Source organism: Neopsephotus bourkii, unplaced genomic scaffold (assembly GCF_033783945.1).
Source record: "Neopsephotus bourkii isolate Nb327-2 ecotype Australia unplaced genomic scaffold, CSIRO-AGI_Nbou_v1 NB_1680, whole genome shotgun sequence".
Classification (NCBI taxonomy): Eukaryota; Metazoa; Chordata; class Aves; order Psittaciformes; family Psittacidae; genus Neopsephotus; species Neopsephotus bourkii.
Window position 1 is genome coordinate 49,235 of NW_026902154.1, and position 71,309 is coordinate 120,543.

The following is a 71,309-nucleotide window of genomic DNA, read 5'->3' on the forward strand; positions in this document are numbered from 1 at the left end:
ATTCTAACAAAAGTCTGATTTTGTAAGGGTTTTTTTCTGGTGTCTGAAAAACAGCAGCAAAAAACCAAGCACATGTTGCATAGTACTTACAGGAGACAAACATGATGAGGTTTTCCTAAAGATATCAGAGAAGTGCGCAAAACCACAGTAAAAGCCGGTATTTGTGTTAATTTTGTACCCAGGATAAGCCCAGGTGTTGTACCAGACCCTTTGACTAGGACTTTCTACAAAAAATTATATACAGCAAGATGCAAAAAATACTTATGCTAATTATTACATGACAGTGATGGTCCTTACATAAAGTGTTTCATACAGTTACAGCAGGGTGCAGATGTTGTTGCCTTTGTTGGCGTGGCAGCCTGGTTCAGGAACGGCATGGTGACCAATCCCAGGCCGCTCAGGCCATCAGCTCACGGACACCAATGTGGTGGATGGCAAATGGCATTTATTGGAGAGTAACACAGCGTTACATGGCCTGGGTTTACAACGTCACGTCCGTCTGCTTACGACCTAGGCTAGGCCCTATTGGCTACTCGGAGGGGGGTCTTACCTTTCCGTACAGCGCGACATCTTCCGACCGCCAGACCCTAACTACCTACAAGATATGCTCCTCAAAGTCAAAGCATCATTTAAATCCAGTCTTCAGCAGCCCTGTAACCACAGACCACACAGACAAAGAAATTCAAGCACAACTTTTTTCTTAAATATTCATGTATTTATAAAAAGAATCCAATGTTCTGAAAGTTGAAAGCCCAGGCATCTTCCCTAATGTCAGCTGCACTTACAGTACGGATTCTGAGAAATCAGAGATTTCTAGGTACCAGCAACTATGCACCTCTCAAGAGGCAAAGCATAAACTAGCCAGAGCAGCAGAATGGCATACTTGAATGACTGCAAACGCAAGCAGCTTGTATGCTTTGGCTTTGAGGCTTAATGGAACTGCAACTGTCTTAACCCAACTGCCTTGAAAGTCTTAAATACCTGTTCCTAGAACTGTGCTTAAGAGACAGAGCCTGGCTGGACCCTCAGACTTCAGAAACAAACTCACCCACTGACTAAACTGTGATATGGTCCAGTTTCAAGCACTTAGTCAAAAGCACCTTGACTTCAAATAAATACATTTTGAGTGGCATTACCTGCAGCACATGACAGAACCTCTTTCCTGATATTGACAAATACAAGAGTAACACACTCCTTGTAGCTCCCCAAGGTGGTGAATGGTATGGTACACTGCATGCTTCCGAGGTAGCAGACAGACAACACTGGTACACCTTTGATTCATCCTGTTGGTTAATAAAGCATAACCTGATGTTCAAGTTATCACTCTATTTTCTAACCAGTTAATAGAGATCCCCAACATTACAATTCTCTGGCTAGCAAGCACACTGTAGATTTATCACAATAAGAGAACTTATTTTTCCTAATTTGCTTTCATTTTCTTGGTAGAGTGCACAAATACAAGTTTGGGAGGCAGCAGAAGGATTCTTTACTGTTTCAAGTTATTGATCAGAAATAAGCATGGCTCAATATGATTCAGTCACAAAATCATGCATTATTTTGAATGGCTGACGAAGTTCTCTATAGAAAAAATAAAAATAATCAGTAATTGCATTACATCATACCTAACTCCGATCTTATTTCTCCATTTGCCTTCAACCATGTAGCATTCTAGACTGTAACAGTACCCCTTCTAACATTTACTCATCACTACAGCAATGTCAGACCACTCTGTATCATTAAAATTATAATGAAGCTCTAACAGTATTGCTAATTAAACTACTCACAGAAGTTTGCTATGATTTTTCATTTTTGTTTCCATTGCAGTGTTTCTCTGCCACATTAATAGTGCACATCATACAAACGGAAGTACTTTCATTGAAGTTCATTAGTAAACCAGGGTCTCTGTCACTTGCATCCTTACAGGTTGACTGTTTTCTCTTAAGGAGTCACTAGTCTCCCTGTGTATTTTACCTGGTACCCTTTAAATTAACCTGGTACCGGTTACGACTACAGGAAACAGGAAAACCTTCTCTCATATCCCCCAGCCAACAGCTCTTTTTAAAAAACTGGTCAGTTGGACTCATTCTCTTTTCTTCACTGCAAGACAATAGTAAGTAATACCTTGCTACTGGACAGAAAGGAAATTCCTTCATACAAGTTAAAGCCTGGTCTACACACAGATTTTGCTTGACTGTAACTCATATAGAAATGAGAATAAGAAAAACCTCAAGCCTTAATACGAGTTTATCTTCACAACCTAACACCAGCACAAATACAAAAGAATCCCAAGAGCCTGCATGCAAATATATTTATAGTTGTCATTTTATCCACAGGACAACAGTGCTGCCTAAGGAAGGATGATGTACCTCAAGCATGCTTGTTCAGTAGAAGTAATGACATGACATGGAGATACACAGAACTTTATGTTCCTCTTAGATATAAACACAGCTACTACTTAAACACATTCAAAAAGGCAATTTCTGCATTCATCCTGACACAGTAGTCTTCAACTGTGGTAACTTTTGACGGAACTTTTGAAACTTCAATAAGGTAACTTTCAACTGTCCTAGTTTAGGGCTAGGTTTAGAGAGCTTTGCACTCCACAGAATTCCTTGTTCCAACAAACAAGGAGATTTGGGTATCTTCATTGCTAAAACCTGGAAAGATGCTCAAGTTTTCCTACTAAGACACACCACAATGTCTGTCTTGACTTTTTTATTCTCCTGATTGATGACGACTTCAGGGAGTCTCTTTCCAGAAAACTACACCAAATACAGTCTCTCCCATAGACACACCAGAGGACTTGCGTAAGCTGCTTATGCAAATGACTGAACTGGAGACAGTTCTATACAGACCACTAGTATCAGTTATAAATTGGAAGTTGTATTAGTTTTAATAGTGTTTTAACTTGAAACTTGAAACCACTCACTAAACTGGAAATGTCTCATAACCTCACAAAAAGACAAGCAATTTCCAAGTGTGATCATTCAGCATACAAACCAATTTACTGTTCCTGTAGCAACATGCTCACATTTCTAGACCTCTATGTTTATTTCAACTGTGAATCCTAACACTGCACTAGTGCACTTTAACACAAATATATATATTGTCTGAGTAACATCACTCCCACAGAAGGCAACAGAGAGATTCAGTATAGAAAACAGTGTTTCACTGGTGTCATCAATGCATTTAGTATTAGGTGCTACATGAAACAGCAGTAATAATCAACACACTAACCACTATGCATACACACACTTGCAGTATATGTCCATGTGAGCAGAGTTCTGGTGAAACAGTAATTTGAAGGTTATCATCTCATACAACAGTGGACATAGCTATCTTTAGCAGGAAATTGCTTAACGCCAGTCATGTTTCTTGTCCTTAGGTGCAGGTTTTGTTAGCTGTTAGTTTTATACCAGAGTGCCTTCTAGTGGTTAAGGAGCTACAAACCTCACCTTAAAATGGAAATCCTACTAGGTATCAAGCAATTATTTAGTAAATTAGTCTACATAAAGATATCTTTATAGATGTCTTCTTGGAAATATTTGTTGCACGTCAGAGCCACAGTTCTCCATGATAATGCTGTTTATAAAAACAGAAATGTCATTTACGAATGGAAAAATACTACTTGCCAAACAAGTGAAGAAACAACTGCTATAGACTGCTCAGCTTTGGGAATATACTTGACCTGGATTGCAGGTTTACTCCAAATGGTAAAAATAGCAACATCATGAGTTAATTTCATTCAACAATTCTATCAGTATTTATCTGAATTATTTTAGCCATATGAGCCACGCATGCAAAGTTTAAACATCAACCCATTAAAAAGAAAAGGTACAGAACTGTATGTTTGGATCCAGGAGCCCCCAGGGCAAGAGACCACCAGCCTGCTGGTGACAGGAGCCGGGCCGCCCCGCCCATGAAGGAGACGGTGATGGTGGTGCTGCTCTTGGCGCGCAGCATCTCAGGGGCCCTGACGGTGAAGGCCGGGTGCTTTACTGCATACTGGAATGCCATGGCCTTCGGGAAGACGTTCCTGAGGGAGATGGAGGTGGTGCCGCTGGCTGGGATGAGGAAGGGGCCCTGGGGCTCAGGGGGCAGCACAAGGCCGATGAGTGGGGTGCAGTACTGCCCACCCAATGCGGAGCTGAGCCACAGCGTGGCCTTGGCTTTGCCCAGCTGGCAGGGCTCAAAGGTCACTTCCACGCTCAGGCCCGAGCCCCCAGGGCTGGCGGGTGCCGCACTGATGGATTTTGCCATCTGGAAGTCGGCACAGTCGGTCTGCGCAGGGGAGACAAGAGAGCATGGCGGGTGGCTCACAGCAGCAGAGCCAGCACCTCGCGAAGAACACGATGGTCCCCTGGCCCTGGCCTGTCTCACCCACACCACACCCCTGGTGAGTGCCTGCCGTGAATGGGCATGAGAACTGTACCCAGCAGGGACGACCCTGCACCCAGCCCCAAAATGCCTGACTGCCAGACCTGGGCTGCAAGGGGGAAGCAAGCCCAGGCACCATGGGGACTGCAAAAGCAGCTGCGACCAGGGCAGCAGCCAAAGACCCGGCAGCCCGCGCTCACCTGCAGGAGGTACTCGGTCTTCTGCTGGGCAAAATTCCATATTTTGGTGGTGATGGTCTGACGGGAGCCCAGCGCGGTGTGGAAATACATGGGCTTCTCTGGCCTGCTCGAGGTGGCTTTCAGCTGCAGGTTGTAAGACAGAGAGACCAAGTCACTGCTCTGGAGCACCAGGTGCCTGGTGCGCTCACCCGTTTGCAGGGGCCGATACTCCAAGACAAGATCCGCCTGGGAGGGAGGGAGGGAGGAAGGAAAAAGGCACTGCATCAGGCAGAGGCAGGGAAGACGTGTGCCTGAGAAGGGGGCACTTGGTCCCTGCTGTGCTCAGGCAGTGCTGGAAGGCTGGGCTGCCTTCCCCACTCTGACTCCCTCTCTCTCGGGCACAGCCTTGCTCCTTCTGGGAGACGGTTCACTTAGGGGCAGATCCCAACAGCTCAGAGCACTCCAGCGTGATGCCAGAAGCTTCCCACCCTAAAAAGGCCCTGTGCTCCCCCAGGGCACACACCACCTCCTGTCAATCCAGGCTGCAGACAACCTGGCTGTGGGCTGAGGCTTGTCCTGCAGGCACTCACAGCTGGAAGCACCACACTGAAGGAGGGGTACGTGGCACAAGGACCTGCCACATCAGGCCCAGTGGCAGCGTGTGACAGGGGGCAGCAGGGCAGACTCCACCAGCACAGGATGATTCCCACTGGGGATATTCTCGCACCCTGCTCCCTCTCTACATCATCGCCAGGGAGCTGCCACCAGGAAAGAAGCCCCAGAGGGGTCCTTTCAGGCATCACCCTTCAAGAGCACCCCCTCCAGCCAGGAGCAGGGAGAGCAGAGTGAGCCAGAGGAGCTTTGCTCCTACCTTGGACCGTGCAGGAACAGTAAAGTGCTGTGCAACGCTGACGTTGGGCACTTCGCATTTGATGTCAAACATCACTGGGACAGGCAGAGGGCTGTCCACCTTGACGGTGGAGGACACTCTCTGCCGAACAGCAGTGCTCATTTTAACAGTGCCCATGGGTCCTGAAGCCACCACCTTGAAAGTCACCATGTGGAACAAGTACTCTCCAGTTGTCTCATTGAGGAAGGTCACGTGAATCAGACACAAAGGCAAGTGCTGCTCATTGCACACATGAAACTAGACCCAAAAGAGCCCACCCAGCTCAGCACCCTGCTTCCAGCAATGGCGGTGAGCACCCACCCAGCAAGAGTGCAAGACCAGAGAAAGCACGTGTGCTATTTCATAGGACCTGTGCCTGTGGAGGTGTGAAAACAGGCGTGGAGCTTCCCGGTGAGCCAGCAGCTCCTTGAAGGGCCCTGCGGACCAGTGTCCTTCCTCACTTACCTTTGCCCTGAAGACTCCTCTGTAGGAGAAGAAGGTGAGCTCGTAGTCCTTCTTCGCAGAGCTTGGCAGGTCGATGTATGAAGAGCCCTGCAGCACAGAACTGCTTTCCAGGTTCTCTGGTTTGAGAATGTCAATAACCACCGGAACCTGTGGGTGAGAAGGACACAGTGAATGAAGGTCAACAGGAAGGACCCCCATAGGATACCCATACAGCCCCTCTCATCCCCACCCAGTACCTCAGGCAGAGGGCGCCAGCTCTCACCCCCTTGGAGCAAAGCCCTCCAGAATGGCTCTGCACAGGCAGAACGTGGCTATGGCCAGACATGGCCAAGGAGAGGGAAAAGCTTTCAGGAAGGAGCTTCCAGGCAGTGGAAGCTTCCTTCCTTGTGCTGCTGCAGGGATTCCTGATGGGACCAGACTTCCTGGCCTGGACTCACCTCTGTGGTCTGTGCAGCCAGTTGGACACAGGGATGAGCTCCGTGTGGCGATTCCTGCACGCAACCTGCCGGGAAATGGCCCCTGAACACCGGGGGGCTTCAGCAGCTCCTTCCAGCTGGCAGTGTAACCCTGTTCCATCCGGCAGGGGGAAGAAGATGGAGCCCTACAGACAACGAATAGCACAGGTCAGCTCTGCAGCACCCCCGGACAGTCCCATGGCTGAGGCTCTCACTGGAGCAGCTTTCAGCAGGTCCAGCCGGCAGAGCTGTGACCGCAGCCCTGTGACTGTCCCGCGCAGGAGGAGACGCCAGCGTCGCAGCTGCTCAGAGCTGGTTGTGAGCGGGTGCATGGCCCACAGGACATGGCACAGCCACAGGGCACACAGGCACCATCTCTGGGCAAAGCAAGGAGGGACGGGCCCTGCAGCAGAGCTGCTCTGCACATCCCAGCACTCCCTTACTGGCCTCACTCACCTGGGCACGCCCCTGCCAGCCTGTGCTCATGCAGGGACAGCAGTGGGCAGGAGGTGGCCGTCCCTGATGAGCTCCATTGCCTCAGTCCTGCTGGCCTTAGCCCCAACAGCACTGCCCAGAGAGCAGCCTCTGAGCTGGCACAACAGGGGCCCACCAGCCATGGGCCAGGCAAAGCTCATCTCCATGCTCATTCTGGGTGCCTGTGGATCCCAGATACCTGCCTCTGGCATCTCCTCTGCCTCCACAGCAGCTCAAAGCTGCAAGACTCCTCACGCAGGATGTATGCCAAAGAGATGCTGAGCACGTGCTGAAACTGCAGGGCAGCTTTGCCCTTCTTGCTCCCTGCAAGCTGCACAAGGACGCCAGCCAGGTGGTGCTGGCAGAAGTGGTCCTGCCCAGGGCTTGGAGAGCCTCTGCAGCCCGTGTGCGGAGCATGGGGGTCTCTGAGCCCCCTGGGCTGCTACAAGCAGCCACCAGGAGCTGCACAGAACAAACTTCATTTCTTGCCCTTCAGAAAGCCTGGCTTTTTAGCTTAGATGCTCCAACACGGCTGGGGGTCGGTCCCCAGTTCCCATCTGCCCTTTGCCCGTGCCTGGCCTCCAGCCACCACAAAACCCAGCTTCCAACAGAGAGCACAGGACACCTTCAGCTTGGACAGGACCTCTGAAGGTCATCTTGTCCAACCTCCTGCCCAAAGCAGGCTGAGCTACGAGGCTCGTGCCTCCAGGGTCAGCACGCTGGCACAGCTCACGTACCTGATGCTTCTTGTTCTCAGAGCTCATGGTTAGGGGTCTGTAGGTGACCTGGTAGGCCTTTTTGCCTGGCCTCCAGATGGATAAATTCAGGCCCTTTCCAGTATTCCCCTCAATGATGGGCTGCAGGGTCCAGGCCTCACTGCTCGGGTTGGACAGGAGGATGGTCTGGCTCTGACTCTCACTCACACTGCAGCTGAAAGTCACGGTCTGTAACAGAGGAGCAGAGAGGCTGCTGGCTCGCACCCACAACCCTTCCCACTCTTCTCTCGCTGGCTCTACACCGGGACCTGGAGCAGAGGGAGCAGCTTTTCCTTGTCACATGTAAAAATTACACTTTGGCCATAGCTTCTGGAGTGACTCGAGCTGGTTGCTCTTGAAGGGAGCAGAACAAGCCTTTCGCATGCTGGCTGAAAGGAAACGGGGAGTCCTGAAGGGAAACTCCTGTGCAAGGACAAGATCTGCAGCCACACAGCCCCTTCCTTCATGGGCAGGATGAAGAGGAGCTCCATGCTCTCTTTGGGAGCAAGAGCCAACAGCTGCCAAGTTGCCCGCTCCCAGGGGCTGGATGCAGACGCCTTGCCCCTTCCTACTGCTGAATGCCCTCCCCTGGCCCGGCAGCGGGGAGAAGTGTGGCTGCGGGTGCAGTGCTGGGATCCAGTGCGCTGGCTCTGTGGGGAGGGTCTCAGAAGAGCCTGTCAGGGTGTTCCCATGGCACGGGTGCTGCAGTGCAGAGCCAGGACAGCCGAGCTGCTCACTGGAGGAGCAGCACCTTCAACAGGAGAGAAAGGCAATGAGAGGGCTCAGCAATTCTGCCAGTCCTGCCCAGCACTTTCTCTCTGAGATACCCCGGCACGAGCGAGTCTGTGCTCACAAGTGTCCTTCAGTTGCTGCCCTGGGAGAGATGTGGTGCAAATGCTGGCGCCCAGGGGCCCATCCTGTCCCTGCTGCCTTACCTCTTTGGTGCCAGGGGCCTCCACGCAGGATCCTGACAGCGTAAGCCGCAGCGCCTCACTGCCCTGGCTGAAGCACCGCAGCCCCTCGTTCTGGACAGCCTGGCTCAGCTTCAAGGGGTGGAAGGTCACAATGAAGGGGATATCCAACCCTGGGCTGATGTAACCCTTCGTGGGGCTGATGGAAAAGTCCGGCTTGAAGCTCTCCACGTCCCACATAAACCTTGCCGAGGAAAGCACAAGGACAGGAAAGAAGGATTAGCCACGGGGAGCTGTGAAGGCAGTGTAGGTCTCAGTGTGAAGCTGTAAGTCTCTTGTGGGCTTTCCCACCACATCTCAGGCCTGATGCTGAGCCACCTGGCAATAAGGCTTCAGGCTGGGCAGGACCCACTGCACCCATCTCTAAATAAGCTTTTGGTTGTACCCCCTTGCTAACTGCTAGGGCCTGACTGCACGGCCATGGCTGCACGACTCTCCACCAGGATGGAGAAGCAGAGAGGAACTATCTGGGCACACTATGGCCCCACACAACCCTCATCCAAGCTCTCAGCCCTCAGAGGGGGTGGGGTTCTGCTTTACCTGACTCCTGTGTCTCCCACGTTCTGCATGACCACGCGCTGGCCCGTGTAGCTCTGCTGCACCACGGCTCCAAAGCTGAGCTGGTCCTGGTCCAAGCTCAGGAGGCTGCCTTGGCAGGAGCCCCGCACCACAAAGAGGGAGCTCACCAGCCCGTGGCACTCCAGAACTTCCCTGGTGAATGGCTGGATGCGGCGCTTCGGGGAGAACGTCACCTCCACTTTGCAGGTGTCTCCTCTAGGCTTCAGCTTTAGCTCCTTGCTGGGCTTCAAGCACAGAACCTGCCCGAAGAAATGAGTGGAGACTATTTCCTCTGGGAAGCAAGCTGTGGAGCCTCCCTCACCAGACTCAGGAAAGAAACTTCCAATTCCTGTTCTGTCCCCACCAACACTGCCCCAGGCCCACTCATTCCCTCCTAGGCATTCCTAGGTAATATCAAAGGTGTTTGTCCACCTGCCATGTGTCACCTGGTCACGGTGAGGCCAACTCTGTCTTCTAAAGCTTTCATGTAAGTTCCAACAGAGCTGTAACTCTCCCTCTTTCAAGATTCACCTCCCTCACCTTTCCATATCTAAAATACATGGCTGCATCCTGATGTATGCATCTAAAACAGGTTAGAGGAACTGTGCTGCCTTCTCACTTCTGGCTCTCCGGGAGTCCTGGAACCCAGCTCAGCTGAAGCAGAGCAGTGCCAGCAGGGAGGACAGGGCAGGCACAGGCAGCTAGGGCAGCCCACAGCTGTCATTAGCTACTAGCTCCCACCCACAGCAGCTCATCGCTCCCTGCAGGCACACCAAAGTGCTCTGCGGAGAAGGAATGGGCCTTACCCCAGCTTCCTGCAACTCTGGCACGGTGGATGTGACTCTGAGCTTAAAGGCGCGAGGGGCTGCACTCTTGTTGGCTATGGTGATGAACTTCTTCACTATCTGCCCAATGCACACGTTTCCTAGCTTCACCACCTTTCCTGGTGGATCCACAACTTCAACCTGAGGCGGCAGGGATTGATATCAAGCAAAAGGAAAGAAGGAGAAAAGGTTTTCTGCCTTTTCTCGTGGCTGAAACCCAAACCACGGTAAGCTGGGAAGAGATGAGGAAATGAGAAAAATATGCTGGTTGCCACCTGGAGTTTTAGTGTTTAGATTTCATCTCACCTTCATTTTTATGCCCCTTCCTTGGGCCTCACCAGTCAGCTTCTCACCCGGGGCACACGAAGGCAGCAACAAGCTGTTGTGGCTGTTGTCATCTTTCGGTGTCTGTAGGAGCTTTGCACAGAGGGAAGAGAAACCATAGACAGGATGGGTTTCTTGACCTTCACCACGTGAACAGACTCCCCAGCCAAGCCATCCCTTCCCACATTCTTCCCCCCCCCCCCCCCGTGGCAGGGATTATCCAAGTGCCTCGGCAGCCTGCCAGCAGAGCTGGCTAACCCTGGAATGCCACCAGGCCTTGCCCTGTGCACTGACCCCATCTCCCTGGCACAAGCCTGGAAACGCTGGAGTGCTGGGAATCTACGGGAGTGTGCACAGTCCTTCCCTCTCACCTGCTCCTCAGCAAGGTGCTGCTGGTCAAACTCCAGTGAGTAAACCTCACAGGGATTTTTCACCACCGCTGTCCCCTCTTCCCCATGGCTCTGTGGCAGCAGCGGTCCCAGCTCGAGGTCTGCGGGGCTGAACTCCAGCCGTGGCTCCAGACCACATCCCAAGACCAGCACTGGGAGGTGTTGGCTGCTCTGGCAAATCTGGATCTGCATTTCTCCCCAGTAGCACTTCTGCAAAGAAGCAGCACAGAAAGCTCCTCCATGAAGCCCCAGGTGAGAGTGCCTCCAAGTCAACAATTGCCCCAGGGTCAGGGGTCTTGTCAGCACCTCTAAGCTGAACCCAAAACGGGTATTTACTTAGAGCAGGGGCTACAGCATCGGCATGGCTCTGAGTAACTGCGGTGAGTCCTGCTGTGGAGTGTAACTGGATAGTTGGCTACCAGGTGGATATGAAATGGGCTGTCAGAGGTTTTCACCTAGTCATGGGGGAGCACAACGCTCATGAGAAAGGTCTGCTTTCTCAAACACAGGTCTGGCACTGCAGTACTAGGCAAACATCAGCTGTATGAAAGAGGCAGCTGAGCTCTCACTGGACAGAAATAAGGATCGTCTTCTCTGCTCAGTGCTTGGCTCTCGTCAAAGCCAGACACAAGACAATGAAATCTCCATGAGCAATTGAAAGATCCCTGGGACTGTCCCCAGGCATGGGATCACTTGCATTCATCCTGTCACATGCTGCCAGTTCCCAAGTCACGGTGGCCACATGCAAACTGCCTTTGGGAATGCTGCATCAGTTAAGCTGAGCCCCGAACTGTGTGGGAACATGCAGGGGAAACTGAGGCACGGTGGGCACAGGGCTGGCAGAAAGCTCCATGTGAAGGCAGAGCTCATCCCCCACACCCTGTGCCGGCCTCCCCTTACCACACTGCCCTGCCAGACTCCTGGGGGTGACACCCACCAATCCCACCTCTTCCCTGGGTGAAAAACGGACTTGGACATGGCACTGCTGTCCTGGAGCGAAGCTTCCAGCTGAGGGCAGCACCTCAAAGCCACAGGGCACGGACTTCATCTCCTCCAGCAGCTTCTGATGCTCACTTGCTGGCAGATGTTTGCCCACCTGCGCACAGAAACCGGTCGCAGGAGGTCTCCTTGCTCTGTGAGGACAGACCCTCGGTTTCTGAAGTGCTCCAAGATGCTGGCACGGTGCAGGGAGCACCCTCATCCCACCCAGACGTGGCCACCACTGCCTAGAACTGGAGGTCAGATATGCTGGCAGGGCAGGCAGATGGGGAGACAGTGTCCTCAGAGGAGGAGGAAGGGGTGAAGATGGCAGACAAGTGAAGCATCAGCTAGTGAACAGGCCCAGGTGAACCAGCCTTGCTGTGTACCCTCAAAAGCTTCCTCAAGCCAGCTGCAGCCCAAGCACTCAGGCAGCCAGAGAGGCAGAAAAGGCAAGAGGCACAAACCCAACCAAGAAGTTGCGTGTTACACGTTGTCTGTGCTTTACTTAACAGGCTCATTCACGCTGATGGACCATTTACAGGGGACCTGGAATGTGCTGTGGAGCTGGATGGTTTCTTCCTGGCACTGCCCACACTGCACAGTGGAGAACTCCAGACTGACCCTGGAGAGGCAGAGGGATGGCTCAGCCACGATGGCTCAGAGGCGGACCTGCAGTGTGGGGCCTCCTCTGACCTAGAGAAACAGAGCATCCAGTTGAGAGCCCGGCTGACACTTGCTGCTGTGTCCAACCTGCTGCCTGCCCCAGAAGCTGGAGTACCTTGATGGGCAGGAGCACATCCACCTTTCCCAGGGGCAGGTTGGCACTTTGTGGGTCGAAGCACACTTCAAATGTTTTGCTCTCACAGGAGGGCAGGCGCTTCACATGTTCCAGGCATACGCTGAAGCCTGAACACAGGAAAATAAAGCAGCTGAGATACACAAGCAACAGGAAATGGGTCACAAGCACGGTAAGGCCACAGGGCTGCTCTGGCTGGCAGCCCTGTGAAAGACCCCTTTGCATCTCCAGAGAAGCTGCTCTTCACCCCTTGTCACTGCCCAAAGCAAAAGGATTTTCACAGCCAGAATCCAGGGATTGCGTGGTAGAAATGAATCACATTGGTTGAGGAGCTCCAGCAATTCCTTCATCAGGCATCTCAGGGAAGGATGCATAGACCTCTCCAAAGGAGAATTTCCAACTAAGATACCAAATGCTCCGGTGTTCCCTGGACAGCGGCTTAGATGCCTGGCCACCCCTCAGAGACAGCAGTCACCACTGGTTACCTGTGTTATACAGGACATATCCATCGACCTGGAAAGATGCAGGGAAGTGCCCGGTGTTGGTGATCTTCACGATGCATGTGTGGATGTCATCAGGAGCAACATAGCCAAGGTCCAGGATGTATTCGGGCAGCTCAGCTCTGAAAGGAGGAGTAAGGACACTCTGTAAACTCCAGCATGGCGTGGGATGGAGAAGCAAATGGAGTGTATAATTCCATATTCACTACTGTGAAAGCTCAACCCAAGCCCAGGAAACCCAAGGCCTGAGCACCCAGTAATGAGACTTGGCTAAGTCATGGGGAGTATAGGGCCTAGGATTTATCAGCCACCAGTGGGATCTTCGAGTGAGTTTAAAGTGGGTACTGGACACAGTTCCTATGCTGTGAAAAGCCATTGCAGAGAAGTCCACTGCATCTACACTGGTCTCAGTGAAACTGCTAAGCTGGTGCCTGGCCCAAGCCTGAAACTGCTTCAGAACCTTGTCATAGCATTTTCTTGCAGAGGATACCTCCACTGCTCTGCAACCAGATCTGTCCCCAAAGCAGCACTTGACAGTATCACATGCAGTAACCAACACCTACAAGATTGCTGTGAGGGTCTTTTTTGCAGGCAGTCCCACTTGGAAAAAAGGCACATAAGGGGTCTGGTCCATTCCCTCCTCTTCCTGCTTAGTGGGGTCTGTTTCTTAGCACAAAGATGCCAGCTTTGAGATGCCCCTTTCAGAGCTGGTCAGCAGGGGTGGTGCCTGTGCTGTCTGGAAGGGCTTGCTGCTCTGCACCCCCTCAGCTCTGAGAACAGAACCCAGCAACGGTGGGGAGTGGAGCACCTGCAGAGCTCAGGGTAGCACTGTGCAAGTGAGGACACTGAGCTGCCCACAGGGAGCACATCGTAGCTCTCAGCATCAGGCCCTTTCTGAAGTCTTCAGCTATTGCCAGCTCTGAGACACAAGGAGCTCTCAGGAGCAGGGCTGCATTGCTGGCTGTTACCCTCGGGGCCCCTGGAAACAGGCTACAGAAGTCCCTACTAACTTGACAAGCCTCCGATGTACACGCTGGTGAAAGGCAGTGTCCTCCGGAGGACGGGAGGTGAGAGCTTTCTGCTGCTCCAGGGCATGTTCCTCAATCAGCATCTCTTCCATCTGCATCTGCAGTTTAGCATCCCACTGAGGAAAGTAAACACAGGGGCTGGTTAGCAGAGGTCCTTCCCAAGGCACAAGCTTGTCTCAGGTGGAGGATCCCACCCTGCTCTTGTTGAGAGGGGCGATGCAGTCATTCTGTCTCACTGCTCAGTGTCTGTGATACTCCCTGCTCTCTCAGGCAGGATCATAGCTCCAAAGAAATGAACTCGAGCATCTCTGCCTGCCCAGTTATCAAAGCTGATCTGGACAGACAGACAGACAGACAAGCCAGAAACCTTCCAAAGCTCCAACTGTGTCCCAGCCCCCAGTCAGTGCCAAAGCAGCTTGGACAAAAGCTCTCCTGGAAAGGGAACCATGAGAGAGCTGGAGCCTCCTGGAGATACAGAACACAGCACAGCCTCAGGGTGCATTCAGGCTGCTGCTTTATGCTCTGTAAACCTGGCAGGGCTTGGCCGGTGAGCAACAAACCCCCCAGAACTGACCTGTGTATCCTTCAGAGCACCATAAACCCAGCTGCTTGAGCACAGCCTTTAGCATCTCCCTGGGGTAGTCAGGGGCTGGTGACAACTCCCCGAGGTGGGCAGCCCATGGGGCACGCTGAGCTGACACAGTCCATTCCCAGGGGTGTGCAGGGAGGTCCCCAGTGCCAGCAGAGCCCTGGGCAGGTGCCGTGGGGTGCAGGGCCTCCAGTGACACGCAGGAGGGTGGCATGTGCAGGACAAGGCAGCAGTTCTACTCACCACAGTGCCCAAATAGTCCATGCAGGGCTCAGCCTCCCCCAGAGCAATGGCCTCATCTCTCTGGCTGCCTTTGCCCAGCTTTTCTTTGGCCTTTTGGAGGATCTTCTCATATTTGGCATTGCCTGAAAGCACAGAACACCACCAATAGCAGCGGGGCAGCACAAATCCCATGGAAGACAAGAGCCCCATTCCCCCAATACACAAACTGCTTCAGCAATGTAGAGAAAGGAGATCCTGCTGCTTCTAACCCCCACCCCTCTTTCTTGCCACACAGAAGCAGCTCAGCCACAAAACGTGATGCAAACCCAATCCTGTCAAAATCCCTGCCAGCCTCTATTACAGCTTTCCTAAGCTTTCCTGCCCAGCCAGCATCTTCCCAGACCTCTGGCAAGCTGTGCAGGATGGGTCCTGCAGCAAAGCCCACATGGGCTTCCATGCCAGAGACTAAGGAAGCAACCAGAGGGCTGAGTTTGTCTGACAGCCCTGAAACCTCCAGGCCTGCTGGAGGTGCCTTTGAGCTGCCCTATGGGCATATGGCATGGGGGAAAGCCAGGGGACCTTCCTGGCGAGCAGACTCACCTTTGATGTTCCTGGGCAGATCCAAGTGGATCCTGGGAAAGGTCCCTTCTCCTTTCAGGGAGACTTTTTCTGGCTCCAGGTGACCCACTTGGATCTGGAAAGCCCTGCAGAAGACCCCAGGCACTCCTGGCAGGTAATGGACTTTCAGCACTTGCTGCTTGCCAGGTTCAATGTAACCCTGCAGGGCACAGAAGAGGGAGGGAGGGAGGGAGGGAGTGTACCAAAGAGGATTCAGTGGGGGGATGGCTCACATGACAGACACGCTGAGAAGACAAGACAGGTTCTCATACATAAGAAAACATCAGACATCACCACTTGCAGCTTTCTTGTATCCAAACGCCCCAGTCTCCTACACCAAGATGCAGTATGTCCTTCAGAGGCCTCGCAAGGCTGCCATCTGCAGCACAGCCTGCCCTCTGCTCAGCATGAGCACAGCTCTTCTGCTGACACCGTTTCCCCTCTGCTAGCCAGAGCCAGGCACAACAAACCAAAGCTCTTTCACCAGCTGCTCTGGAAGAGCAGTGAAGGGCCTGTGCTCCCAGCAGGGCCAGCAGCTCCTGGCAGCAGCTTGCAGGAGAGGACATCAGCATGTCATCCCTCAGATGCACAGGCACTGAGGAAGGTGGAAGCCACTTGGCCCTTTGGCTTCCTCTTCCCATTGCAAAAGGGCACCAAGACAGGAACACTGCTCCAGCTCTAAGACACCCAGGCAGGATGACAAGCTCGGATGGATGCTCCAGTGATGGCACAACCAGAGAGCTCAGCACTTGGCTTCAAATTGCTCCCAGAGCACTCCTGCCTCCGCCTCCCACTGGTGGTTGCTGTAGGATAGCAGAGCCAGCAGTGGCCAAGGCCAGTCAGCAGCTCCATTAGGACTGTGCTCGATGGACCTCCTCTGCCTCTGCAGCAATCACTCACAGCCCTGTCTCTCCTGGCTGGTTTTGGATGGGGGTTGTGTGTTCATTCCCCCTATTCTCCCCCAAAACTCTCTCGTGGGCAGCCTGACACAGGCCAGGTGAAACCCTTGTGCTACTCACCGTGCTGGGCACGACTAGGGGCACACCAGGCAGAGGGCTGGCTGCAGTGCCTGTGCCGGGGCTCAGCACCACAAAGGCAAATCCCAGCTTCCCGCTGTTCTGCAGGGTCATCGCTGCTTCCGTGACTTTGTTGAACACCTGAGCAGAGGACAGAAGAGCAGGAACTTAGAGGCACAAGTCCGCTGCTGAGAATTTCATTCCTCTTCCATTGGGTTGAAAGCAAAGGAACACAGCCCAGAAGCAGGCAGCACCCAGGAGAGATGGGCACTGGGCTCTCTGGGTTAACCTGCGCAACCCACGGCCACAGGGTACCTCTGAGCCCTACACAGGAACAGGTATTTGTGCCAGAGGTGCAACAACAACCATGGAAAAATCAGTAACAGACCAAGTAAGGGACACAAGCCCTCTGCACTTGAAGGTGTCTCCCAACAGCGAGCTGAAACACAGGAGGGATTGAGGCATTTCAGGAGAAAAGGCACCTGCACACAAGTATTTGTAGGCACAATACAAGCCAGAAGGGAGACAGACAGGGCAACGCACACAGGGCCAACAGATGGAAACAGCTGTGGGGGTTGTAACTGGAAAGAAGTACAGTGAGGGTTATTCTGGGACATTCTATCCAGCTACAGTGACTGGAAGCCCAAGTCAGATGCCTCCTTGGTTGATGAAATCAGGAGCATTAAAAGAGAGCACCTCCTTGGGCCTCTGGCTTTAGGAGCAGATCAGTGAATGGATGTCTGAGGGACACATCCCTCTGGAGATCACCACTGCGATCCTGCCTGCCCCACGAGGCAGCGTTAGTTACCTCCAAGAGGAGGGATTCCCAGCTTTGGGCTGGGCTGGGGTGGAGATGGCCATTAAACACCAGCTTGGAGGTATCGCCCAAATGTTGGACTTCCAAGCCACAGAGCCAGCAAAGCAGCTGGGAAGGGGGGAAAGCCCTCGACCCGGGTGGGCAGCAACCCACCAGTCATGGTTGGAGACAAGGAGCTCTGACAAGAGCGGCGTGCGGTACCTGCAGCCTGCAGTCGATCTCGCTGGTGTCCAGGAGGTAGCTGATGCGCGAGGCCTCCCCACGCAGAGCCACCTCGTAGCTCAGGCCTCCCTCCACCCTGCACAGCGCCGTGACCTGGGTGACAGTGTTGGCGTGGCCGAAGAAGGTGAAGGTGATGCGCTGGCTCTGGCCCGGCTGCAGCTCACCGTGCAGCGGCAGGATATCGAAACCCTGCAGGCAGGGAGGAGTGAACCACACGTGGAACACAGGAATCGATGCAGAAGAGCAGCCCTGGCTTGGGTCAAAGGACAGACGTAGCTGCAGGGGCCTCTTCCTCAAACACAGGCAACATCATCCTCATCTCACCCTGCAGCTATTCCACTTACCAATGGAGAGACCATGGGGAAAACCTTCTCCCACAGTCCTAATTAATGCAGCAGCTGATACACTACCTTTGTGGTGTCTCCTGGCAGCAAGAAGTTCTCTTTGCTGCAGAACTTGCCTTCAAAAACACCTTTTCCTGCCCTCAGAAGAACACGAGACTAGGAGCTGGGAGCCCGTGGAGCTGGGGGCAGCATCCAGCCCAGCTCCTCGCACTCCTGATGCTTTTCCCTGTCTCTGATTCACATCCTGCTCCCTCCAGATGCTGCAGCAAACGCTGCTGCAGGAATTTCCTACCCACCACTTGATAAGGACCAAGATGGATAATGTCCTCCATAGGTGCCGCAGAAAGAATGCTCTTGACCAGCCCTAGAACACCTCCCATGTGGCCTCTCCAATGACCAGCAATGTGCTTGTTAGGACATGAGGCCACTCTGGGAGCAGCACCCAGGACACCAGTGGGGGTGGGAGTATGTAACTGCTTGCTACACTGGAAACGTGGAATTGAGACAGATTCCCACTTACCTCCTCCACACCCAAGGCAAGGGGCTCTGTCTCCATGAACCTGGAAAAAGAAAAGAACTTTGCTCAGGGACCTTGCAGTGGGAGGGAGGGAAGTCTGCACAACACCTTCTCAGCAGGATGGGGCCCCTGGGTGGGCATCAGTGGTGTGAGCTCAGTAATGAGCTCCAAAACTGGGATGGAGCAGGTCAACGCTTGGGGATGATACTGCTATAGCAGCAGTGCAGGCAGCTGGCAACTGCTTGCCTCCAGATCTGCTCTCTCCTGCTGCATGATTCTGAAGATCCATTCCGCCACTGGAGAAAACACCTTGGTGCAAAGGCTTAGCTCAGCTTTGAGCTCTCTGAGGTCCAAGGGGTGAGGTTAGAGTTAGTCTGTCTCTAACCACGTGGGTCTACAACAAGAGTAACCATGAGAGATTCATGGCTCAGAAGTCAAAGAAGGGACACAGGTTGGTGTACACTGCCTATGTCCAACCACCCAGCAACAGTTGGATTGCGTTGCTCACATGATCTCTGCCCCAAGTAGCAGCAATGACCAAAGAGCAGGGAGGAAAGAATGGGTTGGACAATTAGAAGGAAAAAAATGTAAGCACATGAAGTCTGGTTGAGTCAGAGAAACAGCAGTTTTCTCTCCTGACCAAAATAAACGTGTGTGACTGATCCTGGGACTCTCTGATGACCAGCTCCAGCAAGGTTAAAGGTAGGGAAAGTTCCAATCTTTGATCTCACCTTCATGAGACCTGATGTTTGATTCCCTCCATGTCAGACTGAGTTAGAGCTGATAATTTAGAATACCAACAGTGCTTAGTGTGGACCAGAAATAACATCTGACACACTGCCCCAATGAGCACTTTGAGGAGGTAACACCTTGGAGACCATCTTCATTTCCAGCTCTGGCACAGAGCATCCCACGGTGTCTGCTGAGTGCCCCGGAGAGGGCGCAACACTGCTTAATGACCATGCAGAGCAGCAGAGGAGCTCTCATCAAGTCCACAGCACTAAGGAGCAGCCAAGGGGCTGTGCAAACCCTCTGGAGGGGTGGGCACCCCTCAGCAGGGAGCAGGACAGAGGCTGTGTCCTGCTGAGGTGCTCAGGACCCTCCGCTGCCAACAATGCAATGACTCAGCACCCACCACAGAATAAGCACCGGCAGGCTCAGGCCCAGCAAAGCCAATTCAAGCAGAGACAGGGCAATTAACAGCTGAAAACGGATTCACATTCACATGTCCAAACACCTAAACTGGTTCTAATCCAAACTAAGAGTAAAGAGAAACAGGCCACTGGCCAACAAGTGGCTCCAGAGGAAATTAAGTCCGCACAGGCTTCGCTGTGATGTGCTTGTTTCTCTGCTATTAGAAAACACATGCATTGTTCTATCACGTCTAAATCCATCTCTAGATTATCTATTAATTAGAAAGATCTCTAGCAAACCTACCTAATCAAAACTAGATTTTCCCTTTAGCTTGGAATTAAGCCTGATCTAAGTTACAGGAGAGGGCAGGGGGCTCCCAGCAGAGCTGACAGCCCTGCTCACCTCCCTCCAGCTGCTTTTACAGACTTGTCTCTGCATTTTAGGGTCTGCTCTTGAAGGTGTTGTGCATCAAGAAGGGCCCCACTAAAGACTTGGTGTTACTTGGTAAGACTCAGCTGAGAACTGGCCACCCCAGTGCCTTGGTTGTCTCCCCCAAGCCCTCCTAGTAGCCACAGCTCAGCTCCAGTTCCCAAGAGGTCACCTCCTGCAAGCCAGCTCCCAATTCCCTTCACACAACTGCTTCTTGATCAGTGCTCTTGTTTGTAATAGCAGCACTGTAGTGCCCCATGGTGAACTTTGCTGGGTTTCCTAGGGCATTACAGAAAACCATTTGCTACTGTCCTTCAAACTGCCCACACCAGACTTTTGTACTATGCAGAGAAACCACAGGAGGAACACTAGGAATGTGCTTCTAGATGTGCTTCAGCACCACTACAAGATTGCTCTTGGGCTTGGAAACCACAGACCACCACTGGATGGTCCCCCTTCCCAGGGATGTCCATACAAGGGCTCCCTCCAGCATCTACAGCTGGACCTAAGGCCACAGCAGAACCTGCCATTCCTCTCTGAAACTCTAAATAGCTCTTCTGTGAATGTGATGTGCAGTTCAACAGATGAACACTCACTTCAAGGGGGTGTCTGCCTCAGGCCACAAAGGTCTGAGAAAGCAGCTTTCTACATCAGCCTTCCTACATCCAGGAACCCATCCAGGGCTACAGCAAGGCCGAGCAAGGGGCTGGGACAGCAGCGTGTCACTATGGTGGCAGTGCCTGGGTAGGATCTTAGTACAAAATGATAACAGATGGGCTTAGCAGGGAAGGAGAAGAGGTCACCTTCTACATCTACTTATCCAAGCGTCGAAGCATGGCTTTGTAGCTGCAGAGATAAAGCAGGACTCCAGCTTATGGCTAGGTGAACAAGGTCAGTAGTGGCCTACAGTCCCAGCTTTGTTGGACAATGCTGTCTCCTTCCCAGCATGAAACTGGCGGAGATCACCTATTCCCTGAGCACCTTGGCTGAGCACAACTGAGAGGTGTGATTTCCTCAAAGGAAAGTTGAACACAATTTGGCAGATCAGGCAAACGGCCTCGGGCTTTGCAAACCACAAACAGGACATCAGGAAGAAGAGCTTCCAGGAGAAGGAAAGCTGCACATACCTCACTGGGTTCACCAGGCTGTCCTTCAGGAATGACCAGTGGTACTGGACAACCAGTGGGCTGCAGTTGGTCATCTCCATGTAACGCACATCCTTGGTGTCATTCAGGATGCAGCCAAAGTCCTGGGCCCTGGTCTGGAGCTGGAGATTCGGGAAGTAGACTTCTCCCTGAATGGTGACCTGCTCTTCATGAGGATGCTCCAGGAACGTGATCTTTAGAGCCTTCTCTGCTGCCTGGATAAGCAAATCCTCCTCATAAGCAGGGTTAAATCCGATGCAGAGTTGAAGTTCCTCCCCTGTCCTCATCTTCATGGGCTGCAAGGAGATGAAATGTTCGAGGTGTGACCCCAATACGCTTCATCCTTCATTTTCTTCACAGTGTCTGACCAAGCACCACACTTTTGTCTGAAGCTGTCTGAGGCTCAAGGTTCTGTGCTCTGCACCAATACAAGAGGAAATCCGCATTGGTCTCCTGAATTCTGGATCCGCAGAAGCCACATGCTAAACACAACCAAAGCAGCACTCTGGCATCCAGGGCTTCCCCCTGGCTCTGGAGGAACTCCTTCATCCTGCAGCCCAAGCGCAGAGGCTTTGCAGCCTCACGCATGCAGGCGCTGATCACTGGCAGGGCACAGAAACGGTGGCTGGACCTATGACAACACATGCCTCGCAGAGCCCATGCCCAAACACCTTCCACAAACACCAGGGCAGGAGCCAGACAGCAGCTGGAGAAGCCCACCTCAGCCTTCCCAAAGAGAGCAAGCTGCTCCCCAGCTTATCTGAGGATGGCTGCTAGAGAGCTGGCATGCTTTCCAGGAGACACCTTTCCTACAGCTTGCCCAGACGTAGTTACCTGCTCCCTCCTCCTCCTGTCTTCAAGCCAGGAGGTCTCTTCCCAATTCAGATGGCATTCTGTTTCCTTCAGCAGCTCGTTTTACATCTGATTTAGCTCGGGCCACTTTACTGCAGACCCTACAGAACACACTTCCCTGCCGGACGACCTCCCAACAGAGACACACCACCACCTTCATCCCTCTTCAAAGCTCAGCAGCAAGAAGGTCCGTGGCTGCTCACTGGAGCATCTGCAGGGAGAGGCTGCTGGTCCGCAGTGCAGATGGAGAAGGGTTGCTCCAAGACAAGGACCATGCTGAGGGGCAGGCAGCAGATGTTCTTTACAGAGAGAGGCTTATACTGAATAGTCAGGACATCACCGGGGTGCTACAGAAACAGGAGACAAGAAAATACGACCTTGAAGTGCCCATGGACCTCCTCCCCTTCAGATGCGTTTCAAATTTTCCGACCTCAAAGTGCATCCATCTCTATTTACTCTTTTGATTGGTTTCTGGAAAGTTTGCCCTCCAACTGTATCAGACGCTTTCACATTTAGAACCCACAGCATCCCCCAGGGGACAGGGAACCAGGCTCACGTCCAGATGAGGGAGCAGACCCCCAGAGGAGGCAGCTGCTTCAACAAGATCCAAACCAGGAAGTGAACCCAGTCTGGCTCAAGCTGTGTGTCCTCTCCTGGGCAGAGAGGACACACAGGCACAAGGCCATTTCCGCTCACATACAGTAGTTTCTTACCACCTTATCATCTTTGCCAGGCCCATAAAGCAGTGATGCTGCTCAGAGAAGACAAGCAAGCAGGATATGGCCTGCAGCGGAGAGCCTGCAGCAGCCTGAGGTCAGCTTTGAACAATCACGGGCACATGCAGACAGCTGCAAACCTCAACAGTCTGGCCACAACCTGTTGCCCCTGCTCCAGTGACAAGATGTTGCAGTCTCAAAGCTAAGCTCAGCCTAAGCCTTTTCCTCCTGTCCATGCATTTCTTCGGGCTTTCTACATGGTTTAGCTAAACTATACAGCGGTTGGGAAACTAATTCTGGATGCAGCGACATCCAACTCCTGCAGTGTCGTAGCACTCAGACACCAGGGGGAGCTGAAAACCTTCTGATTAGATGGGCAAGAAAGGCAGAATAGAGCTACGGAGACTGTCCCCAGCCCCAGCGGGGTGAAACAATAATCTCGGCATTCATCACAAACGCCTGGCCTGCTTTAAATCAACAGCTAAAGGTCCATGGACTTGAAAAAGCTGTTGAACTTCCTCCTTTGGAGACAGGCACACCCCTGCCACACCAGTCAGTGCCAGGATGCAATCCAGAGACTCACCTTCTCCACCGAGAAAGTGATTTCTCTGGTGGATATTTGCAGAGCAGGAGCAATGAACTCGCACATGACGTCCACCTGCATGATCAGATTCTTCACTCCCTCCTTGCCCACGATGGCGTGACACAGCAGCTTCTCCTTCACCACCTGCAAGTGAGTCACACGGCACCCAGGGGGTGTTATCAGGGTGTCCAGAAAACACACTGCATTTCTGAGCCACCTACCCACAGACCCCATTACTGCAGGAAGTTACAGCCATTGGTCTCCTCAGGAGCCCTCTCTTCTTTATATGCTGCATCCTCTTTGTTCTGCACTCACATGTCCCTGATGTCCTTGGTGAGGCACTGGAATGGGCTGCCCAGGGAGGTTGTGAATGCTCCATCCCTGGCGGTGTTCAAGGCCTTGGGTGACATGGTTTAGAACGAGGTGTCCCTGCCCATGGCAGGGGGGTTGGAACTTGATGATCTTAAGGTCCTTTCCAACCCTAACTATTCTATGATTCTATGTTACAACCCAACCGCCACGTAACGCCCTCAGGAGTCTTGTGCTGCCTACAGCTGTCAGAACAATCCCTGTCCCAAATGCTTATTGCTTTGGCTTGTCCCATTGCCAAGCAAAATGCTTACAGAAAGCTGTAGGAACTCATTAAAAAAAACAAACCAAACTGTATGAAGGGAAACAGGTGATAGAAGGATCAATACCAGCAAATCCTCCCTTGGAAGTTTAGTGGAAAGGATCCATGGGAAAACCCCAAACAGCCAGCCTGCCTTCCTAGGATGTACTGTGTCCTCCTAGAGCTGGCTTTAAACCAAACCTCCCCAGGAAACAGATGTCTTCCACTTGGCACGAAAACCTTCTCCTTAAGCTGGATGCTCTTACATCCAAGACTTTTCCTGATTCCTCATGGTTTCACTTCCCCACATTCCTCCCTTTATTCCTCTCTCTTCCCTCTGATACACCACCACAACCCAGCTCCTCCTCAGAGCCCACACACTTCAGAATCACCTGTGCTGCATGTGCAATGCAGGGTCTTGGGCTTCTAACCAACCTCAAGAGTATTAAGTTCTCAAGACCATGGGAAGGTGGAAAACCCACTCCCAGGGTCTTGGCTTGGACTGCAGGAGCCAGGCAGCCAGAGCTGTGCTCACAGGTGTCCATCTGGCTTTCCAGGCAAAACACCCTGACCAATTCATTTCCTTTCTGGTACCTTCTTCCCTCTTCAGCAAAGCCTTATGGGCTCAGGACGGCACATGGACAGTTCCATCGGAGTCAACCAGCTGAGAAATCAAGTCTTCCTCAAGCTATCACTGAGGCAATCCTTTAAAACACCTCTCAGACTCTAGTAGCAGCAGGAGCTTAATGCAGATTTATTCCCCATTCACTTAAACACTTGTGCCCAGTGCTCCTGGAGCCAGGGAAGGCACACCAGGCTCAGATGGCAGCTCCTCTGTAGAGCTGGATTTCCTCCCACAAAGAAGGATCCAGGGAGGAGAACACTCAGTGACCCTGCTGAAATCTGCCCCTCTGAGCTGCCACCCAAGGGTGCTGCAAGACACAAGTCAAGCTGTCAGTTCTAGTGATCCCTGGAACAGTTTCCCATTTGGACGGACATCATTTGGATCATTAGAGCTGGTACACTGGGTTTATTTTTCTCATCCCGGTCTCCGTGCCAGACAAGCTCCCGGCCCCTCTTTCTCTACAGAGGAAAACCAATGCTGCTCCCAGACACTCCCTACCTTCCTAGGTGCTTTGTTTCACTCGTTGCTTCCCCACATAGACAACTTGCCATCTCTTTAGTTACTTTCTGCCCGGGCTCCCACTCTACCTGTAACTTTAAGGCCAGCTGAGAAAACTGGGGTTGTTCAGCCTGGAGAAGAGAAACTACGTGGAGACCTCATAGCAGCCTTCCACTATCTGAAGGGGGCCTATAAGGATGCCGCACACGGACTCCTCTTCAGGGACTGCAGCAACAGGACAAGGAGTAATGGATTTAAACTCAAAGAGGGAAAGTTCAGATTAGATAAAAGGAAAAGGTTCTTTACTGTGAGGATGGTAAGGCACTGGCACAGGTTGTCAAAGCAGTGGTGAATGCTCCATCTCTGGCAGTGTTCAAGGCCAGGCTGGACAGAGCCTGGGGTGACAGTGCCTTCAAGCCGTGTTTTGCTCCCACCAAGTTGGCTTTACGGTAGCCATGGAACTCAAAAAGCCTCAGCAACTGATGGTGGCGAGCACAGAAAGCAACTGGTGCTGCCACGGTAACTTATGGCAGGAAACCAGGTTCTCAAAAGCACTTGCCCATTTGCTCAGGCAAATATCAAGGGGCTGCAGAAATGCCCTGATGCGGAACTCACCTGGGGGGTGCTGCAGGAGCCTTCCAGCACCATCTCTGCTGTCTGGCCAGCCATGAGCTCCGTCCTCAGTGGCTGAAGCTTAAACACGGGGGCGCAGGAGGAAACCTTGCTCTTGGTGTTACTGATGGGAGGGAGATGATTGCACTGCTGAAGTGTGGTGCTACCTTCTGTGGTCCAACAGAGCAGATGGGTGCGTTGTCCTTTGTTTGTCATCTTGAAGCGGTAACAGCAGGGATCCAGGCTAGAGGAGAAGCAGAGACACAAAATGGCAGGGGAGCTGCTATTTGCCAGTGGTCGCCCAGCTTCAGCACCCTGAAGGCACGACCTGACTGCACACTCGGCAACAAAACCACCTCCAAGAAGGCTGACAGAGCGCAAAGCTTCATCAAAAGCCAGACCTTGGCTGCCCCTAGGTTTGTCACCACTCAGCAGCTGCTCTGCTTGCACCCAGCAAGGAAGAGTTTAATACACAGCCTGCCCCACATGCAAGTGGCTGGATGGAGCATCAGCCTCGCTGCCATTCCACCTTCCCCTTGGCAGCTGTTGCTCATGCCCCTGAGGTGTCTCTTAGGGAGCATCCAACCCTCATTGCCCCAGTATACCACCCTCTGGGGGCAGCTCTGCAGCCGACAGCAATGGCAACAGCTCCAAACTGAGCCCGCAGGCAAAGACATCAAGGGGGGCAGAAGACAACTACATGAATCACATGGACACTGTTCCTCCATTGTGCAGCCAGCTTGTGGCTTCACTGAGCACACGAAAGTCTGGACAAGCACCAACCTCCCTGCAATGTCCCTGCTTACGTGCATGGCTCGTGGGTGCATATTTTACCTCCCCAACTCTATCCGAAGTACTTAAGGTACGATTAACCTGCTCTTTTTACCCCAAGAATTCAGGTATCGAAGCAGCATGGACCCTCTTTGCAGCCAGAGAAAGGAAAAGGCACCACAAGAAGACTGTTCTTCTTGCCTGAGGAGGTCTCCAACACAAGACAAACAGCACATTTTTCCTCCTGTCTTTAAGAACATGCCTGCTTTCAGACACACGTTGGGATCAGTGAATCCTCTCCAGCTCAGCAATTTCAATTACGACTCTTCATTTATCCCACTCCACCTCAGCAGACTTCCACACTTCCACACTTCCTCCCCCTTCTAGAGCTGGTCCTGCATTCACTCTCGCTTGCCCGTGCCTCGGGAAGCAGGCAGGAGAAACCAGGAAAGAGCCACCATGTCTAATAAAGAGCAACTGGGCACACAGTGGGGTAGAGGAGCCAACTGGGGGGTGACACAGGGCAAAGAAATTCTGCTGCTCCTCCAGGGTTCCCGGGCAGAGGGGAAATAAACCAGCACCATTCATTCAGTCCAGGAGCTGCTAACAAGCTACTGTCCAGGCTTGCTGCTGCTGTGAGATGATACTCCAGAGGGAATGGGAAAGCAAGCAATATCACTGCAAAGAGAAACCTGTTTATACTTGCAAGGCAGCATTTCCCAGCTGGAGGCTTCCGGGACCTGCTCTTTTCCTCCAAATCTTTGTTCAATAAAGTAAGGAAATGAATGGATTATGACTAAAGACATAATTTAGCAGCAACAACTCAGCAACTGGTCTCCAGCTGGGTGGCTTTTCAGAGTACCTAACGACTTTCAAATGGCTGTAAAATGTTTCTAAAGGAACCCCTGTGGCTTCAGGGAAGCAGAGCCAGGACCTTGAGCACTGAGGAAGCTTGAGGGACTGCAGCAGAACTCCTCCGTGCTGAGCCCATGGGGAAGAGGGAGCCGAGAGATTCCGTACCTGAAGCAGGGTCCCAGCTTGAGCTCCGGGCCAAAGGGTTTGTCAATGACGATCATGGTGCCAACGCCAACAGCCTGGACGGGGATGGTGTAGGCACGACTGTTCTCAATGAACGGGGATGGTGTAGGCACGACTGTTCTCAATGAACAGCAGCACCTCGTCCTTGAATTGCTCCATGTCATCCAAGTTTGCAGTGACAGCCACAGACACCTCACCCTTGGCAGGGATCACTCCTTGACTGGGTGCAATACTCCAGCAAGAGTTTTTGCCAGCCTGGAAGACAACCAAACACTCATTTAGGATGGAAACCACGGACCTGGCTGCCACCAGCCAAGGGCTGCACAGACAACACGTTCACATCAAGCCGGTGGCTGTGAAGGTGTCACTGACATTCATGTACAACTTCTCTGGTTCATGCTGACACAGGGCAGCTGGCTTGGAAAGGAGCCCTGAGAGCTCTGCTCCAGAGGTGAACCTGCGAGTCTGCTCCCTGACAAAGCTCATTTATCAAAGCTTGGCAACAAGCCAGGCAGAAAATTGGACCCCAGAAACTATTCCTGAAGAATGAGGATAGGCGTCTCGACGGAGCCAGACCTTCAGCTCTCTGGGGTGACCCAGCACAGCCCTGCTGGGCCCAGCCAGGCCAACAGCCCATGCCAGGGGAGGAGGGTTTCTATCCTGTCCTCATTCTTTCAGTCAGCATCTGCTCTGGCTCCAAGGGGCACACAGTGCAGTGCTCAACAGGAGACCTGCCAGGGACACAAGGCTCTGCCAAGACACTTTCTCTTGGGTTTCTAGGTCAGCTTCTGCCTGCCCCCAGTCCAGCCTGTGTCCCAGAGACAAGAAACCTCTTGGAACCACGTCACAAAATCCCCCCATTTTTGAGACAAATACCCAACCTCTGATAACATCTCTGCTACTTGCTTATCCTTGAGTGTGCCGGAAAATGATGCTATAGCTGCATGCACTGGATGCACAAAGACAGTGGCTATTTCTGACCCTGTAGGAGCTTCTTGTACTATTGGACATCAGAGTTCCTGAGTAACCAGTAAGGGCTGGGATCCGCCACTTCAGAAGTTCACCACGACGATCAGAATCTTATCCCAGCACAGAAGTCCATCGTGAATGAAAGCTTCCACAATTTGGTTACAATGGACACCAGTGTGCAGCTGATGGGTGGAGGGAGGGAAGGAGAGAGGGAGGAAGGGATGGATAGCTGCCCTAAGGGATGACTGAGGAGACACCACAATCAGTTCTCTTGAAGCTACTTACAGCTGATTCACTGAAGTGATCTGGTCACTCTGGCCTTGCACAAGTGACAGAGGAAGCAGAACTCCACATTACAAATGCAGCTGCACTTGATCAAGCCATAGCTCTAGCAAGAGCCGTAGCTCTAACAACAGCATTCCCACTTTGTCAGGCTCACTCACTGTCCTTGTAGGACTGCTCATGAAGGGGAAATAAACTCCGTCCTGCACCAGCTGGGTTCAGAGCCTTGTCCCGAGTGGTTTAGCATTCCCGGTGGGGGGGGGACCCTCTGTTCTTCATCTCAAAGCTGCTTCTTATCCACACAGTCAGTGGCAGGAAACAGCCCAAAAGCATCCCGAGCCCTGCAGGAGGCAGAGATCAGAGCCTGAGGCTGGCTACATGCTCCCACCACTAATCGGCCTCCTCCTGGCTCCTCAGCATCAGCAGCTCCTCAGCACAAGCATGGGGACCACTGTGGTTTAGTCTCTGCCCCGAGCACCAGCAAGGGGATGTTTCATGGAATCAAGGGGCAGAGTTTGTCTCCATTTGTGTTCCCTGTCCACAGCTCACCCCTCTATGATCGCATCTGCCCTCCCTGCCAGGCTGGGGAGACCAGGGACACTGCTCTGCACCTCGCGGCTCCTCAGGACACAGGTACGGCTTGGTCTGCTGCCACCAAGCACAACATTATTAACCAAACTCCCCCTCCTTTTCTTTTGGGAAAAGCTCTCAGCTTGCTTCTAGAAGCACAGCTGTCTGGAAGACTTCTAACCCTCTGCAATTTAGTTGCCAATAGGCACAGCACAATAGGACATGTTTGGTTTCCCCTGATGAGCACAGTAACAACTGCTTTGGTTACCAGCAAGTCAGAAAGGGCACTGAAGGAAGCAGCTGCTGAGGGCACTAAGGTAGTTGCTCTTTGCAGAGACAGAAAGCAGATTTTTATGGTGTGGAGAAAGAAACCTGCCTGGGAATCCCCCACTTTGAGGTCCTATTTAACCCCCAAACAGCTGGAAAAGCAGCAGGAGGTAAATTCACGCCCCTCCTACTTGCCCAGGGGGCTGAGCCTGCCCTCTCACACACTGCTGGATGCTTCATGCACAGACACAAACGAGTCCCCAGCAACAGGCCTGGGTGAAGCAGCTCCAGAACTTCAATAACCCAGCCTGCAGAAGAACAAACTTCCTCTGAAGCCCCTTACAGACTCCCCTCCGGTGGGGAGCACCCCCCAGCCCCAGCACACTAGCCTTTCCTGGACTCATCAGCCCCTGTCAGAGGATCCCACAACCTCCTTCTGCTCCGCAGCCTGTTCCACTACGCAGCCTCCAGGAATTAAAACAGTCTGCAGCCACATGCTCTACAATGTTACAGAGCCCACACGCTCTGCAGGTACACGGCCCTTCCAAGTCTACTTCTGGGCAGCAACCCAGCTGGTCTGACCCCCATGGAGGTGTGAAACCCACTTCACCGTAAGCACCTTGAGGACAGACCTCTCAGTTCCAAAAATAAAGACCCTCGCAGCTAAACACCTTCCACAAATTAAAGGGAGAACTTGCACAGATGAACTCTTTTCTGCTCAAACATCTCTGCAAACTCTGTTTTACTGACTGGTGCCCCAGCTACAACTGCCCACAGAGCCAGGCTCCTCTTGCTGCACTGGGATGGAACATCTTGCTTTCTCTCTCAGACACATCTCAGAGATGTGGAAATGTTGCATAGAAATAAATAATCCACTCACAGGCTGCTATGGGCCAGTTACTCGCACTGGAAAACAGCCCCAGTGACACTTACCATCTTTGCTGAGAAGGATGCAGCGATGACAGACTGATTGGAGAGGTGGAGGGTTCGGGAAGCATCTTGGAGAACTTTGATGGTGCCAAAATTTATCTGACTTGGGCACACGTGGACAACTGGTCCTTCTCCAGTGCTCAGGAAATGGATTTTCTGCTCCAGGAGGCAGGCAGGAAAAATTAACAACAGTGAAAGTTTAGAATGACTGGACAGCTCTAAGGGTGCTCGTAGGCTGGGGGAAATTCTGACCGTTTGAAGCTGTCAGGGTTGTGAGGCTGAAACAGGAAGGCTGGAGCAAAAGTGGCACCTGGAGTGGTCCCTGCGGATCTGAAAGCCACAAGATCCCATTATGAGGGGATACAGAACCCTCATCTCCCATGCATGCTTTTCACACCTCCTCCATGCTGTCAGCTCTCCTTCCCATACCCTGTGCCTACGCCTGTTCCTCATACTGCTCCATCACACCATAAACCACCCTCCCTGACTGCTGTGGCTGCACGGCCACGCTGCACAGGATCTTCTGCAACCTTCTTAAAGCTTCTCCTGTGAAAACCAACACAGGTTGGAACCAGAGCTCTTCACAGTAGAGATCATGCAAGCTAGTTGCCTTTCATTTGTGCTTGTGTGCATTCCTGGTATTAGTTCTTTATTGCATTGATACATTAATTATTAATTGCATCATCCGAGCAGTATTTTTTCTGTTGACAGCCTGAGACCCAAAGGTTTGTTCCTGCAGAAGGGACACAAGCTAGTGGAGGAGGAATGTGGATCCTTTTGCTAAATCCCCTTCTCACATCACTCAAACCAATGAGAATTTATCCAGTCTGGCTGGATTTACCCAGCTCCAAACACCCCAAGCCTTAACTAGGCTTGTAGAGCCTGAAGAAGGGAAGGGTCTGGGGAGACCTTAAAGCAGCTTCCAGTGCCTAAAGGAGCCAACATGAAACCTGGTGAGGGGCTTTGGATAAGGGCCTATGTGGACAGAACAAGGAAAAATGGCTCTAAATTGACGGGGGGGGGAGATCAAGATGGAATCCTGGGAAGAAGTTCTTCCCTGTGAGGGGTGGTGAGGCTCTGGCACAGGCTGCCCAGAGAAGCTATGGCTGCCCCAGCCCTGGCACTGTTCAAGGCCAGCTTGGATGTGGCTTGGAGCTATCAGGTTTAGTGGAAGGTGTCCCTGTCCATGGTAGGGGGTTGGAACTGGATGAGCTTTGAGGTTCCTTCCAACCCAAACCAGTCTGAGATGCTGCAATGTCTTGCTTTCTGGAATATATGGCAGCCACTCCCCTGAGCTCAGGTTTGCATCAGATGAGCCATACCTTAGGATTTGCCACCAGCACAGGATGCGTAAGAGGACAGCAGCTGCTCTGCTGGCCCAGAAAGCTCTGCAGGAGTCAGCTACCAGGGAACTCCTGAAGCTGCATTCAAGACATAAGGCAGAGCTAGAGAAAATGACATCCAGAAACTCCCATTTGTGCTGGCAATACCCAGCCAGGTTTTGACCAGCATTTGCTGGCTGCGAGCAGCAGCCGAGCACGAGCACAGTGCCTTGAGGATGGACTGACCGGGCACAGGGTCACTCAGTCCCATGTGTTGTGTCTTTAGGGACAGCCACGATCCTCCAGTTGAAATGCTCACCCTTTGGGCAAAAGATTGACATGTTCACTTCCACGTCAAAAAGATTAAGTTAAGGTGAACTTTGAAACTAAAAACTGTTAGCCCAAGGGTAAAAGCTGTGCAAGAAACCAACAGTTAAAAAGCAGCTTGCAGTTAAACAACTGGTTATTCTAGTGGGGAGAAACTTTCCTCTTCAAGGGAAATATTCCTTCTATATAAATAGAAGTTGCTCATAAGAGCAACCGTGGTCAAACTTCAGACCTCCAGCACTGCCGGGCCTTCCTGTTGACTGTTTACACGCATATCCACAACAGGGTGGAATGGAGATACTTGGTGGCATCCACGGGATTTAGTATCAGCATTTCTGTTCACTTTAAGAAAAGTTTAAATGCCTGCAAGTACTTTCAAAATGTCAGCCTTATTTGTCGTTGCAGAAAGCATCAGGCTCCCAGCAACCCTCTGACATCCTCTTTCATGCTCCAAGATTTGACATTATAAAACAGCTGCTTCAAAAGTTAGTACCATTTTGAAGTTTCATTAACTAGATTTGTTCTTGGTTTCAGCCAGATGAAGCCAGGAGACTACAGGCACCATCCCCTTGTCTACATTTTGTTGTCATTGCTGGTGTTGCAAACAACATCTTTTAGCAGGCTCCAGCCCAGGAAGGCTTTGCCTCATCCACTTCCAAGCTTGGTGAACAAACAAAGACTCTGTGCTCCAGGTGCAAGTGGTGTGGAGACTGGTGTTCTTGGTGGGGCTTTTGGCAAGGAGATCTGATGGATGGATGTTGCTCACACATGATGGACCTGACTTTCAGCAAAGCTGCATTCCAGCTCTGGACAGAACATACCTTCGGCCCTGTTTCCAACACAGCACTCACTGTAGCTGGATTCATGATGTCCCTGCCTGCTCCTCAACACAAGTTCTAATGAAGCGGCAGCGGCTGTTCAGCTGTAACAAATACAGCAGAGTACAAGAGCCAGGGACTGCTCTGGGTTTCAGATTAGGCTTGTTATCCTGTCTCACATACCCATAATTAAATGCTGTGTCAGACACTTCCATACTGACACATGGGAGTGTCAGACACACCACCTAAGGGGATACCAGCCTCCCTCTTCTCCAGGCATTAGTGTTGCTTATGCCACGAACCCCTTATTTCCTTGTAGACAGCAGCCATAGACCATTTTCCCTGGAAGAACCCCTGCACACTTTACATCCCACCAAAATGAGAGGCACAAAGGCACCCATCTGCCCCAGCACTCACCAGTGGGGATTCTTTACTCCCAAACACCGCAAGATGAGCAACGGTGTCCTGCTTTCCCGTCACCTGGACTTCCAGTCTGAACGGGATCTCCACCGAGCTGTGAGGCTGGATAATCCCACGGGGCTCAGGGCTGGAGTACCACACAGAAGCAGCATCCTTATTCTCCTATAAGGGACAGAATCAAACACGACTTCAGAGTGACCTTTGAGGAAACTTTCAACTCTTTAACATCTACCACAACGTCTACACACACACGTCTAAAAATCCCTAGGAGAAAGCAGAAAGGCACAACTCAAGATGCAAGACATGTACGGGTTCAGCATCCTGAGGGGGTCCAAAAGCTGCTGCCTCCACAACCCCCATCCCGTGCTGGCAGCCTCCTTGTAGCAGCTTTTCACAACCCTACAAGTTCTCCTGCATTGAAAGGTTCCTGGAGAGCTTAAGCTGCTTCCTGAAGTAGATATTCAGGTAGCTTCCTGTTCCCAGCTAACCTTTAGGGTTGAATACAAACCAGCAACATCTTAACCAAACCTGTTTTTTCCTTAACAACAAACCCCTAGGTGACACTGGAGGCAAGAGGCGGATGCGATGCCAAACCTGAGGAAGAGCCCAGTAGCAGCCTGGAAGGTTGCTGTTGTTTCACAAGGGTCAGCATCTGCTGATAAGGGACTTTGAGAGAGCATCGTCCAAACGTCAGAGCCGGCTGAAGCACTCACAGCGGGGGAATGACACATCTAGGCAGAGAGATGAGCAAAAGGGAATCAGATTCTGAGAGTGTTGCTTACTCGTTTGCTTCTCAATGAGCACCAAATGGAGGACATGTTTGTCACTGTCAAATACACATTTGATATCCCTACAGTGACAAGCAGCCTTTAATTTCTTTTTATCCAACAACCTCTTGCAGAAGAGGGGCAGGCCCTGAGTCTCAGCATCACAAAAGCTGCTCAGTGCCCAGGCAGAGCACGGTGCCCTGTCCCAGGTCACCTTTGCCCCTCCTTTGCCCCAGGAGGCTTGCAAGGACCCTCTCAATGGCCCCAGCAAGGTGTGAGCTCTGAGGGAGCTTTCCCACCGAGGAGCAGCCCTCGCCAAGGCTCCAGGAACACCAGACTCCAGGGTCTCAGGGAAAACACCGCTGTGTCCCTGCCTGAAATCCAGCCCTTTACCCCAGCAATGCAGGGTGCAGGCCACCACCTGCCCTGCGCCGTGAGCCATAACCCTCTCCCAGGCCCTGTGGCTGCTCATCATGGACTGCTTGCCATGCGCTGTTCTTCTCCTGTCTAGCTGGGTAGAACTAGCTCATTGAGCAATGCTCCTTCTTTGGAGCTGAACCCAGCCAGCTCTGTGCAAGGCAGCACCACTTGCTTGTGGCAGATGCACAGGGAAAGAAAATGGGCTGCAAGGGAAGCACTGGTACCTGGCTCTGACGGGCAGTGATAACACCTCTCTGCCAACACCATCCACATCTACCACCAGGGCCACCTTGTATCTCTTCACAGTGTTGGAGCACAGGGTGACCTGGAAGACAAGAGCATCAAATACTTCAGCACTCCCAAAACCCGTCATCCATACACAGTGCCCTCCAGATCTCATTCCACAGCAAGGAAAGGGAGGATTTAGTAGATATTAGGAAGGTGAGATATCAGGAAGAAGTTCTTCCCTGTGCAGGTGCTGAGGCCCTGGCACAGGGTGCCCAGAGAAGCTGCGGCTGCCCCATCCCTGGCCTTGTTCAAGTCTAGTTTGGATGTGCCTTGGAGGAACCTCGTCTGGTGCAAGGTGTCCCTGCCCATGGCAGGGGCCTGGAACTGGATGAGCTGTAAGCTCCCTTCCAACCCAAAACAGGATAGGAGTCTATGATGTTTGCTTATAATTCTTCTGCTGGTTCACGCATAGAGCACAGTCTCTGGCAGTAACAGAAGTCTTTGGACAATATCTGAATTACTGAATACACTTTGGGGTTGCCAGGGCAGATGTAGAGCCCAACACTAGTGCACATCTCTTGCTGCCATGATGCTCAGAGCCAGCAGTGCTAAAGCCCCTCAACCTCACCGAAGCTCCAGCTCCACCTCTGAAGCACGCAGGGCTGGACTCTTCCCGTACCTGGATATCCATGTCTCCCTTGAAGCAGATGGTCCCTGTGAAGGGCCTGACAGTAAATCCAGCTGGCTTCTTGGCACCTCGGGCTCGCTTTCTCCACGATGCACCAGTGCTGTCTGACACCTGAGCAAAACTGGTCACACTGGGTGCTCCCGAGCCGTCCCCAGGAATGCGAAGGTTGAAGCTGAAGGGCACCGAGGAAGTGTTAGTGAGGCGGCAGCACAGGGTGCGAGGAAAGCCTGGAAATAAGGACACAACAGGAGTTTAGTATCCCGTCATTCCTGGGGTGGACATCCTGCTGTGACAGAACTGCGCTTGGAGTTTGCCTCCTCTCAATGGCAATTACAGCTGATTGAGAACCTCTGTGGGGAAGTCGTCGTCACTTAAGTTCCCTTTTACGCTTGTCACGCAGAAATGCCCACTCTGTGTGATGCTCAACACCACAAGTGTTTCTTGCTAACTGTGAGGAGCTCTCACCTCCCCCAAACCAGCACCAATTCATTCCCGACGGTGACGGTGCATCCAGAACATTTACTCTGAAAAGTCAATCCAGAAAAGTCCCTGTCAACTCCACAAACACTCCCGCAGTTTTCAAGAGGTAAAAGCAGTATGTTGTCATCAAAGAGATGGTCCAGGAAAGGAAAGCAAGGATGAAATTGGGAGCCACAGCATGATGCAGAGCACTCTAAAGCAGTTTCTCCAGACAGGAACCTTGATGCATCTCCTGGTTTGGGACAGCCAAGAGTGAGCCTGGGCCAGCTCACAGCCCACTTCACTGGAGGCAAACCTGGTGCTTGCTCAAGAACAAGCAGGACCTGTGTCTCACTCTCCCGAAGGAGGGGGGACACACAGCCATGCTGCACACTGGCTTTCATTGCCCCACAAAGGCTGACATGGCTTCAGCTTTGGTACTTGCTTTCCATAATGGAAGCCACTGACACAATCACAGCTCATCTGGGGGTTGAGTTCACATTTAAACTTTAGACCATCTCAGCGAGAAGTCCTCTGTGAGACTGAGATGGAGAACCAGAATCTGCGTCTCAGTGGAGATGCTCTGGGTGCACAGCCACCAGCTCTGCCGGCAGAGCTGGGCTTTGGGTGGGGAAGGAGGAGCCCATGCCTGAAGTCATGGCTGCCCCATGCAGAGCTACTGCTTGGCCATGTTACCTGGGAGCTGCCAACGACTTGGCCTTGCAGCACTGATTGATTTCTCACGCTAATGATCAGGTGGGGAAATGGTGCCCTTGCCTCACAACAGCAAAATTCACCCAGGGCACCTACAACGGGCCTTCAACTGCCTTCCCCAGTCATCTGGACTGACTGTGAGGGACACCAGAGAACACCGACTTCCTACTCCTTAGCTTCTATTTGAACCATTCGATTGGCTCTGTGCCATTCTACCTGGTTCTGTTTGATCTCACGATGGCAAAATACTGCCTACCAGCTGGCAGTCCTGGTTTTGACATGCAGAAGGTGGCTATGGAGGAACACAAGTGACAATGCTCTCCTGGCCAAGTGCTCCATTTGGGTAAGGCTCAGACCTCCCACCCTGCAGCCCAAGCCCAGGGCACACTCACCAAAGGAGACTTCACCGAAGCGGAGGGATGATACATCGAAATGAAACGTCGGCCCGATGACACAGCCACTGTGAGGACAAAGGCAGAGGAGACATTGCCTTGGTTAAAGAGAACTGCAAAGCCTTCAGCTTTCCTTACCGTTCTGGTGGGTAAAAGCCAGCCTGAGAACCTCAGCAGCTTTCAAATCAACCCCTCACCCTCATGCTCAGCACAGCAGCCAGGTGGACAGGAGGCAGCCAAAGCAAAGTGGTCAGCAGCCCATAGCTGCTGGTGGGGCTTGGGGCACAGTGTCATGCAGGGTATGCCCCCAAGTTGCTGATGGCCTGATGAAGGACACCAAACAAGTGATGGCTGCGTGCCGCAGTTTCCCGATCTGTAATGTGTTGGACATGGGGTGTCCCCAGTAAAGCAGAGTCAATGTAACTATGCTTCCCAGCCACAGGTTTCCTGCTTTGGCATTTCTTAGCTGGAACTGCTCTTTCCATGGAGTACAGGAACACCTTTCTCAGAAGATCTTGATCCATGCAATCGTTACGGGGACAGGACTTTGAGACATGAAGCCAGGGGAGCCCCAAACATCTCTTGACAACAGCAGCAACAATTCAACACAGTGGACAGTTGAATCTCGGAGGAAAGCATCAGCTTATCGCCAGTGCACCAGCTGACACATCCAAGAGCAACACGTCTTAAACCACCCAACACAGAACTGTAAAATCATCTACGTTGGAAAAGACCTTTAAGATCATCAAGTCCAACTGTCACCCAGCACTGCCAAGGCCACCATTAAACCACGTCACTAAGGGCCTCATCTACATGTCTTCAAGGGATGGTGACTCCACCACTGCCTGGGGCAGACTGTTCCAGTGCCTGACCACTCTTTCGGGGAGAAACTGCTCCTAACATCCAGTCTAAAACTGCCCTGCGCAGATTGAGGCTGTTTCCTCTTGTCCTTTCCCTTGTTACTTGGGAGAAGAGATCAGCCACCTCCTGGATCCATCCTCCTTTCAAGTAGTTGCAGGGATAATGAAACCTGAACCCACCACATCACCTCACCTGCCCTTAAGGCTTTAAGGCTCCAAACTCCAGGACTCACCAACACCCACTTGAATCACCACGTGAAGCTGCACAACACCCGTTAATTTATTTCATGGTTGATGCTAACCAATGCCAGCTCTGCCTCTCAGTTGAAAATCAAGGACCACAGCAAACTGTGTGTTCAATCCAAACTACTGCATGGCTCCCTCTTGCTGACAATTACACTTCATTTGACGCTGCAGTCACAAGGAGTCAGGGTCAAACTGGAATCAAGGGTAGTTTGGGCTCTTAGTGTGGGAATGCCAGGATGAGAGCCAAGATCAAGACCTCAGACAAGCCTTTTCTTTCTCTGCTCCATCAGCAAATGAGGTAGGTGGGAGATGATTACCCAGAGACAGCTACAAATGTGACCACCAAGCTCTTAGAACCCTCCTCACCTCACAGTCAGTGTCAGAGGCTCAGGGGATGCCTTCACACACTGAACTGGAATTCTTCTGTGAACTGGCCCAGGACAGTGGCACTGAAGGAGATCCAGATGACCTGATGCTCAAAAGGCAAAAGCATGCCCTCCTGGGGGGCAAAAATAAAGCAGGAGCCCAGAGCTCTCTCTGGATAGACCATGCTGAAGGGAGTCTCAATAACTCCTGTGTTGAGCAGGAGCATCTGCAGCAGCAGCAAGAAAGCAACATGGAAATACATGAGGAATCCTCCTTGCTTACAGAAGGCTCACTTCTTTTCTGTTTTAGCAATTAACATCTGTAAAAGGCAGAAGAGGCTGAGTGCTGCTGCCAAATACAACAGGACAAGTTCTGCCTTGGGGTTTTTTTCATGCAAAGCAGGGATAACTTCACACAAACAGAGCCACTCTGGGCTTATTCCCCTGACACAGAGCAGTCCACTTGACCTGCAGTGCCAAGGACCTGCTCAGCATCACTGAGTCGATTCAGACCCATCCCACAGCTCCATGAGGCTCACTGCTGCCCAGGAGCCATCTGGATCCACCCCGTGCCCTGCGACCCATCCTGCTCATCCTGTAGCTGTGGCTTGAGCCAACAAACACCTTCCCGATGCTCAGCTGGTCACAGCTGAGTTTGACCTGGGGCCCGACGCCTTCCCCGCTGATGCACAGGGGCAGCCTGCTCTCATGGCCTGTGGAGGGAAATCTCTGTGAGTGCAATTCCTTCTGCTACCTGGCAGTTTCCAGGTTGTCTCAGTGCTGCTGCCGGTCCCTGGCCTGCATGGAACCAGCTCTAGATGCTCCAGGAGAAGATATGGGACCCATGTCGTCCCTCAAGAGATATGTCTTGGGGCTGGTTTCTCATTTCTAACCAACCCCCTGGTCTGGTGTCTCAGAGAACCACAGACTGGTTTCTGTTAGAAATGACCTCAAGATCATCCGGTTCCAACCCCTTGCCATGGATAGGGACACCTTCCACTAGACCAGGTTGCTCCAAGTCCCGTCCAGCCCAAACTTGACCATTGCCAGGGATGAAGCAACTTCCTTGGGCAGCCTGTTCCAGTGCCTCACCACTCTCACAGGAAAGAATTTCTTCTGTATATCTAAACTAAATCTCCCCTGTTTAAGCTCGAACCCATCACCCCCTGTCTTATCTCTCCAATCCCTGATGAAGAGTCTCTCTCCAGTCATGGAAAACCAGCCTTCTCATTGAGCAGATCACATAAGCCATAAATGTACTGCTAACGTGTACATCCCTTGGTGCAAAGGCAACCAAGACTTCAAGGCTTACAGCTAAACTCCAAGGTGTGTCCTTTCCCTTAAATTTGCTACAGATGACAGATCACAAGATCTTCAGTCTGAAATCTGCTCTCAGCCACTGAAGAAGCCTAAGGTGCCTGAATCCTGGCTCAAATTTTGGATGAGGTCTCACTGCCATCCCATTCTACTCTGCACACAAAGCAAGCAGCACGAGGAGGAGGAGAGAGCCACGCAACAAAGACTCATCTTGGAGGTAAATGGTCTACAGGGGCCTGGTGCTCCTTCACTAAAGCTGTGTTGCAAATGCTGCCAAACCCATGGCAGGAAAGCTTATTCCTTCACTGCTCTGTCTCTTCTGGGATCAGGAAGCCAGAGCCCTGGTCTCGGACAGGAGACCACCAGGAACAACAGGGACATCGTCACGTGCCAGCACTGCCCTGTTGAGCCCTCCAGAACTACATGAAATCTGAGTGGGCTGGAAGAGTTTGTATCTCCTCTGTGGGAACAGGAGAAGAAGGAAGAAGCTGTACCTGAGATGTCACAGTAGACCGCCTCTTGGTAGACTCTGGCTTCTTTGGGCTTAAAGATCACATTGATTTCAAGTGAAGAATTTGGCAAGATATCTCCCTCCTGAAACAGAAGTGACAGCAAACCATTTATCTTCAAACATCACATTCTTTTTTTCCACTGTAAGCCTTTTTTAAGCCACTTTTTTTCCTGTAAGCCTTTATTTTGAGCATCAGCAAAGAGCAAGGAGCAAGCAACACCTGTCAACAGAATTTACAGGAGGGCTTGGAAGCAGCTGCAGAAACACCTTCCAAAGTCCCTTGCCTTTACTGGCACCCGGAAGGGGCATTTTGTTACCCTCAGAAGAGACTGAGCTCTTGCTCAGGGATATAAGTCTGTGCCACGCTACCAGTTTCTGCAACTGTCTGCTGCTTCCTCAGGGTCTTCTCTCTCTGCTGCTCTCCCAGAGGATCCTGGCACTGGTGCTCAGTCCCAGGAAGCCTTGTCACACATTTCAGGAGGCATCCCTGGTTTCTATAGCCTCTCACTTCCTGCAGCTGGTTTAAGCAAAGGCACCTCTTACAGCCCTTCAGCCCCTAGCATTACAAAGACAGTTGACATAAGTAGCTACACCTCTGGCAACTGTAATAATGCTCTACAGGAATTAAATACTTAGTTTACAAAAGCAGATAAAAAGAACAGTCATTTTCCTCTCAGCACAGCCAGGCCTTGATTCCACTCTGCTGTTGGGTGTTCTCAGGAATTCGTCCAGAACAGCCTTGAACTGAGGGGAGCCTCCAGCACTCCTGCAGCATAAATATTCGCTAGCTACGGTTCTTCCCACTGACACAGCACTTACAGCTTAGAGGACAGCCCCACAAAAATTAAAGAGCTAGAACATGAGAACTTATTGGCCTGCAGCTGCAAGTAACTCCCTAATGCACAACCTGCTCTGAGTCAGGAGAACACGGGGAAGGACAGGTAGAGAAGAACTCTGTCAAACACCAACCGACAGTAACTGGAAAAGTCTGAAAGAATAAAGTCACTTGGATTCTTCTCTAAACCTAGAGAAACTCTCCATGTGGGACAGGAGACACTGCCCATGACACAAAGCCCTTGCTGTCCCGGCCTCCTCCCATTCCTGCATCCCCATTCCTCTTGCCAGGGCAGCTGGAGCTGGCTCAGTGCCTCAAGGCATCTGTCTGATTCTGCATTTGATCCTGGCCCCAGATAACCCAAACTCAACATCACAACAGTAAGCTGCCACTGCACCAAAAAGTACAGCTTCAGCAAGAACCTGGAGAACACTGCAAAGGTGCATCTCAAACAGTGAGGAGTGCAAAGGAGTCCTGGCAGGGTTACTCAGAGTGGCCAAGTCCCTGGGGGCATGATTTGCTCCATACCAAGACCACACTGATTGCTGGGAGCATTCTGTACACACTCTTTAACTAGTGCAGGAGGGAGCTTAGAGCTTTGGGCACATGCCATTTCTTCCTTTACAGGCTAATCAGAGGAGGGTGCAGCACACAAACCCCCTTGCCAGGGATGATATCTTGCCATGTACCAAGCACCACGAAGCCATCCAGTGATGCATCACGATCCTCACAAGGCACACATCTCCACACATCCAAGGTGCTGATGGGTCCCAAGGCACAGCAGATTAATCTCTTCTAAGGCATCTGAGGAAGAACCTGTCCCAGCAGTTAACAGGGTCAGGTCTCTTGAGCTCCTGATAGGAAATCACCATCCAGCGGGATTCAGTGTATTGGGGTGGAAATGTCTGGCAGTCCATCCACAGAGACATTCCCTGGATTGGCAGTGAAGCTATAAGCCAGAGCGCTTGACTCTGATAACGGAAGGCCAGGAGAAATCATCACTTAATCCTACTATTATTATCCTATCCATCCTACTGTTCCATGGCCAAACCACATTCTTTAAAGACAGAACTATACTGGGAAACCATTCGTCACTTCTCCCTTCATTACTGCTCTAAGTCAGACTATAAAAGCAGAACGTTATTTCTCTCAGGAAATTAAAATAGGCTGTCCAAGAGGTTCTTCACATGCCTGCTACTCCCCAGGAAAAAGAACTGCTGGATAAAAGGATGTGCTTCATCGCCCACCCTTGCACACTGCTGATACATGCGGATGAGCCTCGGGACACCTCAGGAGCCAGCGCTCTGCCCAGGAGAGCAGGTCCTCTATAGGATGGCAGCTGAGGCAAAGTACAGAAAACTACCATGCATGCTACCTAGGACAGCAGTGAAGCTCTGCAGTGCTCTCAACACGACACTGCAACACTCCTGGCTTCACGTCAGGCTCAGGCTGCAACCGGCAGGGGGCCTAAAACTGACGGTGGCTGCATGATGACACAGCGCAAACCCCTCAGCTCTTGTACCCTGGCTTTGCTGCAGCATGAAGCAACGTTACACAGGGAGGGGATGGCACACCACGACTCACAGCTACAGAAGTGATCCCTTTGCAAGAGCCAACGCTAAATACACACAGATCCTATCGCTCCTTCCTCAGCCCCTAAATGGTGAGAATCTGTGAGACCCCCACCAGGCTGCATAAGAAGAAGCTGGCCTTGAAAAGCTGCCCACCACCAGCTGGGGTTGGCCAAGTCACTTGCTTTGCTTTGCAGAGGTGGAAGGGGAGCCACGGAAACCAAGCCAGTGTTCACAGCAGACAAAACCCAAAGACAGAGCTGGCAAAGGCAGTACCGAAATGACATCCAGAGCGCATCCTGTTAGTTCAGGGCACTCACGAGAAAGGCAGTGCCAAAGCCAACATCTGCCTCTTTCCAGAAATAATTCTCAGCTCCCACTGGAAATGGGGCCTCTGCCAAAGCCTGAAGGGCTCTGCAAGATCCTCTCGTTTGGATGGGGACCAGCTTGGCTCCTAGCTGAGGTGGAGATTTGCAGGAGCAAACAACACCACTACCTCCTGGCTCAGCCTCTGGACCAACAACAGCAGCAGTTTCATAACCTGGATGTCTGGAAGATCACCTCCACCAGCTCAAAGTTAGCACATGGCACTGAGGAGTCACTGACAGGCAATCACAGGGCATGGTGGCTTGTCAAGGTCAGTGCCAGGGTAATAAATCCTTGTCCTCCCTTTCCTCTGGTTTCCATTTCCAAGGAGTCAGCTCCCATGTGCCGCAATGTGACCCACAGCTAAGCTGTGGTGGGGAGGATGCAGCACAAAACAAGGACTTTGTCCTGTGGTAGCCACCTGAGCTTCCATCACAGCTGCTTCTGCTGACATCTCGTGGGTATTTGCAGAAAGAAATTAAATACAATGCGAGATGTGCTGGGAAAGTCAGAGCTGCACAACAGCTCCTTCCCCACGGGCCTGGAAGCTGCTCCAAATGTTCCTGGTCACATGGCAAGTCCCAGAGCACTGCCTCCTCTCTCCTGTTCTGATCTGCAGCCAGGACTTAACCCTAGACACACTGAAGTGACCTGCTGCAGCTTCTGCAGACAGCAACACCTGAAACACAGGCAGCTGATGCTCCACTTAGCAAAGCTTCTGCACAAGCCCTGGAAAGCCATCGTGCTCAGAAAGCACTTCCAACACCACTATCCCTCCACCAGCTTCCTAACCTCTGCAAGCAATTACTTCCTCCAGTCACTTGTCACCAGGGTTTGATGATTTCTAGAGGGTGCTCCCAGAAACCACAGGCAATAGGTGCCAAGGAGACAGCAGCCGCTTCTGGCCAGGAGATCCGAGGCAGCATGGTCCCACCTCTGGGGGGGCCTCCCCAGCAGATTCAAGGGCAGTGGCGTTGGTCCAAGCTCAAAGTTACAGGGCCATCGACAGACAACACACTGTGGAAGTCAGTGGCAGGGGATTTTCAGATTCTACGTGTGTAAAAGAGGAGAAACTATTGTCAATTGGAGTAAAGACACTCACATGCCAGGGGGAAGGCAGACACCAGCAAGACTCTCAATGGGAAAAGGACTGTTCCATAAATAATGGAATTCATGGAAATCAAGAGACTGATAACACTGCACAAGACAGCAGGGGAGAGACTCGTGTAGGAGCCTGCTTTGATTCAGCCCTAGAGCAAACTGTGTAACAGGAACACAGCCATTTAGGAAAGGTTTCCACTCACAGCTTGGGGCCAAGCTACGCTTCACGTCTCTACATCATCCCATGTTGATGTTGGATAGGAGTCAGCCAGATTTCCAGACCTCCCCTTAATGCACCTCAGGAGCTCAAGAGCAGGTTAAGCTCATTGTGGAGACACAGTGACTGTAATGAGGCTGGAGCCCTGGGCAGACTCTAGAACCAGCTCTGACACACGGCAGGATGCTCTGAATGCTCAGCTGAGCAGCTCCTGCTCTCCCGGTATCCCTGCTGATCTGACACAGTCTCTTGGTCACATCGTGCTGCTGCCAGTTACAGTGGTGGGAAACCGCACTTGTGCTGGCATTGGTGGCTCTCAGCCTTATATGGGCTGCAGGAGCAACCAAGAAGAGAACAGCAGCCCCTTCCTCGGAAAACAAACTAAAAAACAAAATAAACTAGTTTCACGCACTGTAAAAGAAAGAGGAGGTTGGGATTATTCCAGGCTTTACTCCAAGATGAGAAGGGATGCTGCACTCCTCAGACAGCAGGTATTCTTCATCTCAGACCATACAAACACTCAGAACAACAGCTCTGGCTGACTGAAGGACATGGGGGTTTTGCTTGCATCACCAGGAAAGTGAGCAGTTTTCTCTACCTATCTGCAGTAGAACTCAAAAAGCCTGTTTAAACCTGCCAGCCTTGTGTCCAGGCTCACAGACAACACTGGAAGGGAGACTCAGATGTGGTATACATCCAGGTTTTAGGAAGGGATTGCTGCTCCCATGATTAAACTTGGGCTCAATTTGGCCCCCTTGCCACAGGGAACCATTTAATTCTGCAGGTCAGTATGTGAACTAACAGTGCACCAATGCCCTTTCTTCACCCCTATGCGCTACATGGAAATGTGTCCTTACAGAGAATAAGTGATACCTCTGAACAGTGTGAGGACACTCACAAAGTGCCCTTAACTCACAGCCCTTGCAGCAGAGCCCAGCCTGGGGTCAGCTCTTGCTGCTGTTCAGAAATGCTTTCTGCCACAAGCGCCCCCAGCCTCACCAGAAACCTGATGTCTCCTCTCTTGGCAAATCAAGCAGCTGACACGGGATCTGCCAAGGGACCTCATTCAGAGATGAGGAGGAGGAGGAGCAGGAAGGGAGGTTCTCAGCCACCACTTACCATGGGCACAATGGTGAAAACATCATGGCAGAAAGGCATGGAGTCTCCCTGCACCTCTGTCTCCTGGTTCTGGGAGGTGCAGATGGGAAGGGAAGGGAAGGGTGTTCTCCGAGAGGGGGGACCACCCCATGCTCCTTAGGAACATCACCCAGCTTGCCCTCTTCCTGCCTCTGCAGCCTGCGCCATGGGAGAGACAAACCAAGCAGATCATTGAATAAGCAGCAGATCTGCAGAGCCTGTCGTGTCAGTGCACGAGCAGCAAAGCACCTGGGGAGGAAGAGCAGCAGCTCAGCACGGGGCTGAGCCTGAGGCACAGGCTCCCACATGGATCCCATTATTCCCCTCATTCCCAGCACAGCAGGGAGTTTTACTCCTCACTGACAAGCTAACAAGAGGTTTCTGAAAGCTGGCAGCCCTCAAGAAAAAGCCTCCTGCACTGGGAGGGGAGAAGCAACTGGGTTTCATCTGCACATTACCAGCATCACACTTTTGCCCTTCCATTTTGCACCCACAGGGATGAGGAGACAGTATCCACACTGCCTTCCACCAGAGGATCCCAGTGTACTTCCAAAGCAAATCAATGGATTTGGGCATCCCATCTCTTCAGTGACATGAATGAGTTTCTGTGCATGAAAACAGAGGTGCCAAGAGAGGAAGGGACTTTGCCCAGCATCACCCAGTAGTCAGGACCAGCATATCGGAATGGAAACCCCAGCCTGAGCCTTGAACCACCTCATCTTTTCCCTCATTTTGGCCTCCTCTGCAGAGCTGTGATGCAGTTAACCTCTCCCTTTATTGGTGGCTGCAGCAGAAATCATTCTAGTGTTTAAAGATCACAAGCGGGAGATGAGAGGGCAGCACTGCTGCAGAACGGTTGCTCCTTGCTGGCACACTGCTGTCCCCCCTTCAGGCTCCAGTCCCCTGGCCATGAAGAACCAGCAGGTGACAGCACTGGGGGACCAGGGGAAGGCTCCATGTGCAGCAAATCAACGCAATGGCATATGAACGATCACCACCCAGCTAAATCCAAACACAAAGACAAAGGGAACAGGCAAGGACGTTACTTGCTGCACACACATAGAGCCTCACGCACATGCTGTGCGTGAGGAGGGCTTCCACACACTGGGATGAGCAGCCCTCAACTCAAGCTCCATCAGCAAGCCACAATTACACCCCTTTGGGTGTAATTTTGAGTGCTGCAGGAGGGACACGTTCTAATGAGCCATGTCTTTTGAGGTCACATCCCAACACAGGCTCCTGCACAGCCTCCTCTCAGGAGAAGGTCCTCTCTCCTCTGAGATCTCAAAAGCTTCTCTGACAGCAGGACAGTGGCCTTGGAGCTATGACCATACCCAAGGCTGTGGGTAAGGAAGAACAAAGCGTCGTGCTCAGAGTCTAGGACAGAGACTGGCATGAGAGCAATCTCATATGTAAAAAACTAGGTTGAAGTGAACTGTGGGGAAAGCTGGTGGCTTCTGAGGGAACAGAGGATCACCCAGGGCCCAGTCCAAGACAGGGAGGTGGGGACAGATGCTAAAGAAATGGTCCAGGGAAGTATCAAGGGAAGGTCACGAGATTTTCTTTTAACTCAGTGAGTTTGCACAGAACTCACACACTGTGTGATTAAAAACAGACAACTGTGGAAAGCTCGTTCTGGCCTTCAAGGCATTTCTGACCTAATTACACTGAGCTTGATGTGCTCAAAGCCCTTGAAAAGTGCTGCAGTTCAAGGCAGTTTCCTGATCAGCTCTGGATTCAGACTAACTCCTGTATACCTGCACCCATCTGAGCTGAAAAGTTGCACAAGGATTCCCCAAGTCACATAAGCTTTTAAGTGTCATTTCCAATTCATCCTCCCAGACTGTGTTTCTCTGCTGCCTGAAATGGGAATTTCAAAGCTTCACCAGAGACACCCTTGGAAGAAGGTGCCCCATCTCTCACCACCAGGACAACACAGGTTGCTGAATCCCAAAAGCACTTCCAAGTCCTGGCTGCCCTCCCTTCCTTGCAGAGCCCTCCCCCTCCACATCTGCCCAGCTTATGAGGAAGGGGAGAAACACCTTGTTGGGCCAGAAACCAGGACACTGAAAGGCAATTCCTCAGCCTACAGCAAGATGGCCTTCACCTTCTGGCCCAACCAAGCACTCTACCCTGCATGTGACTGGAAAAGGAGCCTGCCAGCTTACCAAAGAAGAAACTGCTTGAGTATCACAATAGTTGTGCCACCTGCAGCTCTTCAGTGCTGCTGCTCAGTGCAGTCCCAGGTCACGAGTACTGACCCCTCCTTCCTCAGCCTCATGGACCCTCCATAGTTCATGGATCTCTGAACTCAATAGTTGCGGCTCCCAAATGTGAATTTGCCCTCTGAGGCAATCCAGTGATTGCAGTCAACCTTCTCTCCCCAAAACATCATCCTCAGCTGTAGCACGGCTGGGACTGGAATGACAAGGGCTAAGCTCCACGCTGTGCATGGGTTCATGTGCCCTAATCCATTCAAAAGCCCCAGCAGCCCTCTGAGGCCACATGTTAGTTTTCCCCTGGGGCATCTATCTTTCTGAGATGAGTCTCTCCAACAAACCTCAGCTTCTGCCGCTCCTCCTCTTCCTGATCAACAAAACGCTTCCACTGGAAGTGGGCCGTGATGGCACTCTCACTGTGGATCACCAGGGATCTTTGGTTTGACAGCGTGAGGGAAGTCTTCTCAAGTGTCAAGGAGCTCTTGTCAAGCCTGATGTTGACATTTACAGCTGTTCCACAAAGGCTTTTGTGAACATCTTCACCTGGAACAAAGCAAACGTAAGTCTCGGCTCATCTCACTTGCTGATGAAAGTACAAGGAACAGAGCAATCTGCAGGCAACAGAAGAAAGAGCCGCAGCTTTGAGCTGCATCAGCAGTTCTCCGGATCAGGACATTTATCATATCTTGACAGCTGCACACAGTACAGCATGAGGATGTCCTGGCACCACCTTAGGCACCTTATTTTGAGGGGTGTTTGTGGAGATTTATCCCCAGGGTGACAGCATTTACAGTGAGACAGCCTTTACAGCCTTTGGGCTGCCATCCCACTCAGGTCACAGGGAATTCTACACCCAAGTCACTCAGTGACGCTGAGGAGCATCATCTCAGTCAGCCCTTGCGCAGGGTCTCCTGCAGGCAGGAGATGCCCCCAGTGTCGTGTCATCCTCATCTCCTGGTCCTGAAATATTGGGCATAGCTCTTACCTCAGAACCCAAGCTGGAGCATTTAAAATGAAGTGGAGAAGGGCAGAAAGAACAATGGAAAGTACAGAGCAGCTTCTGTGCTGAGCTCTGCACTCAACAGGGTGCTACTGGGCCCTCGGATCCCTCTGCCAACTCCTCCTTTTGCTCCTGCTACCACCACAGCCAAGTGCCTTGCCACTGCCAGCACATTCTTCCTTGTCAAACGTGCTGCTGTTACCACTTCACCACTGCAGAACCGAGTCCCTTCACTAGGGTAAGTGTCCTGTGGAAAGCTGGAGACGTCCAGCACCAGAGCAACACGCACAGCATCACAGCCATTTTGAAGTGTTTCTCCAAGGTGGCGTTCACAACCTACCTTCAGATACCATTACACCCACGCATTACTGACTCCAGCCCTAGCAGCAGCTTGTTCATAAACCTCACCACTAAATAACTGCTGCTAACAAGGGGGTTTCTACAGAATCATTCCCAGGCTACAGCAAAGCTCAGAGCACCCTAATGGCTACCGCTGGCACAGTTACTGCTCCTCATGGTCACAAGTCCTCAGCATGGCCCAGCTCTCAGCAGAGCACCCACTGTACCCATGCAGCACATCACAAGAAGAGAGTCTCTACCTCAAAGGCCTTGCCAGGAACTGTAACACAATAGATTGGGATGAAAAGCAATGACCAGTCAGGAGAGCTCTATGGGACAGGTTGCAGGCTCTTCAGACAGCTCTCTTGCACGTTAGAAGCCATCCCCTTTTCAATCAGGCTCCTTGCTATGCATCCTTCTGCAATGGAGCACGTAAAATATTTGCCATCACCCCCTCTGCACCATGCTTAGGAAGATCTGCCTGCCTTGTTACAGGCTGAAATATTCCAGCACAGAATATCTGGCAGCCAGCATGGAAGCTTTGCTCTACCCAGCGTGAAGGAGCCTTGCAGAAGGGATTCAACAGGACAATGAAGCCATCAGATGATGACAGCGCAGACACCACTCTGTTTGGAAGGACACACAGAGGGTGCACCACGTGCTTACCTGTATCATAGTGAACAATCATGGGACTGGAATAAACACCGGTCTTTGGTGGGTGAAATTCCACTGTGACTTCCATCGCTTCTCCAACACCAAGAGTCCCAATGGAGGGATTCACAGAGAAAGGGCTGCAACACAAACAGAGAGATCAGGACTGCATGGGAGATCTGGGCCCTCCGTTAATTTTGCAGTCTAGCTCACTTCAGCTCACTTGTGCAAGCAAGGAGCAAGCAAACCACAGTCGGCACAAGAAAACCAGAATATCCAGGATCAGAAACAGAGCGGGTGACTCTCCCTGCTGAAGAGAACCAGACTTCAGAAGATCCAGTGGGATAACAGGACCTCAGCCCCCCACACTCTGCACCCAGTTCTCAGCTCTTCACCTCTGCACACATGCAATCCAGTTACTCAGAACTCTACTTTTTTGTGTAGTTCACTTCAAACTTTTGTAATGCTTCCCATTTCTTTATTGCAAATCGGGTATGAAAATGTTCATTGCTGAAGTTCGGGAACTCTTAAAACCTTGTCAAGGAGTTCTCAACACACGCTCTGTCACCTAATAGAGTAGTTGGCAAGTGCATTGCAAATAGATGCTAGACTTCACTGGGTATTTATTGTGGTGACAACTAGGCCTGGAAATCCCAGAAGGAAACTGTACAGTGATTTACAAGTTCCTGCCCATGTAGCTCCCTCCACAGGGAAAAGCAGCAGCCAGCTTAAATAGCATCCTAGAAGCCTTGCCAGCCTTTGGCAGAAGCTTCTCTCAGACCCTCGTGTTTCACAGGAGACGAGTTTAAAGTCTTCTTCTGAATCCCATTTCCTGGAGAAGAAACTGAAGCAGCTCAGGTGCACCAAGTCAGACACAGCAGGTCTTTACTGTGTTCTTAACCTCAGCTCCTACGCTGAGACCTCTGGGACCAAGTGACTCAACTCCCAGCCAACTGAACCGGCTGCCTTGCGGATGAAGTGTCAAAAACACATTACCCTCTCCAGTTCAGCAAACTGGAAAACCAGTGACTGGCTTCTGAGACCAACAGGAACAGGACAGGCTGGCTGCAACACAGCTCACCTCAGGCATTTGATGAGGGGACCATCAGAGTACCATGAACCTGTGGCTTCCCAGAGAACGGGTGTACTTGGCTGACGTAAGTAACCATTCCAGAAGGTTATTCGTGATCACAAGGGTGCAAACCAGCTACTCAGCTACTTCAGCCCTCTCCAGGAAATGTGGGAGAAAAACAGCTCCAGGAAAAAAAGGCCCCCAACCCTTTGCAAATGCACCAGGCACTTGAAGCATCTTTCAGCTGTGTCCTCCTTAGCTTTCTGGTTTGGGCTGTAGTCCACTTCTGAAGCCACTGCCTCCTCCTCTCCTCTTCAGAGCTCATTCTACTTAGGCATGTTTGGTCCCAGGCACCAGACCAAGCCCATGGGAAAACAAAGTCCCCAGACCACACACTCTTATTGCCAGGGCCTCCATAGCAATTGCTTTGATCTATGATCTCTGCTTGCTAATATAGACACAGCTGCTGATAAATTCTTCAGTGCCTCTCACCAGCTCATTGTTTGCCCATTTCTTGATGCTGCATTTGGCCTCCGTGACCTGAGCCTCTCAAGCTGTCCTCTGCCATGCAGCACCTTCTGCAGCAGTCAAGCTGCCTTCCTACCTTGGCTCTTCCAATCTAACAGCATCAGACCTGCAAGATGCTGCATTGGAGACACCACCGCACTGTAAAACTTGCTTGCAGAGCTTTCTCAAAACATTGTAAGCAATGGCAAATCCCACAGGTCCTGCCCATGTCCAGCACCTCAGATGCTCTGCCTCCTTTCTCTCACTGTTTACAACTCCATGACCATGCAACAGCGCCTGCACAAGAGATGAGCTCCTTTACCTCAGAGTGGTGATGCTGTAGCAAGCCTCCCGCTTCCCCACGTTGCGCACCAGCAGAGTTTTCTGAGTGCTGAACCTGACTGGACAGTCGGAGAAGTTCAGCTGCTCAGGGGAGTCCAGGGTGGCTCGGGCACCTATGGCTCGGATAGGCACAAAGAACTTCTCCCTCTCTGTGATGATGATAAGCTCATCAAAATAATCCTGCAGGGAAAGAAACAATCTCAGCACAGTCCGTTCAGCACCATGCCCATGGCTGTTTTCTGTGACTCTCACAGTAGCATTCCATAATGCACTCACACTTTCTACCTTCATGGCCTTTCGTTACACATTATTTCACAAGCGGGGGCAGTCAGGCAGATCCTCTTTACTTTTCTATAGGCACGCTGCTTGAGGATAGGACAGAGTATTCAACTACATTTAAGCAGCAAACAGAAGATGAGTAAAAGGCCATGCAGAGACAGCAGACTCAGCCCTAAAGCCAACAGACATTACATTAAATATTCCACCACGGAAGGAGAAAACAGCCTGAAACAGGCAAGAGCCTCCAGCCTATGGGAGCACAACCTTCATGACCAGGAAAGAGTCTCCCTCAGGTCTAGATCCAGTGCAACCCCACTGAACCCAGCCCAGTTCTTCAAAACCCACACCAGATGCCTGCTTTGGAATCCAGCCCTGCAGGTTCACCTTCCCCTCAAGGCACTATCTCTCAGGACCTTCAGTCTCACCTTGTTCTCATCAGGTCTGAAAAGGATACAGCACATTGAAGACATGCCTGGTGCTACCTTATAGTCCTCATCACTCGGGCTGATCAACTCGAAGTAAGGAGAGTTCCCCAGGATGATGTTCAGCAGACGAGGAACCTGCAGGGAAGACACAGAACTATGATTTTGTCGCTTGTGTGAACATGAGAAGGGACCAGGACAGGCCATGTGACACCCTTCCTTACCACCTTTCCAAAACACTTTGAGCTCTGAAGGTACACGCACCTAACACACAAGGGTGGACTTGAATCCCTTCTGCTGAGCTACATAGCCACAGGACAGAGGCAGCAGGAACAACACGCCCTGCTGTGAAGGAAGCAGGAAGGAGATGCAGTACCTCAAGTCATCTGTGTATTCAACAAGCCCAAAGAACATGCTTGCTTCTGCCTGCACACATCCATGTAATCATGCCTCTGGAGGGGGAATGTATTACCTGAAGGCAAACCAGCGTGTGTTATACGGGGGGGGGGGAAGTCACTCCTGACACACCAGGGTGGAGTGGGGTGGTCAAGCTGCAGTGCTAGTCATGGGGGTGGACCAGCAAGAGAAGGAGACCACAAACACTCTGGCCTTCCTGAGAATAAAAGCCTACCTCAAGAGCAAAAGGATGAGCACAGGAAGACAAAAGAGCAACCCCAGGAAGAAGCAGATGGCGAAGATAATTTAAAGGGGGCTGCAAAGCAGCAAGGGAGATCCATAATGCAAGGAAAGGCTGGTGCAGAGATGTGAACACCCAACGTGCCTGGATGATGGAAAGCCAGACAACCCCCCCAGGCTGTGCCTATCAATTATGGTCCTCCAAGGCACTTTCTGCTTTGAGATATGTGACCAGCACTGCCTCACATTGTGGCTTCATTACTGAAAGCCACCCTGAGCTCTCTGGAGGCTCTTGCAGCCAGGCCTCTGCCAGTGCAGGAGAGCCACATTTCTGGGTATCCCTCCTCATAGCCAGCCCTTCCTGCAGGCATCCTGCTGCAAGTGTCTGTCCTTTGGGATACCACTGGCACGGAGACAGCAAACAGGCATTCTGTAGCACACAGGCAGCAACCCCCCAGCACCCAATCTCAGCTCAGAAAGTATAACAAGGAGTGTTTGAATGACAGGCAGCTCCACTGATGAACACACGAGGCTTGGACAAGTGGAGGTTCATTCTGCACCCCTGCCCCAAGCCTGATAACCCATGGCCAAGGCAGCCCTGAACGCTCTCAACACCCTTTGCTCCCAGCAATGCCCTGGGGCAGCAAGCTCCAGGAGCCCACTTCCCACTGCAGCCACACTTTCTGGTCGCCAAGTCCCTTGGCACATGAGCCCAGCTGGCAAAGATCTTCAGCAAGAGCCACCCAGGACACCTCTGAGGGTGGTGAGGAGCAGCCTGAAGACAGGAAAGCAATTCGACAGCAAGCAGGCAAGAGCACTAAGCATAGAGTGAAGCACTTCCGTACTGGAGTGATTCCAGAGCACCTATTGGGCTCAATTACACTTTGCCTCTCTTACACTTTGCTGCTAGCTGCACTTCTAGGGAGCAGACAACCTCAGCTACCATGCAGGATACATCAGGAGGATTCAGAGGAGTCTGGGAAACTCCTGAGACAGAGCACAATGTTCCTTTTCTCCAGGTCATGGCCAAAACCCAGCAAAATTAGAACATAATAAACTCTCTTGGGATTATCATCGCTATCTTTGTGCATTTAAATATGCCAAGGGTTTTCCTTAGAGCTGATCTTCCTTTTACACGAGGGCTGTCCAATGCCTGAGGTCGTACTAGCTTCACAACTAATTCATTTGGGTAAAACCAACAGTTCACACACTGCCTCCTGTTCACAGGGCATAGAAATCCCAAGCTGCAGATGTACCAGTCTGTTAGGTTTTATTGGGAATGGCACTAACATCAATGCAGATGTTGTTTTCCACTTGGGAAGAACGAAGAGAGCAAATTCACTGTTTGCCTCTTTGCTGGTACTTGGCAAAGGCAAACATTCTGAGGTGCTGCATGGATGAGGGAGCAGCTGAACCCAAAAGACACAGTGGGAATGAAGCAGAGCAGGAGGAAAAGAGAAACTGAGGCCCATTTTAATAAGCAAAGGGCACACCTACAGCAAAGATTGCCCAAAGTCACTGTGAACCGCACCAGTGGTGTCACTTGGGCATAGGTATCCACATTGCAACTTCCCAGTATTCCCAAGCTACACCAGGAATGACACAGAACTCTCGGGGAGTAACTGAGAGACCATACCTTCATCCTTCCTTGCCAAAGGGTCTTACATGCTCTACCATGTCCCTGCAAAACCTGTTATCTCAGGAGATACTTTGACTTCTCTTGCTCTTCCCCCCCTACACTAAGCCCTGACAGTGTCACTCCTTTTATCCCCTTCTTTGTTTCTCCCAACAGGGAGATTTGAGGAGGGGGTTAATTCACCTGCACACTTCCACCTCCCCCCTCCCATGCCCTCCTCTCATGCACACATCTTGCTCTTTCTTACGCAACAGGATCTTGAATTACGCCTGTTTCTGATGTTTCTCTGCTTCCAGCACACGTCCTGTTACATACCAAGAGAACCCCTGTGTGGAAGAAAGTGCTCTGGGACAGGACATTGAACTCAGCACCTTTCCTCCCTCCTGTCTTTTCCCACCAGCTTGCTCTTGGCACATGCCTCACTGGAGGAAATGTTTCCCCAACTGAAATTCAAAAGGTCTCCATTTCCCCCTTTATAGCAGAGCAGAACAAAATTGCTGATATTTCTCAATATATTCCCTGCTCAATTTTCTCAGGAAATCTCCAAAGGAACACAATCCTTCCAGTTAAAGTTGGAGACCTTCCGGAGCACATTACCCCTCCCATGCTGGGATTCTCCAAAGGGAAAGCACAGCCACACTGGCTTAGAAGCACCTGAGCAGAACTGAGATAAGCTTAGCAGGAGCCTCAAGTGGCACCTCAAGTCCTCCCCTTTAACTGCTCCTGCTAAGCCAGCTTCTTTCCACTGCTCTTCCGAAACACCCAGCCTGGAGTGCTAATGCCAGGAGTTACAACTTACTCCAGCACAAAGTGGAGAAGACTCAACCCCTGTGCTTTGACAGGGAGCTGCACACAGGTGGCTGAACAGGCTGAGAGAGCGAAACATGCCCTGCCAGAAGCCAACATTAACCAAGGAGCCACCAGGACATGGTGCACACTCGAGGTAAAGCATGACAGCAGGCAAGAACTGCAGAGCCTTCGACATTCCCATCAGTCCAGGGCTTTCAAGGGGAAGCATGCTGGCTCAAAAAGCTCCTGTGGCTTAGATACCACCAGTGCACGGCCAAAACCAGTGGGAGAATCCCCAGCATGGCAGCATTTCCCCCATCTTGCAGAATAACAGTGGTGAGATGTTTTATTCTGGATGCGCTGTGCTGCAGCAGGTAACTTGCTCTGCTGCACACCACGGGAATTCCACTGCTCTCCTCCTCCAGCCCAGTGCTCAACCTCCACAGCCCAGCACTTACCCTGTCCACGCTCCTCAGAGATAGCGCCGCTATGTAGAACTGGTGGGGAATGCAGTTCTCAAACACCAGCTCGGATGGGAAAGGCTGGAACAACCTCTGGTCCAGGTCAACTGCTGAGAACTGCAGATGCAAGACAGAGCAGAGAGAGCTTCAGCTGCTGGGAGAAAGATTAACCAATGAGGATCCCACACTGATCTCCAGTAAATACAGTCTCTTGGTGAGTACATCTGCCCAGCTCACACTAGGAGATGGGAGCTCACCCACCTCTGCTCTCAGCTGAGCAACAGTTTCTGGACCAGCTTGAGCAGCCTCAAGCTAAGAAGCTCTTTTGGAGGCTCTTTCTCCAGGCTGCCTTCTCCAAAATGCAAAGCAGAGCTCACCTCCAGCAGAGCCTTCTGCTAAGGTGCTCATTCAGCTACAGATACTTGCTGGAACAGCCATGAGCACTCAGGGAGCAAGCAAAACCCAGGAGTTTCCATGAGCCTCCAGAGGAAACCATTTGCAGGTGAACTTCCCTCTGACACAGTGAGACTGAGTCCCATGCATCCCAAGTATCTTTTTTTGATGCAGAGCCCAGAAACCAGTTGGAAGACACCAGTACCAGGGAGGAAAGGCCAATAAGAAAGTAGAAGGGCAGCTGGGAAACAGACAAATGAGGTGAATACTGGATGGGGATGAAGTTCAGCTCTTTCCCCAGCATTACTGGGCAACTTGAGCTAGACTGCAATTCGTATCCCCTTTCCCCATGAGCTTTAAACTGATGCTTCACTGTATTCTGTTACTGCTGGTTTATTTAATACCACTGCAGAAGCAGCTCTGAAAAATACACATAAAGACCAAATGCTGACCCAGCAGAGGCATTACTTGGAGGTAATTCCTCCCTGCTTGGTCTCCCCTCTCCCAGCTGCACTGCTGCTGCTCCAGAGACACAGGCAGGTCTCCTGCTTCTCCACAGAAATCACGGTCAGGCTGAGGCCAGTAGCTGTACCACTGCTGGTTATCTGGGAGCCCATCTTACGTGTTCCCACCTCGTGTGCTGTCTAGGGCAACCTTTAACTGATGTGCTACAGGTCTCTTGCTGGCAACTTTCTGCTCAACAGCCTACCTCAGTCATGCACCCCCCTGGACTGTGTGTTAGACTGAGCAGTCCTGCAAGAAAAGCAGCTTTAAACATCCATCTAAGAGAATACTGATCCAGGTAAAGCGCATCCACTCTCCTCTGCCCAGGGCCATTCCCCTGGGTAACCAGCAGCCTGAAAACTCAAACACCCTGGAACGGTCCCCACGCCTTCTTACAAACCAAAGCATTAATGCAATTGGGTTTGTTACAGCTTAAGCAATTGCCGCAGGCCCTCAGCCTCTAACGGCCACTACTGCCACCACTGAGGGAGTCCTGTGACCCCAAGCATGTGGCAGTTGATTACACCAAAGCAAGAGGTGGGTGTTTGAACAGCAGGATGAGGAACAGCAGCTCCTGCCCTTGTGTCCTGCCCTAGCCCTCCCCCACTAGCGTGCTTTAGCGACGGTAGCTCAACTCTGGCAAAACCCATCAACTGCAGCAGAGGTTCCATTGGCTTCGTGCAGATCAGGACTTCAATGGCTCACTGGAAAAACAGGTTTTGCCTTTCCCCCAGCAGAAAGAACTCCACCACCACCAGTTGGAAATGACAACAGGACCTAATCACCAAGCTGCTTGGATGAGCTGGAGGCAAGCCTGCCACAAGCACGTGACCTCTTCAAATGTCACATCAAACAGCAAGGAAAAGGGCAGGGAAAGGCTACCTTTTGATGGGAGACTTCACCCCTGTCCTGAAGCTGGATAGTCTGGCGACGCCTCATCTCCTAAGGGCTGGCCAGCCTCTGCTTGGTAGTGAGAGACTCTTCTGCCTCTCTGACGAGCTTCGGATTACGAGATGCTACCACTCTGCTCTGGAATCCATCCGCCCTTCTTGAGTACCTCATGGGCTGGGGGGTCTTGCCACTGGCCATGTCGCAAAGGTCACCTGGAAGAAGCAACAGTTGGACAATCCACAATCCCAGAACCTTAAAACCATGGACCCATGGAATCCTGGAACCCCAGAACCTTAAGGAAAGGCCCTTAAAACTCACCCAGTTCCAACCCCCTGCCATGGGCAGGGAGCCCTTCCACTAGACCAGGTTGCTCCAAGGCCCGTCCAACCTCGCCTTGAACACTGTCAGGGATGGGGCAGCCACAGCTTCTCTGGGCACCCTGTGCCAGGGCCTCACCATTCCTGGCACAGCCAAAGGACACAGCTGTGTCTCCAGCCTCTGGCATCCTTCCTAAGCAGAGAACAGAGGCCTCCCCCATCCCCCTCACTCATCATTAGACCATATTTAGGCTCCATTCATAGACATAAAACCCCACAACAAACAGCCCCTGAGCCAAAACATCCTTTTGCTGGGGGTGCAGCCCCACGAGCCACAGAGACACACCAGGGGCTGCCGGCACTTCTCACCCTTTCTGCAAGGAGCCTGCTGATGTTTCCAACTAACTCAGCACAGAGTTCAAGACTCTGATTAAGAACTAGAGCTCCTCAAGGCTACTTTGCCTGGTTGAAGGTACAAAGATTATCTGGCAAAAACGGCTCCTTCCAGACATGAAATCACACCACTGCCCAAGAGCATTTCTCCATGCAGAAGGACGCCCTCATTTTCAGTTGTTAACACCCAAACTCAAGGCTCCCTACAGGCACTCCAGGCTGCCACAGCAGGAAAAAAGCAGGAAACCATCAAAGGCACATAAGCAATTAGCTCAAATCTAAGTAAAATCCAGGATGATATTCACTCCTGCTTCCCTGTGTTCCACATCACCTCTGTTGTGTGCACTCGCTGTACACAGCAAGACAGCATCTAGGCAAAGATGGCCATTCCCTGTCCCTCGACTGTTCCCCACACCCTGCAAGCAAGGCAGTCACTTAATTCCTTTACTCCCAAGGCAGCTACAGCACTGCACGTGTTTGTGGTGCTGGGCCCTTTGCAGCTTCAGGAAAAAAGGCTACCATTTCCTTTTATTCTTGCAAGAAACACCAGAGCTCTGCACTGCCCTACGGTCAGGAGGAACTGCTGCAGCAAGAGCTGGGATTTAAAGCTGGAAATAAGTACTTTTCAGGGAGAAACCTAATGGGGATGATCCAACATTAATCTGGATTTCAGTGGTTTATTAGCAGGTCTTAAGAGTAACTGGCTTATTTGTTCCAATTCTCCAGACTGTGATTTCACTTCACTTTAAACGAATCCTGTCATCACCCCCACAATGCTTATTTCCAGAGGGCTTCCAACCTCCACACCCCAGCCAGCCCAGCAGCTTTAACCCGAGCCCACTGCCAGGAGACAGTGCACAGAAAGATGGGTGCATTCTGGATGTAGGTTCGGGCCCAATTCAGCAAGGTACTGGCACCACGTCTGTTTAAACAAGGAAGGGGACAGATGTCAGGGGCACTGAGAACCCTGCAGTTACAGAATGGTTAAGCAGTCATTCCTGGGGCTGACATTGCCTTAATCCTAACTGCCTTGGCCTCATGTCTCCACTGGCAGCTAAAAACCATCTAAGTCACCATAATACTGAGGACAGAAACATCCTCCAGTACCCCCATTCTGCAGGGCTTAGTCAAAGTCACGCAGGCAGAGCAGGGGTCAGTCTCTCTTCCTTCACACCCAGCTCTTCTCCCCCTCCTGCCAGGGCCTTCTCCATGCCACCCAGCACCATGGGACACCACAGGCTAGGGAGTACAGGGTCCTCCCCTCCTCCTCCCAAGATACAGAGCTTCCTTCAGAGCCTGAGCATATGGCAGCTCTTTACTTCCTGGCGTCACACACATCTGAAAGCATGGTTACACCTGAGCACTCACAGCCCAGCAAGATCCTCCCATGGTCAGCTCCAAGGACTACACTAAGTGCTACAAGCGCTCCTTCCCTCCACCTTCTCCTGACCAAGACAAAAAGCAGCCCTCACGTGCTTTACCTGGTCCACGACAGCTTGGTTGTTATTTGCAGCTTCAGACATCCCGTGGCAGCTCCATTTGCAGCAGGACTGCTCTCCTTGGCTCCTGGCTTCGCAGCAAGCTGGTCATCCACAGCAGGGCTACTACTTCTGCTGCGGGGCACCTTCAAACACCAGCATGTGGTTCTGTGATTTGAAGCAAGGGAGAGAAAGATCAGACCAGGGGACACAGGGAGGGGACAAGCCCAGCCTGTGACGTGCCTTTCAACCTGCGCCCACAGGAGCACCAGGCACAATCCCAGCAGCTGCAAAGTCCCACAGGCTCTTCAGAAGCTGTGAAAGGAGCAGCTTGGGTTATTTACCACTTGTGAAGCACTGGAGGGACAGGCCCACCTCTTGCTGCTGCCAGGCAGCTGGGGCAGCTCCCTGCAGCACACATGCTGTGCTGAGAGGTGCTGGGCAGGCTGCAGGCACCAGTCCTGCTTGCAAGGAGCTTCCAAACTGAAGCAGGCACCAAGAAATAAAAGCAAAGCTGAATGTGGCTTTACCTGCTCCAGGCAGGTGCCTTCACAGGCCCATTACAACCACACGATAGCCACAGCTGTCTGAACTCAAGCAAAACCCCAAAGCAATCGCTGCTCTGCTGAAGAATGGACCACTGGATTGCCTTTTGCTTAGTCAACTGTTTGACTGCATTTGTACCTGAAAGTCTTTTGCCAAAAAGACTGGGAGTTTTGTCAAAGAACAGCCGTGCAGAGGCTCTCCTGGGCTGGAACCCGAGCCAGGGCTTTGATTTTTAAACAGGGCAGCCAGTGCATCCCTTACAAGAGCACTGGGAGTTGGCAGCACTAGGATCTGAACCCCCACCATCCCTTCAGAAGAGGTGCCCCCCACTGGCACTACAACTATGAGTCCCTGCGCACTAATGCTCCGAGAAAGAGACAGCTTATAAACAGCTTATTTCCTCTGCCCTTGCTTGGCACATCAGTACTTAAGCAACAGATGCCCTCACATCACCTCTAAGACAGGCAGTTAAGATGACACCTCTCCTTTGAGGGGAAACAAGGAGAAAGAGAGAAAATGTGGGGCAATATACCTTCCAAAGAAGAGTAAAAGAATAAAGGCTTCATGAAACCCATCTGTGTTGTAGACATTTGTACAGATGTGACTGTACTTGGAACAGCAGAACAGGCAAATCCATGGCACATGGAGAACAGAAGCTTTGGAGCAAACACTTTAGGGACAGCAGAGCACACCTCCTCCCGGGGGTGGACAGCTCTAATTGCCACATTGCTTCCCACGAATGACAGGAAGAGTCAGAACAGCTGCAAAAAGTCAGTGAGATGTCTCAAAGGGGGGAAAAAGGAAAGGGAAGCTAACCAAGATCTTTTTACCATGATATTTGTGACAAGAGCCATCAAAACACGAGAGTCGGTGATGGACAGCGGGGGAGAACAGTCAGGATTCCACAAAACAGTTCAGACAGCTGGAAACCAGGCTGAAAATTAACATTTGTCAAAAGAAAAATGTGGCGTTTCGCTCTGTCCTAGAGCTACCTCTGTGTCACGGGCAAATATCCCATCCTGCTGCCCAGACCCAGACCAAGAGCTCCCAAAGGAGACTGTCTCGGCCCTGAGGCAGGGTGAGGATGGGACCCCAACATCTCTTCTCCAGCTCACACTTGTGTATGCTGGGATGGCAGTAGCTCATGGGCTTGTCAGAGCCACAGCAGAAGGGAAATCCAAAACTCAGTCACACTCACCTTCCTCTCCTGCTCTGCTGTCACAGAGGTATTCCAAGCTCTGAAAATAACTCCACACAACTCCACCTCTGTGCCACTGATCCCATCCTCAGTGGGGTTTGCTCCTTCCTTAAGGAACAAGGAAAGGGCAGGGGGCAGACTGAGTAAACTGTTTCTCTTCCATGGGGAGCATTTGCTCAGCCCTCCAGCACTGGCAGGCAAATTGTCTTCTGGTGCAAGGGGACAGAGCTCAGCACGGTTCTGCCAGCAGACAGCTTGGCCCAGGGCTCCCTCTTGATTCCTGCTTTCTAACAGACATCCCATTGCTGAGCCAGGAGTCCAACAAGGGGCACCCGACAGATAAGGAGGCCAAGGCTCCCACTCCCTCCTCCTGCAGACCTAACCGCAGCAGACCTAACACCTACGAGAAAGAAGATCTGGGAGTCACCAGCAGTAACATCTCACATACTCCTTACAGCTGCCACTGTTCTTTCCCGCATGTCACTATGGTCCAGGAACACGACAGTTACAGCCTCTGCTGTGGGTACATTCTCCACAAGGTTTGCAGTGAGCTCTGAGGCAGAGCTCCATCTCAACAGAGCCAGCTTTGAGACCTGCAGCCCAAAGCTCAGCAGGCAGTGGGCACATCAAACCCTTGACAACATCCCTCTTCCCTGACAAGCCATCCAGGACACAGATTTCCATGCCCTCTACCCTGTGCTCAGCAAGTCCCTTCACTGCAAAGGTCTGAGATATCTGATGGTGTCAGTCAACAAACTGCTCCCTCTCCTTGTTTCACAGTGCTCCCGTTGTCCCAGTATTGCCTCCAAAGCTTCCCAGTTCACTGACACAGCAAGGCCACCCCAGCCTTTAAACATCAGGCAACATGATTAGACATTAGTCCTAATGTCTAATCTTCTTCCCTGTGCGGGTGCTGAGGCCCTGGCACAGGGTGCCCAGAGAAGCTGTGGCTGCCCCATCCCTGGCAGTGTTCAAGGCCGGGTCGGACAGGGCTTGGCACAACCTGCTCTAGTGGAAGGTGTCCCTGTCCATGGCAGGGGGGTGGAACCGGATGAGCTTTGAGGTCCCTTCCAACCCAAACCAGTCTGGGACTCCATGATTCCATGTTTACCTGACACTAAGGTACAGATCAAGCCCTGCACAGTTTGTGGTGCTGCTGGAAGCTGGTGGCTCCAATTCAGCTAGATAAAGTGCAGTTAGACAAATCCCTTCTCCAGCACAGCCTCATCCCACCTGCCACAGCTCCCCACGCACAGACCGCTGAGCCTGAAGGCGCATTTTTCACTGCCCTCCAAGCCCCAAGCCCCAGAAGTTCCATTCTCGCCTTTCTCCAGGCACCCACGTGCCCAGGAACTGGGCAGCTCCCAGCACCTGAAACTGTCATTATCCACTCACATTAAGTAACTGTTGGGCACTGGGCCCACATCTAGTTTAGAGCCTTCTCTTTTCCCCCAGCTTGCTACAGCCACTCTTCTAGCTCCCCTACAGAACAGAGTTCAGGCAAAAGCACACAGCTTTGACCATTTTCTTTCGCAAGGAAGCTGCATGTCAGATCCACGCGTGACCCCACACCTTTACAAGACCAGCTGTGCTGTGACAGTCCAGAACTAGGTGTCTGTACCACACTAACCCACTGCGTGTCTAGGCCCCAGTCAGTACCCCCAGCACACAGTAAGAACAGCCAACTCTACAATAAGCACATTTCCCATTTCTTCTTCGCAAGGAGCAGTGTGTTTTACACAGCGTTTTCCAGACAGCTCATTACAGCAGACTAGGGGCCTACACTTGCCTCACTTCCCAGTCCTTGCTGCCAAATCATGCTGGGAACAGATTTCCTGGGTCAGAAACACCAGAGCCAGGTAAGATCCACTTGCTTTTCATGTCTTGCCTCAGTAACTCCTTGTGCAAGGATTGCACAGTTAAAACCAGGTTTGTGGCACGGGATGTCCCACCTGGGCACACAGGCAGGGGAGCAGAAGAGGCTGTTCCCCATTTCCAGAGCTGTAGTTGCCCTGAGCAGGTATCAGACGACAAGCATCATAGGAGCATAAAAGAGACAATTCCGTGCCCCAGCACCAGCTCAGATGAAGACATCGTCAGCTACGTTACCATGAAGGAGCACGAAAGTTGAGCAGACCAGACAAAAGGCCAAGACTAGATAGGAGCACCCTAAGGAGTGGCCCTGGCTGTAGTGAGGGAAGAAAAAAATAGTCAACAGCATAACACCTCTTCCACTGAGCTTCCAGAAATCCTCCACAGCAGATAATTATTCAACTAACCAAAGGCTTTCCTACACAATTACTTCTGCAGCTTGCGGCAATGCAGCTGCACACTGGAGTATCTGCACACTCTGTATGGCCACGCTTGTAGCTGAAAGCCTTGCATCCCTCTCTCTTCATTGCTGCTCAAACATTTTGACTCCCCAGCCCTAAACTCTGCTCCTGCAATAACGACCCACAGTGTCAAACTGCAGTTTCAGGCATATCCCATTACCTGCTGAGGGTGCCATCCTAAAAGTTCAACTGCTCATGCTTCAGCTTTGCCCGCTAAGAAACAACAGGATGGAGAGGAATGTGTGCAGGCCCTTCAGAAATGCACACAACCCAAATGCACAAGGATAGCTCAGCGTGGGCACATGACAGATGGAGAGACAGAAGCTGTCTGCGCTTGCCAGCTGCCAATTCAACACCTGGGAATGACAGAAGTAGTAAAGGGAATTCTAACTGCTTTTAAAATAAAGAGAAATACCTGCTCATGTGACTGAAGTTTAGAGTGGAAAATCCCTTTATAACACAAAATTCAGCTTCCTGACCTCACGGTGGCCCTCTCTGACCCACCTGCAAACAGATCACCATGATTCTGAGAGACCTCAGCTGCCTTACCCACGAGACTCAACACCTGATAAATCCTTCACTGCCAGTGCTCCTGCTGCCTCCTCCAATCCATTCCATTGTCATCATCACCTTCAGACGGCTGCTGCTCACCAAGCTCAATTAAGGATGAAGGAAAGCAAGACAGTGACAACAGCAACCAGAGCAGGGTATTAAACAGCTGACAGCAGAGCTCTGGAACACAAGCGAGAGACAGCAAGGCACTACTGTGCACAAGCTTTCACACTGCAAATGCACTGCACACAGGGCAATGACCTGCTTCCAGCTCTGGGAAGCCCAATCCCCTCTGCAGGAGCAACACTGCTCACACTGCAAGCTTCCTTCCCTAAGTTTTAAGGACAGATGAGCTCCACCTTCATCCAGCCCCAGCCCACCCAGGAGCTCTACTGCCCTGTTCAGCTCTTCTCTCTGCTACAGAGCACTCTCAGCATCGAGGCACAAAACCCAAGACCACATCTATGCATGCAAGCTTGGGTGCAACGCATCCAGACCTACTATTCCATCAGAGCTGCAGAGCAAGAAACTCTGTCTTATCCTCAGAGGGCTTCCAATAATCACTAAGAACAGGTGTGCTACCACTTTCCCTGATTAGAGGAATGCTTCCCATCCCCACTGTTTGGTTCACTACGAAAATACCTGCCCTGCAACAATCCCTCCTTATCACCTTCCATCTCCAGCACTGCCAGGTCCAGGTTGGACATTGTTTCTCTCCAGTGAGGACTTGTTGTTTTCTATTACTTTTGACATTCTCTACTTGCTGTGGTACTCTCTGCTTTTAGGCTGGTGTTTTCAAATTCTTCCCAGCAGTTACAGGCACCAAGGAAAAGAAAAACCAAACTGAACAGGTCCTTTAATTGTAACACAGAGAGCCAGGAAAAGTCCAGTGCTGGAAACAAGTGAGGAAGATTTCAAAGGCTGCTCTTCTGCAATGCAGGCAGATTCCTCAAAACTAGCACAGCACAACTGTGGAGGATGGGTCCCAAAGAAACATGCAAAACCCTAATTCACACCTTGCTTCTTTTTAGCCCTCAGCTTCTCAGGAAGATCAGAGTCCATATCCATGCCCACCACACCTCAACAGAAGCTTTCACATAGGTGTACGTCCCCCACTTGGTTTGCCAGCAAGGCCCTCAGTAAGCAGCGCCACTGCACGCTACTCTGCTACACTGGGTCAGATGTTACCACACTCATCTGTCCATTTTTCTATACCAGAGGGACTTTGGAAACTTTCTTGGTACAGACAGAGCTCCTCTGCAATTAATCCATCTGGCATCAATGCAGGCTAGGCCTTAATATTTCAGTAGAACCAAGACTTGGCATGTTGGCCCCAGTCCAGAACTTTTTGCTTCCTACCTCACATGCACTGGAATCCAACAAAGCAGTATGGTTCAGTTCATTTCTTCTGCTCCATGTATCTTCTCAGGCAAAAGAAACAGGCTCCTGAAGTTGAAATGAAGCCTCTGAAGTTTCTGCAGAGCTTCACTTCCCAAAAAGACAGTATTTATATGCACAAGCGCTTGCTGCCTCTTTTCTCCTCCATTTCATCGCCAGATGCATTTTGGTACATCTGCTCTATTAATAAAAACTGATTTACACAAGACAAAAAAGAATCCTTAATACAACAGTGGAAACTAGTGACGTCTAAAATTGCACTGACACCTCCCAAAATTCTCATATCCCATTTTCTTACCTTTGCTGGTTGAAAAGTGTTTTGCTCTGTTCAGATCCACAGGGCATTTCTATAGCTGAAAACAAGACAGAATTCAGCCCAACCTGACTCTCCAGACTCGCTCCTGGCTCCTGCCATCTGTGATGAACACAGTGGGGCTGAGGGGAAGGCAGATGCTCTTTGGCTGTTTGTTTTCATGATCTGACCATCTCTCAGGCTCTTCTTCACGAGAGCAAGAAGTGGTGATGAAGTTTGGCTTCTGACCTCAGCTGCCCTTCCAGTGCTCAGCAAGGCATCGACCAGCATGTGACTGGTAAAGCAAAGCACCACAACAGGTCTGGGGACAAAGCAGCTTCTCCGCTGTGCACCCCCACCACCACCACAGGCATCCTCTTCCAGCAGAGAGTTACTGGCCTCTGGCTCTGGGGATTGCCTGCTGCTGGTAACCCAGTGGTAACTTCAGCTCAGAGAGTTACTCACCAATCCTTGCCTTCCTTTATCCCAGTATTGGCAAGAACTTGGTATCTTCCAGACACACCCCAGAAGGGCTTGGGGTGGGAAGGGGAGGGAAGAGAATACAGAGAGAACAGCCTCAATCTGTACTCCCTTTGGAAACAAGACAAAAGCATTCTGTAAACTACAGAGGAGGTTTTGTCCATGTTTTTCCCAGTTCCTCCCGTATCCCAACACCTCTCTGAGACCTTGCTGTGCATTGTGCCCAAACCTTGCCCTCCCAGTGTCTGCAGGAAGCACCTGCCACAAAGGTTGTCTCAGTCCCCATATCTTAATCCCAGCTTCAGTTTAATCTCTGTGGTGAAAAGCCACAGAAGCAGAGTGCTTAAAACCTCATCTGCCTCCAGGGAGGGAAAATAAGTGTACAAGTTGCTCTAAGAGCAGATGGTGTCTGAAGAAAATGACGATAAGTAAGCTTCAGAGTTGCAGTTTCCCAAGGGACTGCTTCACCCCAGCAGCGGACCTCTAGGCCAATGCACCAGTTAGTAAAATTCTAAGTCCCACCACCTTTCATTAGTTGCTATTTACCAAATCACAACTTCCATTCATGCTCTCAAGACTGTATTTTACTACAGAACTTCCACAAAACTAGTCACAAAATCACCAGCCAAACTACTTATACGAATATAAACTTACAGGCCTCTAGCCCCCTGTTGTGGAATGGAAACAGAGTCTATTTGGGGTTTATTCAGTGCCAGTGCTATTAAATGTGCCTCTTACGTATAACTGGACGTCTCTATAAATCTAAATTTCATTAATGGCCCCAAATCCATTCCTCTGCTTTATAGTTAAGGCCACAGCACTGACAGTTGCTAACACCCAGCCTACCTTGGTGTTTCAGTGCAAAGTGCAAGCTCAGCCTAGTTGAGGACCAGCCTCCCCAGTGCTTCCACACAGCAAAGGTTAAGTTTTTGAACCAGCTCCCCTCTGGCTCCTGATATGTTAGCTGCCTCCAGTCCCATTCAGTCTGTGCTAACACCCAAAGCCAGGGCTCTTTCCAGGCGCGACAGCAAGCCTCTGCTGCTGAATATCACCATTTCCACCAGCCAGAATCCTACAGCCCTGCCAGTCCCAGCTGCACCAGTCTCAAAAACTTCCCGTGCCACTGATGGATGCTACACAGGGCTCTTCACGCTGTCTATGCAGCTTGCAGCCTGGTTTCCTCAGGCTACATAGCTGGGTACCACCAGTGATGGGGCAGTAACCAAGGCCAGGAGCCCCGGCTGCTCAGAAGGCTCCTGTGGTTCAGATGTCATCAGCAGTCCTACCCCATATCTGCACTCCTCCACTGAACACTCATCTCCCAGAGAGCATCATTATCTGAGGGAACATGTAGATACTCAGCAGCCACCTTGGGGTTCAGTTGAATTGTGACCCCAAGACAGATTTCATTACATTTCCACTCAAGGGTGTCGAGTTGTGCTCTGTCATCAACCTGGGGCACTCAGCTGATTCTAAAGCAAGGATTTAATCACCTTAATTCTCTAGAGACCTACATTAAGGCACTTTATCACATTCCCTTTGCTCCTTAGTCTTAACTGAGGTTCCGTTACCAACTGGCTACTGGGTAATCGTTTTGATGCACAGGTATCTGACAGCTTAGGACCTTGGGGTACCTCCGCATGAGCTTTCATGGGTATGGGGCAGCACTTGTCCAGTCACCTCTTCACTACACAGACCATGATTTCTTGCTGCAGCAGCAACTAAGGTTTGAATATCGAGTCTCTTCCTGCTGTCCCCCAGTCTAGACTAATCAACTCACCAACAAGTAACAGTCCTTCTCCCTGCTCTCCCTTGGTTGAGGCAAATCAGTTCTTTACCGAGCAACAGTCATCCTCACTTAGTAAAGCTCTACAAAGAGGCACTTTCATAAACATGTTCGAGTGGCAGAAAAACAGTGTTTCAATGAACAGTTTCATATGATCACTGTAATAAAAGGGGCCGCTAGCTGTGATGACCTAGTTCAAGTGGGACTTGCATTATGGGTTAAACTTCACCTCCCCAGTCTCGCTGGGGGACACTGAGCACCTGACACAACCCAGAAGAAAGGAATTTGCCAAATATCTGTTCAGGCGGAGCGAGCTGGTTTGCTTTGCGCTCAGGGACTTGGCTTAGCTTTCAACAGCAGCTACTTCAACTCAGAAACTGGCAGCCATGCCAGCATATTAAGCTCTATCCAAATTCAGGTACGATACACAATCAACATCATGCCACGTATAAATTGACTTGAAGGCCTCAAGAAGCTACATACGCAGTTTTTTAAGGCCTGCAGCAGCAAATGAAGACATCCACATTTCCTCTTTACTTTTTTATCTGCCATATCATGTTTTCAGATAAAAGAAACTCTTTTGATACTGTTATACTGGAAATGCAAATATGTCATAGACCTTTTTATGAGTCTGAATACAATCCCAAGCATTTACATTTCCCTGTAATTCAGTAAAACCCCATTAAACAACATTTCCATCAAAATCAACCCGACAATTCTTCTAACGGGCTCTTCCATCCCAGCCCCCCATTCCAAAGACCATTCACTTCCAAAGCCTTCATGTCCCCTAAAGTATGTTTGGTCATTAACAACCAAAGCTTAGTCTACAGTTCCACTAAAAGCAAGTGAGACAACACCGTCCCACATTTCAGCCCACATTCCACACCACTTCTAGTTTAAACATGTCCCCACCGAACACCCACTGCTAGAAGGGTCAGTGGAACGTTTCTTGTGTTGTTGCTTACCTCTCAGACACAGAATGATCTTCCCCTGCTCTGTAATTTGGCGTTCACTTCCAAAAACAAAGGCAATGAAAAAAACACCAACCATTAGCATTAATAATTGCAACCAAAATCATTTAGCAGTCTCAACACAAATGGGAGAGCCAAGCCAAAGACAACCAGCTGGAACCTTTGTCAGTACAGCAGAGCCAACCCTGAGGAATAAGGCTCACTTATTCTTGTCTTAAAGCTTATTCTCAGCTTTTTCTTAATCACACCATTCAGTGAAGGCAAGCACTTAGTATAAGAAAACATTTGGACAAGGATTAAGAACAGACTCGGTGACAAAAGGACGGTGTATAACAGCCATGTCCTACCAGAGTGCCTGTCACAGCCAGGAGAAACTGAAGATCCTTAGGACAAAAATCTTTGCTGGTCAAGGAGGCCACAGCAACCACGCAAGGGGAACACAGACTGGAAGGCTCGGTGACAAGGCCAAGGGCACTCTGTGCAGGCTTCCGACACACATGTCGTTCACATGCTGTGACCATGTTTGCAACTGTAGTCTCTCTGTGAGCTGGTGAACTGCAAAGGGAAAGACAGTTAAAGCAAGTGAGAACCAAACAACACCCCCACTGAGCGGGCTGTTCCTGTGCCACTCTATCCTTCACTCCATGAGGATGGAGCAAAACGGGAAGATGAGGAAACCCTGGCACAAAAATACAACAACAACAAAAATTAAACCTCCCCAGATTTCTCTCTGCTGTGCTTCATTGGCTTGTTCCATGTTTGGTAAAGAAATGTGTAAATGGAAACATTTAAAACTTTAAAGGTAAGACTTTATTTCCTTCAAATAATATTTATTTTCCTTTCTTTTTAAAAAAGGATCTTCCATTATTCACTTGCAGAATAAATGAAAATATGCAATAGACACATAATCCAGCATCCTTCATCTCCTTAGAAAAACATTTCCATCTTTCAAAACAAAAGCACACAAGGATTAATTACAGAGCAAAAGCTTCAGTGCTGTACAGCGAGGGGATTCCATGCTGTCCTGGGTTCAGCAGTAGCAGTCATTTTTCTCCTTCTTAGTAGCTGGTGCAGTGCTGTGGTTTTGACTTTTGGCCTGGGAACAGCCAGTTCCAACTAGTTGTTGCTCAGCAATGTTTACTCTGACCAAGGACTTTCTGGGTCTCATGCTCTGCCAGGGAGGAGGGGAAGCAGGAGGGAAGCAGAGACAGGACACCTGACCCAAACTAACAGAAGAGGTATCACAGCAGGTCATGCCCAGTATATAAACTGGGCACAGTTACCCAGAAGAGCTAGTTCACTGCTCGGGCTGTGCTGGATATCAGTCAGGATGTGGTGAGCGGTTGTATTCTCTTCCCTTGTTATTTCTCTTATCATTATTATCGGTTGCATCAGTGGTGGTTTGTGTCATAACTTCATTACTGAACTGTTCTTATCTCAGTCCGTGGGAGTTACATTCTTCCAGTTCTCCTCCCCATCCCTCTGGGAGCAGGAGGGAGAAAGTGGGGAGGGGAGTGAGCAAGCAGCTGTGTGGTTCTGTGTTGCTGGCTAGACTTCAACCACAACACATGCAAGGAAACATGAACATACCCATCTATACAGGAAAAGCAGCACACAACTGGTGAAATCTCTGTTCAGGAGCTTATGCCTCAAAGCCTTTTTTTAAGGAATTTTTAGCAAGGAAAGGCTGGCAAATCCCATCAACTCACGTTACATGAGCCTCTCCTGCCTGGTGGAAAAGCTTCCTGCATTTAAACATCTCCTACACACTCTCCTTGTTCAAAGTGTCTACAAACAGTGGCTAATTTTTCGAGCAAATTTCATTCTCAAGACTTGAAATCAGCTTTGGAGCCACAAGAGAGGGCTCAATGGCAATCCAAAGCATGGCCTAAAGAGGAACAGCACAAGGCTGAGCATTCTTCTGGCATCAACAGCTCCACCTGCTCTGTCTGCCAAGTGACTGAAGTGCACAAAGAGCTGGAACTGAGGAGATCAGCATGGA

The 71,309-nt window shown here is 51.2% G+C and overlaps 1 protein-coding gene across 1 annotated transcript; it reads right to left on the bottom strand.

Annotated features, from left to right (window-relative positions):
• Positions 1-3,838: 3,838 nt before the first annotated feature.
• Positions 3,839-57,817, bottom strand: LOC133224436 (hydrocephalus-inducing protein homolog; the record flags this gene model as incomplete). Its single annotated transcript, XM_061375916.1, is given in 50 exon segments — positions 3,839-3,906; positions 3,909-4,281; positions 4,578-4,802; positions 5,428-5,682; positions 5,911-6,057; positions 6,344-6,511; positions 7,577-7,637; positions 7,639-7,687; positions 7,690-7,783; positions 8,530-8,749; positions 9,106-9,383; positions 9,930-10,088; positions 10,254-10,364; positions 10,643-10,870; positions 11,607-11,892; positions 12,147-12,334; positions 12,420-12,547; positions 12,923-13,059; positions 13,948-14,081; positions 14,798-14,919; positions 15,377-15,554; positions 16,414-16,551; positions 17,429-17,638; positions 18,314-18,353; positions 21,001-21,314; positions 22,074-22,217; positions 23,170-23,313; positions 25,518-25,758; positions 27,306-27,379; positions 27,420-27,578; positions 30,345-30,497; positions 33,226-33,390; positions 33,823-33,864; positions 33,866-33,959; positions 34,640-34,740; positions 35,323-35,558; positions 36,897-36,964; positions 38,369-38,406; positions 38,409-38,597; positions 38,965-39,080; positions 40,179-40,278; positions 45,405-45,482; positions 45,485-45,581; positions 46,656-46,670; positions 47,983-48,184; positions 49,647-49,771; positions 51,533-51,732; positions 52,257-52,391; positions 55,773-55,892; positions 57,555-57,817. Coding segments are annotated over 50 exon segments (7,554 nt in total), but the record flags the coding sequence as incomplete, so codon positions are not given.
• Positions 57,818-71,309: the final 13,492 nt, after the last annotated feature.